The 60,948-nt window shown below is 45.0% G+C and overlaps 3 protein-coding genes, 1 long non-coding RNA gene and 1 pseudogene across 8 annotated transcripts in view; 2 read left to right on the top strand and 3 right to left on the bottom strand.

Moving 5' to 3' along the window:
• Positions 1–2,996: 2,996 nt before the first annotated feature.
• On the bottom strand, positions 2,997–23,300 carry LOC146566443 (uncharacterized). 2 transcript variants are annotated; one of them, XM_085288020.1, is made up of 7 exons: positions 23,174–23,300; positions 19,686–19,764; positions 10,052–10,348; positions 5,245–5,373; positions 4,016–4,138; positions 3,837–3,932; positions 2,997–3,156 (listed from the first exon to the last, which is right to left on the bottom strand). In XM_085288020.1, exons 2-7 carry the CDS (start codon positions 19,729–19,731, stop codon positions 3,104–3,106), a joined length of 744 nt encoding a protein of 247 aa, XP_085144146.1. In that variant the 5' UTR covers positions 19,732–19,764; positions 23,174–23,300; the 3' UTR covers positions 2,997–3,103. The 2 variants fall into 2 exon arrangements, with proteins under 2 accessions (XP_085144146.1, XP_085144148.1); XM_085288022.1 differs by lacking the exon at positions 5,245–5,373.
• Positions 23,301–30,215: 6,915 nt separating this feature from the next.
• LOC146566442 (uncharacterized) lies at positions 30,216–31,652 on the top strand (annotated as a pseudogene).
• A 4,591-nt stretch (positions 31,653–36,243) lies between these two features.
• Positions 36,244–43,183, bottom strand: LOC146566441 (GTPase IMAP family member 9-like). Its single transcript, XM_085290072.1, has 4 exons — positions 43,135–43,183; positions 42,700–42,750; positions 42,214–42,321; positions 36,244–37,013 (listed from the first exon to the last, which is right to left on the bottom strand). Exons 1-4 carry the CDS (start codon positions 43,181–43,183, stop codon positions 36,244–36,246), a joined length of 978 nt encoding a protein of 325 aa, XP_085146198.1.
• A 4,242-nt stretch (positions 43,184–47,425) lies between these two features.
• LOC146566440 (GTPase IMAP family member 4-like) lies at positions 47,426–55,252 on the top strand. Its single transcript, XM_085290064.1, has 3 exons — positions 47,426–47,731; positions 52,065–52,622; positions 54,441–55,252. Exons 2-3 carry the CDS (start codon positions 52,082–52,084, stop codon positions 55,166–55,168), a joined length of 1,269 nt encoding a protein of 422 aa, XP_085146190.1. The 5' UTR covers positions 47,426–47,731; positions 52,065–52,081; the 3' UTR covers positions 55,169–55,252.
• A 4,624-nt stretch (positions 55,253–59,876) lies between these two features.
• LOC146566439 (uncharacterized) overlaps positions 59,877–60,948 on the bottom strand; it is a 9,583-nt gene continuing 8,511 nt past the window's right edge. For all 4 annotated transcript variants that reach the window (XR_014894218.1, XR_014894215.1, XR_014894216.1 and 1 more), the window contains 2 exons: positions 60,595–60,657; positions 59,877–60,081 (listed from right to left, as the gene is read on the bottom strand). This is a non-coding gene — a long non-coding RNA (uncharacterized LOC146566439). The remainder of the gene's footprint in view (positions 60,082–60,594; positions 60,658–60,948) is intronic.

The raw sequence follows: 60,948 nt of genomic DNA, 5'->3' as shown, positions 1-60,948 counted from the left end.
ATTACAGCATTAATCTGTTTATCAAATGTTAGATAAGAGTCAAAAATCACTCCTAGGTTCCTCGCAAAGGGTTTTTTATTCATTTCTAAAGGGCCACGGTCGCAGTGGTCACAGGGACCAAACACACTCACCTCTGCTTTCTGTTCCTTTAGGTGAAGGAAGTTTAAAGCCATCCATGGCTTAACATCATCCAAACAATCTAGCAACGCCTTCAGAGGACTCACAGATTTACGTTTCAGTGGCAGGTAAATCTGTGAGTCGTCTGCATAACAATGAGATGCCATGTTTTTAAAAATTGAATCCACAGGGAGCATGTAAATAGAAAAGAGAACTGGACCAAGAATGGACCCCTGGGAAACCCCACAGACAGGGAGGCTTTTGAGGATGATGCATCCCCCAATCCAACAGAAGAACTTTGGTTGGACGGGTCAGATTCAAACCACGACACAGCGCTCAAGCCGAGAGATAAGAATCCCATGATGGTATCAAAGGCAGCACGGAGGTCTAATAGTATGACAATGGCAGAATCTCCCAAGTCAGTAAAAGTCAAAAGGTCATTAGAAACTTTTAAAAGAGTAGTTTTAGTGCTGTGGTGCATTTTAAAACCAGACTGGCGCCATTTTTATCTAGAAAGGTCTGGAGCTGAAGAAGGACAACTTTCTCACGAACTTTAGAAAGAAAAGGCAATTTAGAAACTGGTCTGTAGTTGGATTCAACTGCTGGATGCAGGATGCGTAATGTCTGCAGCCTGGGAGCAAATGTTCAGGAGCAGGAAACCAGATATAATCTTCAGGAAACATTGTTTGATGTGAAGACGGTGGAGGAGGATGTGACGTATTCATACAACTTTATTTGTATACAGCTCCACACTGTTGTAGAAGTGTGAGTGAACGAAGGTGTTAGAATAAATATAACCCGTGTGGGCAGGTAGAGAAAGGAAAACTAGAGTCAGGACAACAGAAGGAATAACTGATGATGAGGTGGCTGTACACACTGATCGGGTACACAGAGGGATGGTGTCATATTCAGAGCTAGCAAATATCATAATGATAATAAAAGTAAATCTGAATTACTGTCAGAAACATTTATACAGAGAACCTTAATAACAAAGAAACAGAGGAAGGGAAACGACTTTACAGAGAAATATCAAAATACTTCAGGATGAAGAAGACACTGAAGAAGATCCAGTGTGAGGAAGGTTTCCAGCAGCTGAATCTGAGCCGCAAACAAGAAAAATCCACTCCACTCAGTATTAGCATGGTGTACCTAATAAATCGTCCAGTGAGTGTGAATGTAATTTTTAACAAAACCGTTTGAAAAACAAAAGTTATTTATATTTATGAACATGTTGCTTTCAGAAAAGTCACATTTCATCAAATAACTTGAGATATAGTCCACGTTTCCATGGTAACATCATCAGAGCCGTCCGATGGCCGTCCGACTGCGGTCTGGAGTGTGGGGCCTCCCTGCTGCTGCGGAGTCGGAGCGGTCTGCTTCTCCCCACCGCAGGGAAAAGGGTAACACCACCTGGGTCTGGGTGCAGTTCCCCCCTCCAGGGGCGGGGGCACCTAGACCCGGTTTGTAGAGTACACTTGGGGAGTGTGATCGTGTGTACAGCGTCTCTTTATGTCTGTCTCCACGTTGGTTGAGTGTGGAGTAAGTGCATATGAGAGCATGAGGGTGGGAATGGATGTTTGTATCTGTGTGTGCCTGTATGTCTGTGTCTATATGTCAGGTTGGGTGTCAGGCGCCACCTCTCTGGGGACATCTCAGGCCCTCCAAGGTTTGGAGGCCTATCTCCCCCTACCACCACTTCCCCTGCCAGTGGTGGACTCCCTCAGGTATCGGTGCGTTGGTGGTTCTTTGTGTCCGGGGATGGGCGTCCAGGTACACACCGGCTCACTCCTTGGCGGCCGCTTATCGGGGCCTGGAGCCTGGGGCTCGCTCGGGCCACTTCAGAGGTGGGGTGCCCCCGGCCTCTCGGCCTGGGGCTCGGTCACTCAGGCACGGCTGGCTGCCGGCGGAGCTCACGGGCGCGTCACTGCAACTCCCCCTGACTTCTGCTCCGCGGCTGCTGAGTGAGCCCTCATCTGGGACTCTCCTCAGCTCTTTCTGGGACAGTGGCGCGGCTGCCCCTCTGTTGGTCTTCCTTGGTCTCTTGTGTTCTGGGGGCCTCTGGATGTCTGGAGTTTTGATCTCCTCCATACCTGCTTCATGCCCTGGAGGACGGGGCTGTGGCCCCCCCACACCCTCTAGCAGATCATTACATGAAGGAACCTTTTAAAAACAAGCGCGTCCATGCTCACAGGTGTGCACACGGGTGATCACACCCACAAACTACACCCTTTTTGGCTCCTACCTCAAAGCACACTGTGTTCTGTTGATCTTATGTGCTGCACAATAATGTTTAACATTTAGTATTTACTGTCATATTCCCATATATCATTGTGATGTTGTTTATTCTATTACTCTTGTTCTCTTCTGCTTGTTTGCTTTTTTCTTTCTCAGCAGGTGATCCAGGTGATCGATATATGCATTTTCTTTCTTTTTTTTCTCTGCCCGTTCTGTTGGTTTTTGTCTTTTGCCCTTCTCCCCCGTCCCTCTTCTCAGCTGTTTCTCTTTCCCTCTTTCTTTCTCCCCTTCTTTCCCCCAGTCAAGTCTGTCCCGTATTCAGCAAGTGAAAATAAAATAAACAATAAAAGGTGAATCAAATGGACCATTATGGCAAGGCTGGGATGGTCAGTTTGGTAAAGTAAATCCGTCTTTCTTTGCCTTTAGACAATAATTCTGATGCAAAAGAGCCAAACGGGACAGGCAAAAAAAAAACCCCATCAGAGCAGCGTAACAACGGGAAAACCACGCCGACGGGTTGTTGGGAAACATGAAGTGAGCTGCAGCTTGGGGGAGGCTCAGAGGGGACTATGTACTAATGGGGGAGGGGGAGGGGGCGTTGTAGAGCTGGGGGGTCAAATATATGTAGGAACAGGAAGAGGTGTGTTTGGAGGCGTGGTCCTGCTCCTGAAATTCAGATAGTTTATCTCCAATTAATAAAGTCCCTCAAAGGCTTCCATACAGAGCAGACACGCTGGGCTCTGATTGGTCCTCACATGTAGACACTGTCTTCATGCTGGGAGGAAACTGTAGGACTGAAGGGAACTGTGGACAGCAAGAAGATTCATGTTACTAATGGTGATCCCCTCAGAGCAGAGCAGACCTCACACACAACCGTCCTTCATCACTGACGACACAAAAGATTTTTAACCTCAGAGATGATCGATGATAGTTTAGGTTCTAATGAAGCTGTGAATGATGAGAGAGTTAAACACACTGAGCTGATGACGCGAATATTTATTTCAACTCCATCCACCAGCCTGCAGTTCCTCTGGTGTCCAGCAGAGGCAGCAATGAGTCAGTCGTCATAGACTCCCATATTACAATAAACTTGTTCACAGCCTGATACACACAGCAGCTGTTTAAATCACGTTTTTGCATTATTGGGGGCGTGGCCTCTGTGACTGACAGGTGGATGGTGACGCAGGTGGCTGTAGCTGCTAGCTTCACCTTTATAATGACATCACAACACCATGGCTCACTGAAATAACAGAGTGCCAGAGGAGGCGGAGCCAGAGTAAAACTGAGCTCCAAATAACTAACAGCATGGAGGTCAAACTCAGAGAGAGCTTCACAGCCTTTCTATTGTTTCTATTGTTTCTACTTTGTCTATCTGATCACTTCCTGTTTGTACTGCGCGCTCAGACGAGCTGCTGGTACTGCAGTCTGTACTGTGAACACTGATCACTGAAGTGCTTTTACCATCAGGGTCAGAGTGTGCCTACCATAGAGGGGCTCTTCCTCCGGTTTCTTCTCCTCCTCCTCTTCTTCGTTCCTCCTCATCGCCACATAAATGTTCTCCTCCTTCTCCTCCTCCTGACCTGTGAGCAGATTATCACTCAGTCAGGTCTCCTTATCAACGAGCTGCTGTGGAGCCAGAGCTGTCTCTGATTGGCTGCCATACCTGTGGTTTTCTTCCTCTGAACCCTCCTCTTCCTCAGGATGAAGACCACGATGAAGAAGAGCAACAGAACCAGCAGGACGACGCAGACGGACACTGAAGACACCACATGGCTGCTGCTGCGGTCTGAGGACACAGAGACACAGCTGATCTTCACATCACAGCTGATGACATCATGTGGTGGCAGAGGGAGCAGCTGAACATCAGCAGCTCTCCTGGTCTGAGTTTCTTAGGTGCTTACACCGTGGTTGTGAAGCAGCATTAGTTATACAGGTGAGCTAGCAGATGGTCACATGACTCGCACAGACTCACAGATCGTTACAATGAAGGCATGTTTGTGAGTGTTTCAGTGATGTGTGTTATTGTGTAACAGTTGTGATCAGGCATCCACACAATGTCCACCTGCACACAGGTTATCTTCATCATTATCATCATCAAGAAGTGTGTGTGTGTCATTGGTCAGTTCTTTTTGGGCTGTTTCCTGTTTTACTTTGTTCCTCTGGTTTCCTGGTGGACATATACCTGCTGCACTGTATGTGTCGTGGTTCTGGGTCGCTGAGTGTTTTTGGTTTTTGGTGTTATTATTACTGATCTTGGATTCCATCATGTTTTTGGACTACCAGTGTTTTGGTTTCTGTTTTCTACTTTGCTATGCAGTCTGTGCATGCCGTGTTTCCTGTTTTAATTTGAAAGTCTGTGTCTCATGGCACTGTTTCTGGTTTTGCTTCCCCTGGTCTCATGTGTGATTACGCCCAGCTGTGCTCTCCTCCTGTGCCCTCGTTATCCCTCAGTGTATTTTAGCTCAGTGTTGCGTCGTACCCTCGTTTTTCTGCGCGCACTCTCGTCGAGTCCCGGTTGTTTTTTCCCGGAGTGAGTCTCTTAGTTTCTAGGTTCCTGTTTGAAGTCTAGTTTCTAGTTCTGCATTTGAGGTTTTGGTTTGTTTTTCTCATTTTTATTGTTTTAAGAGTTGTTCAGCAACAAAACTGTGCCCTAAGTCCCCCCCACCCCCCTGTTTCTGAGTCCTGCGTTTTGGGTCCTTCATCTTACCTGCAACACAGCACTGAACTATGCGACCACGCAGCGGACGCAGCGGCATTCGCTCCATCAGAGGAGCTCCGGGAGGACATTATTTACACTGTGAATAAGCTATGCAACCAATGGCTGAATCATTCTCATACAGTACTTTTTGGCTCCACACCCTCCACCTTCACCCTCCAGCTACGGCTGCTCACCTGCTCCAACTGCTGGAGGATTTCTTGCCCGGCCCGCCGGATGTAACGCTACCCCGTCTGTCGGTTCCTCCATCTTCCCAGAGAAAGCGGTGTTCACGCCGCCACTACTCGTCGCTCGCTGAGCAAACCCTGGTGGTGAGTGAAAGTTTTTGGCACACTCAGCCTGGATTAATTTCTACAGTCAGTCTACGCTGAGCCTGTTAATTCTGTATCAGTCATTCCAGAGTCTGTGAACTCCCGATGTGAGGATTTCACTCTTAATTATCATTGTACGGTTCCCCGCACCTCGAAATTAGATAGCAAGACCACAAAGGTGCAAAAATAAAAAACAATATACATAAAGAAAATAAACAATATAAAAACACTATATACACAATGTATAAGCTAAAGGGAACATTGTGTATACAAGGGGGTGCATACACAATCATATAATATGATAAATAGGGTGGGCCGTGGTCATTAAGGATAGGGATGGTAAGGTATTGCACAGGAGCAATAGCAGCGACAGAGTGCATGTATTGGAGAAGTCTGTTCTGACAGCCCACGGGAAGAAGCTGCTGGTTTTGCACCTGATGGATCTGAACCTTTTTCCAGAGGGCAGGATGTTGAAGAGGTGGTGGTTAAGATGGAGGCGGTCCTTTATAATCGCCCTGGCTCTGGAGACATCTTGAGCTGGCAATTAAGTCCAGGGAGGAGAGTGGACAGCCGATCACCTTCTCTGCAGTTCTGATGACCCTCTGGAGTCTCTTCTTGTCAGCTGTTGTGCAACCAGCGTACCACACTGTAATGGCGTGCACCAGCACGCTCTCGATAGTGGCTCAGTAGAAGGACACCAGGAGATCAGTCTGCAGCCTGTTCCATCTCAGAACCCTCAAGAAGTGGAGGCGCTGCTGGGCTTTGTTCACCAGGGCTGATGTGTTTGTGGACCAAGATAGGTCCTTAGATATGTGGGTGCCGAGGAACTTAAAGGAGGGCACCCTCTCCACATAGTCACCTTTTATGGAGAGAGGAGGGGATCAGTTCTTGTTCTACAGAAGTCCATGACCACTTCCTTTGTTTTCTTGGTGTTTAGGGTGAAGTTATTGTAGCTACACCATTCGGTCAGTCGCTGGACCTCATCTCTGTAGGCGGTGTCATCATCGTTGGTGATGGGGTGCATGGTAGTGATGTGTCCTGTGTGTCGAAGCTTCGAAGCGTGTGTCGAGTAATCTCAGGGGAGTTTTCGTGAAGCGCGTATCGAGGCTTGCTTTGATTACGTGTGCAGTGACGTTCGAGCCCTCGCGGGCATCCGTACCATGTGACTGATTCAAGAACTGGCTCGCCAGAGCTTGGGCGAGTCAACCCAGCTACCTCTATCTTCTGCTGGAAGCTCTGGTGAGCTCATTCAGACAGCTGAGGACTGCATCTGGCTGGCACTGCCCGGACAGACTGCCTGCATTGGACAGCCCCAGCCGCTGCTGTCAAGTGAGGCTGTGTGCAGACAGGAGTGGTGGTGCGGGTACCCAAAGTGCAGACACTCGGAGGCAAAATGTGAACTCAAAACCAGCTTTAATGCTGATCTCAAACGTAACACAACTAAAAACCACAAAATAAACTCACGCAGGCAGCCAGACCACAGTATAGATAAGGGTAGAGAGATGAGATGAGGGTAGAGAGATGAGATAAGGGTAGAGAGATGAGATAAGGGTAGCTCGCGACACGGACAAAGGAAAACACAGGGCTTAAATACACAGAGGGAGCAATCAGTGAATGGGAGACACAGCAGGGACAAATCAGTGCTAACAAGACAGGGAAGCAAAACCTGATACAATAACGTGAGACACGGACTTCAAAGTAAAACAGGAAACATAACACAGAGACGCAGACTTGACAAGGGGAGACAGCAACTAAGGAACACAGACGGAAAACAGAAAGCAGGACTCTAAAGAAGAAACTAAAAGACTAGAAAAGATAAATAATATCAAAAGCAAAAATCAATAATTATGAAAACTCAAAACTCTGGTTTGAAGACCCAGGTCTCCTGACAGCTGCGTCTCAAGCCAAAGGTGTGCGCTGTGCAGCAGCAGTTAGCGTAGCCTCAGCCAGAGGTCTCCACACCTCCTGGCCCTGCGTCTGTCTCCGCTGGGCACTCTGAGGGTCCAAGGGGCCCGTCCAGCTGTCGGAGGCTCAGGAGAGTCCATCAAGCCATCAGCGCAACCACATCCATCGCCTGCAGCAGCCATGTTGCCGGCTGCTCATCTGCCAGGGGCTGCTCCACCTCTTCTCTGCCAGAGGTCCCCACACCTGCTGGCCCTAATACGCTGTCACCTTCTGGACCGTTTTCATGTCACCACTGCTTTCTGCAAGGTTGGCATCTGGACTTGCTTTGCCTAAGCCGCCGCTTTCCTCCCGGCCAGCCCCCTGAACTGTTTTGTCTCTGTCGTTGGCCTCTGGGTCGACGTCCTGAAGTGTTCTGTGCTTTGAGGGTCTCGAAAAGCACTATATAAATGCAATCCATTATCCATTCATCCATCCATCCATTCGCTTCCACTTATCCTTTTCAGGGTCGCGGGGGGCGCTGGAGCCTATCCCAGCTGTCATAGGGCGAGAGGCGGGGTACACCCTGGACAGGTCACCAGTCTGTCGCAGGGCCAACACACAGGGACAGACAACCATTCGCACTCACATTCATTCGCACATTCGCACCTAGTGGCAATTTGGATTATCCAATTAACCTATCCCCACAAGCTGCACGGTGGTTAGCACTATTGCCATTTGACCGCAGAACTGAAGAAGCTTCTCGGATGAAACGTCTTCTTAAAGAAGTCCAGACGCTTTTCTTTCCAAGCTCCTTAGACTACGATCACCTGGATGATTGAGAACCTTCACAGACATGTCCTTCAATGCACATATTAAACAAATATGTAAGACTGCTTTCTTCCATTTGTGCAACATCTCTAAAGTTAGAAATATCCTGTCTCAGAGTGACGCTGAAAAACTAGTTCATGCATTTATTACTTCCAGGCTGGACGACTGTAATTCATTATTATCAGGAAGTCCTAAAAACTCCCTGAAAAGCCTTCAGCTGATCCAAAATGCTGCAGCAAGAGTCCTGACAGGGACTAGAAAGAGAGAGCAGATTTCTCCTGTTTTGGCTTCCTGTTAAATCCAGAATTCAAAATCCTGCTCCTCACATACAAGGTCTTAAATAATCAGGCCCCATCTTATCTTAATGACCTTGTAGTACCATTTACACTCAATGTCACTTACCCATTATATTGTATATTGTATAGCTTTCTTGTTATATGTAAAATTGTATTTATTTAAATTTTTACTTTTTAATTATTTTACTTGCATTTTTTAAATCACTTTTATATTTAAATATATTTAAATGTTCATTTGCTATTTATCTAGGGATTGAAGAGTAACGCAATTTCTATTCTCCGTATGTCCTGTACATGTGGAAGAATCGACAAATAAAGTTGACTTTGACTTTGACTTTGATATCACCCTATTAGAGCACGTCGCTCTCGCTCTGCAGGCCTACTTGTTGTTCCTAGAGTATTTAAAAGTAGAATGGGAGGCAGAGCCTTCAGTTTTCAGGCCCCTCTTCTGTGGAACCAGCTTCCAGTTTGGATTCAGGAGACAGACACTATCTCTACTTTCAAGATCAGGCTTCAAACTTTCCTTTTTGCTAAAGCATATAGTTAGGGCTGGACCAGGTGACCCTGAATCCTCCCTTAGTTATGCTGCAATAGACGTAGGCTGCCGGGGGATTCCCATGATGCACTGGGTGTTTCCTTTCCAGTCACCTTTCTCACTCACTATGTGTTAACAGACCTCTCTGCATTGAATCATATCTGTTATTAACCTCTGTCTCTCTTCCACAGCATGTCTTTATCCTGTCTTCCTTCTCCCACCCCAACCAAACACAGCAGATGGCCCCGCCCCTCCCTGAGCCTGGTTCTGCAGGAGGTTTCTTCCTGTTAAAATCATGCAAATGGTCCAGAATGCTGCTGCTCGCCTGCTGACAGAGACAAACGTGAGCACATTACCCCTGTTCTTGCCTCTTTAAATGATTTAAATGGCCTGGCTCCTTCTTACCTGTCAGAACTTCTACACCTGTCTCTCAGATTCAGCTGACCAGTCGCTCATCGCTGTCCCCATGACTAGATTGAAACACCGGGGCACTGAGCTTTCACTGTTGTGGCCCCCAGATCATGGAATAAGCCCCCCTCCATATTAGGTTGGCCCCAACACTTGAAATCTTCGAATAACTTTCAAAAACAACTTTTTTCTGAGGCTTTTTAGGAGTCATAGTCAGCTTGTAGTCAGTCTTAGTCAGTTTTTGGTTTCTTTTAATCTTCTTTACTTAGTTAATTCTATTTATTGTATATTTTATTCATGAATTAATATTTAATGATTCATTTTTATTTTTTTCATGTATTTATTTATTTTGTTATTTAATTTTCTTTGTCTGTCTAATGTATGGTTTTAAAATCTGACTGTTTTTACTGGAAACCACTTTGGTCAACCGTGCTGTTTTTACAGTTTTCCCCCTTTATCTCTTTTATTGAGACAGCCATGCTGTTTTTAATCTGCTCTATAAATAAAGTTGGATTGGAAGTACTGCATGGTAGAAATATACCTGACTCTAATAATATGTACTGCTTGGTGAAGTGACATGTACATATGTACGTATTTGTACACGTATGACAGTAAAAGTGTGGTACTTTGTGTACCACCCTCCTGTGTCTTCAGTCTCTGCAGTGTGTTCCTCTCAGCAGGATGTGATGCAATAACAAAGACAGGAAGTCTAATGGCTCACCTGTCACCTGCAGCAGGAAGTCTTTGGTCTGCAGTCTCGACCCAGTCTTGTCAAACACCTCCAGCGTGTAGTTTCCGGAGTCTTGGGTCTGAAGTCGGCTGAACTCGAGCGAGCCGTCAGGGAGCATCGAGCAGCGTCCGTGGGAGCACGTGCTCCGGTTCCAGTTCAGCAGCAGGTGAGGGATCTGAGTCCACCTGACGTCGTACCCGCGTGCCCTCGGGTCCCCCTGCAGGCCTGAGGCCAGCATGACTCTCGTGCTGCTGTTGGCAGACACTCTGATGATGTCTGCAGCGCTAGCTGGGGTCAAAGGTCACAAACATTTCATTTTCAGTCCCGTTATAACCATTTATGCAAACACTACATTACCCATGAACCCCTGCTGCTGCGCTTATAAATCAGACCAGCATCTGATTGGTTAGATTTTTAGGGTATTTTTGTAGTTTTGTGTTCTGCAGACACAGAGCTCTGTGATTGGCTGTCATCAGAGAAGTGCATCTTGGGAGTTGTAGTTGTAGTAACCTGTTCTTTCATGTTTTGCTGAAATCTAATGATCCCAGTTCATCGACTCATTTTCCCCTCACCCCCAGGGTGGGGGTACCTGAGGAGTCTTCCTGTTAAAATGGAGTTTTTCCTTTCCGCTGTTGCCAAGTGCTCGCTCATAGGGGGTCGTCTGATTGTTGTGGTTTTCTCTTTATCATTGTAGTGTCTTTACCTTAAAATGTAAAGCGCTTTGAGAAAAAACTAGAAACTGAGAACTAGAAAAACTTGGAAGCTACCAGAGAAACATGAAAAGACACAGCAGGAGAGAACACAACCAAGAACAAGGCAAGACTGACAATAAATAGAGATCGAAAATATGACGTCATTCAGGGGTAAAACCGCAAAGGATTCTGGGAACTCGTGCCAAGAGGTACTAGCGCACGCAGGCTTTCACATGAAAACCGTCACACAGCGATAAAAAGAAACACAAAAATGGCAAGAAGCTGTTGTATTATTAACTGCAGTAGCCGGTCGCATGACAACCACGGGAAGCCGACAGTAAAGAGATCGTTGTTATCGGATTACGTCGTTGAAGAGAAATTGTTCGAGCCATGTTTCCGAAGTAACAAAGAGGCGACGAAGGACACACCCCACCCATCCTTCAAATTCGGGGAAAAGGAGGACGCATTTGTCGGCTGCATCTGGTGGAGTCTACGGATTTGGACAGCCTTCGTCGTGTTGCTGTGACGTAATCGGAGTACAAATGCGGCCTCAGGAGGATGCAGCCCATGAATTTGGGCACGACCACAGACGCGAGAGCAGGAACAGGAAACAAGCTACCAGAGAAAAACTGAACCACACTGAGCTTCGAGCCATCGTAAAATGCAGCAGTCACACTGAACTGAGCACGCTGGGTGACCGTGACAGGAAGCTTTATTATGATTCTCTATTGGTCTGATGGTGTTCCTGTCAGAGCTCTGAGGTCTGCTGCTCATGTTTCATATCAGAACTGTGTGGCGGAGGAGCGGTGCAGTGAGCTCAACGGGGCGGTGCTGGAGAGGCAGGTGGGAACACAGCTGATGGAGTTTGGGGCTGATGACGTCTTTTGTAGCTGCCGTCATAGGCAACTCTCGCATTTAAGTTCATTTTATTAGATATGTAAGGTTGAAACAATTAGTAGTTGAAATATTAAGAAATAAATCAATAGTAATTCATGTTTTGTTCACTGGATTTATATGTTTAAATGTGTTATTTTTACTAATTGTGCAATTAGATAGGAACCTTTTCTATAGTTCCGTCTGTTGTTGCTAAGAGGGTATTTTTTGGCTGGCACACTCAGCAAGCTAATTGAGACGAGCCACGAGGTTTGCACGTCCACAGTAAGACAAATAAAAGAGTGCCTTTTTTGGACCTCCCCACGATGTAAGGATTAAAGTTTTATTCCCTTTGAGTGAGGCCAATGAGTTCTGACGGCATTGTATCGGCTGTGGTTGGACATCATTACATGTGAAGGCATGTCGAAGAATCCTCCTGTCCGAAATAAATGTCAGTTAAAACACAAAGAACAAGTTGAGCTTTATTACGACTCGAGGGGAGTAACAGTCAGAACTCAGCCTGCTTCGTGCTGGAGGAGAGAGAAGGAGAAAGAGGTCTGCCGCAGCGGAGCCGAGCGGGAGCAGAGCTGAGCCGAGCCGACAGCGCGCCGGGTCACGTGATTAAGCTCGCGTCTCTCTCAAGCATCAAAGACACTCAAACACACACACAAACATCTCATAAAGCAACCAGAGTCCAGCGGTGCAGCTTGGTTAAGCTACAAAGAAGTAACACGTTTATACAAGTTAAATGTGAAGAGTAGATTTCTTTAGCTCATCTTAAAGGGACTCTGTCAAGTAATGAAGGGGGAAGTGTGGTGGTTTGGAGTAAAAGTTTAAGCTCATATTATTGTTGTTTATGCTAAGTAAATGTAATTAAGGTACGTTTAAGTTGATTATAAGGGTTTGCTTCTTTTTAAGACTGCATTAGATATTTAAAGGTCACATTATAGTATTTTGTTTGACATTGAAGGTTACTTTCTGTTTTACTACAAGTGAAGGGCAATTTACTATTTTGGTTTAAGAGTTTGTGACATACGTTTAAGTTGACTCTTTAAAGTAAAGCAATTTAAGGTCCTAGGTGCTTCATAAGGTGACTATTCACGTATTTAAGTTGACCTAGGTGACTTGAGTGTAGTATAATACCTTTGACTGTCTGTGACATGGAGCAAGAAGGCTGTGACACTGAAGCTGTGGAGCAGCAAGAAGCCTTTAAAGAAGGAAGTAGTTTGCCAGAACCATGCACAAGTAAAGCTACTAAAGAAGGAAGTTTGAGGAAAAGTCAAAGAGTTAAGAAGTTCACTGAAAGGGGCCAAGCACTACATGATGAAAAGGTGAACAAGCTTCAAGCTCGCTTTAAAGTCAGTTATGAAATGTGGAAAGTTGTTGCAAAACAAGGCAAAAGGGCACTTGAAGAACCTGTTAGTGCAAAACTTAAAGAGCTTATCGGCCGAGTTGAACATACCTCGGCAGAAGTGAAACAAGTTTATGATGAACTGCGCAATCATGAAACTCCTGATGCAGACACTCGCCGCAGAGTGGACACCTGTGATGCGGTTTCTCAAAAGATGATAAAGCTAGCTCAAGAAAAATTAGCAGCAGAAGAAGACGAAGAACTTTCTGAGAGAATGGTTCACTGGAGTGATATAGGATCAGCATTCAATTCTGCCGCCTCTCAAAGATCCAAAGGTTCGAATAGCAGGCAATCAAGAAGCTCAAGTAAGTTGTCTGTAAAGAGGCAAGAAGCAGCTGCAGAGCTTGCGGCTACTGAAGCAACTCTGAAGATTATGGAGGAATTGGAAAGTGAACGAAAGGCACTTGAAATCCTTGAAGCAGAGAATGCTGAGAAACAGAAGGCCTTAGAGCAAAAGCGAAGAGAGCTTGAAAGGCTAGAAACAGTAAAGAGAATGAATGCTGCTAAAGCACGTTTGAAAGTGTAAAATGAAGAAGGAAACTCAGATGAAGAAATATCAGACCTTCTGCATGAAAGGAGCAAACGGAGAAATGTCACAGCTAAACCGATGAATCAGTTTGCACATTCGCAACTTAATGCAAATGCAGAGCCGTTTGATATGCCACAGGCCAACTTAAGGTCACAACCAAGAGAAAGCAAACAGGAAGATAGTACCACAACATTGGCCCAAGCACTAGCTGAGTCCATTCATATAAGTCGCCTACCAGTACCAGAACCTACAGTCTTCAACGGAGATCCTCTCAAGTACAAGGATTGGAAAATGTCGTTTCAAATGCTGATAGACAGGAAGAACATCCCAGTGAATGAAAAGATTTACTATCTTCACAAGTATGTTGGAGGACCGGCGAGAAAGGCTGTTGAGAGTTATTTTCTGTTGGGAACAGAGCATGCTTATTACTCAGCATGGAACATTTTGGAGGAAAGATATGGAAGTTCATTTGTAATCACCAAGGCTTTCAGAGATAAGTTGACATCATGGCCAAGGATTGGGAACAAGGATAGCGTTGAACTTCGAGAATTTTCAGATTTTCTCAGAGGATGTGAAGCGGCCATGCTTCAGGTTAAAGGTCTTGAAGTTTTGAATGACTGCAATGAGAATCAGAGAATGCTAAGCAAGCTACCTGATTGGTTGTCAGCAAGATGGAATCGAAAGGTCATTGAAATTGAAGAACAAGATGGTTCTTTTCCAACATTTAGCCACTTTGTTGACTTCATTGCGAGAGAAGCCAAGATTGCGTGCAATCCAGTAACATCGCTTCATGCACTCAAAGCAGGTGACTCAGAGAAAATGAAATCTTCCAAGACAAGAAGTGTTGGAGCGAAGGTGCTAGTGAGTGCTGCAGAAGAGACGTCCAACACAAAAAAATGTGTGTTTTGTGAAAGCTCAAATCATAGCATTCACACATGTAGGAAGTTTATGGACAAGGTCTTGAGTGAAAGAGTCAAGTTTGTGCAAACTAGGGGACTGTGCTTTGGATGCCTAGGCTTTGGACACCAATCAAAGAAATGTGAAAAGAGAAAGATGTGTGACACATGTAAAGGGAAACACCCGACATGTTTGCATGAGGAACGAGACAAAACCTCAAAGAAAAAGAAAGAAAAGGAAAGTGACAATGAACCACAAATGAAAGAGATGGAAGGCAATAAGGAGAGTAGAGAAACCAAACCCAAGGAAGCACCAAGTGAAGCAATATCAAACCGTGTGATTCAAAGTGACAGAAGTAATCTCACATCTACAATCATTCCAGTTTGGTTATCCACAACAAGCAATCCTGAACATGAGATTCTTCTCTATGCTCTTCTTGATAGCCAAAGTGACACGACATTCGTCTTGAAGGAAAAGGCAGATGCTCTGGATGCGGAGAAGAAATGTGTGCAGTTAAAGCTCTCGACAATGTCTTCTAAAGACACTTTGGTACCAAGTCAAAGGCTGTCTGGGTTGTAGGTCAGAGGTTTCTCTTCTTCAAGGAGAATTCCTCTTCCTGTGACATACACAAGAGAGTTTATTCCTGCGAATTTGAGTCATATTCCCACACAAAGGACAGCAAGAGCGTGGCCACACTTAAAGCACCTGGCTGAAGAAATTGCTCCACTGATTGAATGTGACGTAGGCCTGCTCATTGGTTACAATTGTTCACAAGTGTTGGTACCCAGAGAAGTTGTGGCGGGAAAAGATAATGAACCTTTTGCCCAAAGAACAGACCTTGGCTGGACAATAGTTGGAGAAACTAATCCATGTGTTGACTATGGGGACGCCATAGGATGTAGCCACAAGATCATTGTCAAGGAAGTGACACCCAATCAGTCAGCTGAGCAGTTGGTCAAAGAAGTGCAATACGTCTGTCGCACACAAGTCAAAGAGGTGGTCACATCTGCAGATGTAATTAAAGTGCTCGAGTCCGACTTCAATGAAAGAAAGGTGGAAGATTCACACTTCTCACAAGAAGATTTAAGGTTCATCTCCATAATGGAAGAAGGAGTGAAGATGAAAGCAGATGGACACTGTGAGTTACCTTTGCCATTTAAGGAAGACAGACCAAGTCTGGCAAACAACCGGAGCTGTGCAGAACACAGACTCAAAAATTTGAAGAGAAGATTTGAGAAGGACAAACAATACCACAAAGACTACACAGAGTTCATGAGAGAGACTATAGAGCGTGGTGATGCAGAAAGAGTTCCCTCTATAGACTTGGACAAAGGCCCTGCCTGGTACATTCCACACCATGGAGTGTATCATCCTCAAAAGCCTGGCAAAATAAGAGTGGTGTTTGATTGTTCAGCAAAGTACGGAGGGGTGTCCTTGAACGACTACCTGCTTACAGGGCCAGAGTTAACCAACTCTCTGGTGGGGGTCCTGTGCCGATTTCGGAAAGGTCCAGTTGCAGTGATGTGCGACATTGAGCGCATGTTTCATCAATTCAGAGTCAGAGAAGAAGATCAAAATTACTTTCGCTTCTTGTGGTGGGACAATGGAGACTTCAACTCTACTCCATCTGTCTATCGCATGCGCGTACACTTGTTTGGAGCTGCTTCTTCCCCTGCCTGTGCGAACTTTGGTCTCAAGTATATTGCTGCACAAGGTCAAGGCAAGTTCAGTGAAGCTACCATAAGATTCATTGAGCGAAATTTTTATGTGGACGATGGTCTTATCAGTTTCCACTCAGAAGAAGAGGCGATTCGTTTGGTGAAGGAAGCAAAGGAACTTTGCAGCACAGGAGGCTTGCGACTTCACAAGTTTGTTTCAAACAGGAAGCAAGTGCTTAATTCGCTGCCAGAAGAAGACTGTGCAGAAACAGTAAGAAAAGACTTGTCACTGGGCGAGCAACAAATTGAAAGAGCCCTAGGTGTCAAATGGTGCATCGACTCGGATCATTTCCAGTTTCGAGTAGTTGTGAACGAGCAGCCACTTTCCAGAAGAGGAGTGTTGTCCACAGTAGCCTCTATTTACGATCCACTTGGCTTTGTGGCACCTTTTGTTCTACTTGGGAAGCAGATACTACAGCAAATGTGTCGAGAGAAAGCAGATTGGGACGAACCACTCACAAGCGATCTGAAGTCACGGTGGGAGTCCTGGTTGTTGGATCTAAAAAATCTAGCAGATGTCAAAATTGACAGATGTTACGTGCCAAAGGATTTTCAAACAGTTCAGAAGTACGAGCTTCACCATTTCTCAGATGCAAGTGTTTCAGGGTATGGTGTTTGTACGTACCTGAGAGCTGTCAGTGAAGCAGGACAAGTCCACTGCACTCTTGTCTTTGCCAGTCCAGAGTAGCACCCACGAAGGTTACTACGGTGCCAAGATTGGAGCTGTCTGCAGCAGTTGTAGCAGTGCGGATTAGTGACATGCTCAAAGCAGAGTTGGAGCTAGAAGATGCTCAAGAATTCTTCTGGACAGATTCTCAAGTTGTTTTGGGATATATCAACAACGATGCGAGACGTTTCCATGTTTTCGTTGCAAATCACATTCAGCGTATTAAGCAAAGCACTCAACCGATGCAATGGAAGTTTGTGGTATCAGATCTCAATCCAGCAGACCATGCCTCGCGCGGACTGAAGGCCAAAGACCTCATTACCTCCAACTGGTTTAGTGGTCCAAGTTTTCTTTGGCAAGAGAAACTTCCCCACGAAGAAGTCAAGGTGGGGAAACTTGATGCAGAGGATCCAGAAGTACGCAAAGTTGTTGTACTCCATACAACTACAGAAACAAATTCTTTGGCAGAACGTTTTCTGAAATTCTCCAGTTGGTCAAGGTTGGTCAAAGCTATGGCAAGACTTCTCAGATTTGTGAAAGAGTTTAAGGGCTTGGAAAGGAGAAGCAATAAAGCCACTAACCTTGAAGAAAGGAAAGAAGCCGAGCTTAAAGTCATATCCATTGTACAAAGATCAATCTTCTGCAAGGAAATCAAGGCACTTCAAACGCGAAAGGATCTACCCAAGGACAGAACAAATAGACTCTATCGACTCGATCCCTTCCTGGATAAGAAGGGTGTTCTTAGAGTGGGAGGTAGATTAGAGCGTTCTACATTGCAGCCACACGTCAAGCACCCGGTCATCTTACCAAAGACTTGCCATATCGCAAAGTTACTGATTGATCACTATCATCAGCGGGTGAAACATCAAGGACGGGGCATGACGATAAATGAGCTGAGATCGAACGGAATATGGATACTAGGATGCAGTCAAGCAGTATCATCCTTTATCTACAACTGTATTAAGTGCAGGAAATTCAGACGTCGAGCAGAAGAGCAAAAGATGGCAAACCTACCAAGTGAGAGAATGGAGACCACCCCTCCCTTCACGTATTGTGGGATGGATTGTTTCGGCCCATTCTACATTAAAGAAGGAAGAAAAGAACTGAAGCGTTACGGGCTTCTGTTTACCTGTCTATGCTCTCGTGCGGTGCACATAGAGCTACTTGATGATATGTCAACCGACGCTTTTCTAAACTCACTGCGTTCTTTCATCGCTTTGCGTGGGAATGTACGTCAGTTGCAGTCAGATCAAGGCACCAATTTTGTTGGAGCCAGACGTGAGTTTCTGGAAGCATTAAAGGAAATGGATCAGGAAAGTTTGAAACAGCTAGGCTGTGAGTTTGTGATGAATCCTCCCTCTGCCAGTCATATGGGTGGAGCCTGGGAAAGGCAAATTCGTACGATCCGAAGTGTATTGACAACCATTCTGGATCAGTCATCCAGATCATTGGACAGTTCATCTCTAAGAACCTATCTTTATGAAGTGATGGCGATAGTTAACAGCAGACCTATCACCCCACATTTACTCAACAATCCTACTGGACCTCAGCCACTTACACCTAATCTTCTGTTGACCATGAAGTCGTCAGTAATACTGCCACCACCAGGAGACTTTGTAAAGGAAGATTTGTATCTTCGCAAAAGATGGCGTAGAGTTCAGTACTTGGCCAATGAATTTTGGCACAGATGGAAGAAAGAGTACTTATTGAGCCTACAACAAAGACAAAAGTGGCACAAAACAAACAGAAATGCAAAGATCAATGACATAGTGATCGTACAAGATGACCAAGCATCAAGAAATGACTGGAAGTTGGCCAAAGTTGTTGCCATACACCCGAGTGAAGATGGATGTATACGCAAAGTACAACTGTTAATGAGTGACTCATTGTTAGATGACCATGGAAAGAGACTGAGTAAACCACTTCTACTTGACAGACCTATACACAAGACTGTGACACTATTAGAAGTTGATTAGTTTACATTTCATAAGTTCATGGGTGGAAATCACAAGTGATTTGGTGGGAGTGTAGCTGCCGTCATAGGCAACTCTCGCATTTAAGTTCATTTTATTAGATATGTAAGGTTGAAACAATTAGTAGTTGAAATATTAAGAAATAAATCAATAGTAATTCATGTTTTGTTCACTGGATTTATATGTTTAAATGTGTTATTTTTACTAATTGTGCAATTAGATAGGAACCTTTTCTATAGTTCCGTCTGTTGTTGCTAAGAGGGTATTTTTTGGCTGGCACACTCAGCAAGCTAATTGAGACGAGCCACGAGGTTTGCACGTCCACAGTAAGACAAATAAAAGAGTGCCTTTTTTGGACCTCCCCACGATGTAAGGATTAAAGTTTTATTCCCTTTGAGTGAGGCCAATGAGTTCTGACGGCATTGTATCGGCTGTGGTTGGACATCATTACATGTGAAGGCATGTCGAAGAATCCTCCTGTCCGAAATAAATGTCAGTTAAAACACAAAGAACAAGTTGAGCTTTATTACGACTCGAGGGGAGTAACATCTTTGCTTCCCCTTTTTAGTGAGACGGGAGAGGAGCGGAGGCGAGGCTGGGATCAGCTGAGACGGGAGCTGTCCAGACGGTGGACTGTCAAAACTAATAACCAAAAACCTTCTGCAGTAACGTGCTGTGTGTGTGCGTGTGTAAAGTGCATCCCACAAACTGTTTCAGGTGTTTGCTGAACACTCGTTTCTGCCTTTAACCTCGACGGCCTGTCACGATTGGCTCTGTGAGCTGTTTGATCATTGGCTGCGTCTGTGATCAGGGTCATTAATAATCTGAACCTTTGTGTTTGTTCAAAGAAGCCGAGGTCACTGACCGTCACTCTTCATCATCATCATCAGTAACCACACCACCACCAACATGGCTGCAGGCTCCGCCCCCTCAGCTGTCAGTCACTGTAAAAAGGAAACAGACACTTTAAGTGGTCAGAGAGTGTGTTTTTATAAATACAGCTGCAGTGTCTGTGGCTCTTCCTGGTCATGTGACCTAAACCACAGCTCTCATAGGTCACTGCTCACATCTGCTTTCTGCTCTGAGCCTGTGGTCAGTCTGTGTTATATTCAGGGCTGCTTCTCCTCAGATGACCCTTTGAGTGTTTGATAAATGGACTGGTTCTTATACAGCTCTATCTGAGCACTCAAAGTGCTGTACACAACTCGTTCACTCACCCAATCACACCAGCACTTCTCTAAGTTTGTAGTGCTGTCTAACTAACATTAATACACACATGGATTCTTGGCCAAGGATATTTGGCATGCAGACTGAAGCAGACTGGGATCGACCCACCAACCTTCCAGTTAGTAGCTGCTCTACCACCTGAGCTACAGCCACCCCTGTAGCTTGTGTCCTTAAAGATCACTCAAGGTAACCTCAGCCTGTACGTGACATCACCCGCATCACCTGGTCTAATGGTGACACCCTGCTACCATCCATCCATCCTTCATCCATCCATCATCCATCCATCCATCATCCATCCTTCATCCATCCATCCATCCTTCATCCATCCATCCATCCATCCTTCACCCATCCATCCATCCATCCATCCATCATCCATCCATCCATCCATCCATCCTTCATCCATCCATCCATCCATCCATCCATCCTTCATCCATCCATCCATCCATCCATCCATCCATCATCCATCCATCCATCCATCCATCCATCCATCATCCATCCATCGATCCTTCATCCATCCATCCATCCATCCTTCATCCATCCATCCATCCATCCATCCTTCATCCATCCATCCATCCATCCATCCATCCTTCATCCATCCTTCATCCATCCATCCATCCATCCATCCTTCATCCATCCTTCATCCATCAATCCATCCATCCATCCATCCATCCATCCTTCATCCATCCATCCATCCATCCATCCATCCATCCATCCTTCATCCATCCTTCATCCATCCATCCATCCATCCTTCATCCATCCATCCATCCATCCATCCATCCTTCATCCATCCATCCATCCATCCATCCATCATCCATCCATCCATCCATCCATCCATCCATCCATCATCCATCCATCGATCCTTCATCCATCCATCCATCCATCCTTCATCCATCCATCCATCCATCCATCCTTCATCCATCCATCCATCCATCCATCCATCCTTCATCCATCCTTCATCCATCCATCCATCCATCCATCCTTCATCCATCCTTCATCCATCAATCCATCCATCCATCCATCCATCCATCCTTCATCCATCCATCCATCCATCCATCCATCCATCCATCCATCCTTCATCCATCCTTCATCCATCCATCCATCCATCCTTCATCCATCCTTCATCCATCCATCCATCCATCCTTCATCCATCAATCCATCAATCCATCAATCAATCATTCCCTCTGTTCGTTTATCCTCTGGACACTCTCAGGTAAGATTAATCATCTCTCCTCATATGAGGGTGAACCCGGGTCGGGTCCTGGTGCCAGACCTGAGAGGGGGTCTCAGCAGTGAGCTGTGGTGGCTCGGAGATCATCCATGGGGATAAAACCAGTATGAAAGCTGAGTCTGGGTGCCATGGCAACAGCACCTCAGAGTGACAAAAAGCCAGCAGTGACAAACATAATCATAATATAAATATAGCCATGATGTAAATGTAATATAATGTAACATAGAAGTTGAAGCTCGCTGCGGTCAGAGGGGAAGTAAACTCACGCTGAGACTGAAATGGGGCCTGTGGGCCTGCGGTGTCACTCTGACACATGAACAGGAAGTGAGCCCTGCAGCATGCACGGAGCATGCTCCGTGCATGCTGCTGCTGAGCCCTCGCTGGTTTCAGTCTATTCAGGTGAATGTGTAGAGACTGCCCCCCCCTCACCGTGCTGTGAGACTGCAGAGGGGTCTCAATGCCCCTGTTCGATGACTGCCCCCACACCTCAGTGTGTATTAATAAACCACAGCCTCTCTCTCAGACATGAGGGGAAGTGAGAGTGGAGCGTGTGGTCAGCGCTGCTCGGCAGCATCAGCCCTGTGACAGGAACGTCTCCACACTGCGTCCGTGTCTCACAGTCACAAACATCTGTGCACAGCTGTGCTCTGTCTTCAGGGTCGGAGGTCAGAGTTAGCATCATGCTATCAGCTCTGTGCATTTATGGGAATCAGCTGATCGAGACTGAGGTTTGAACACAGCTGGATCTGTGTGTGTTTGAAATGTGTTGATAGTAAAAGCACTGCAGTGATGATGGGACGACCTTCCCCGGATCCCTCACAGCTCAGCCCAACATCTGGAACATCTGGGCTCTGCTGTTCGATCAGGTCCAGCTGCAGAGCTGCTGATGACGACTGTCTCTGAGACACGTCTCCTTCATCCCTGTAACCGTGGAAACCTGAACTCATGTCAAACTGAGAGCAGAGAGTCGGCCACACTGATGTTACCGACGCGTTCTAAAGGTTCTTTAAAGAACGCAGAACAAATGAGACATCGTGTCATCACAGCATCAGTGATCCCTGCAGGAAACCAGCACAGAGGCGGATCCAGACAGGAAGCAGTTAAAGACACCCTGAAGGACTTTGGCAAAGGGTTAATGTTCAGGAAGAGAAGAAGAAGAAGCTCCCTGATGTCGTGTTCATGTTTCATCTACGTTACTTTCTTTCTTTAGTTTCTAGCTCTGTAGTCTCCTTCTCCTCAGTGACCACAGCACTTCCAGCCTTGTTCATTATATTTTATCATGGTGCCCTTGTACACAGCCCCACAGTGTTTCCTGTAACTCAAACTTCTTATTTTGGTTTCTACACTTTTGCATCTTTGTTGTTTTGCTACCTAATGTCGCCGTGAAAGCAACTGCACAATGACAACACTTAAGTTTATACTTTTATTGATTCACAGTTTGTCAGTCCAGTTTCTAGTTGACTGTTTCAGTTGAAATGTTTGAATTTAATTATTTATTAGTTGACATAATAAAGTCTGACTCTTCTTTATAATCATGTACAGGGTGTTTAGTCCAAAGCAGAATTAATAAAGGCTGTCGGTCATGTGGACGTCCGTTTGTCAGACAGATGAAGTTGAACCTGCTCAGACTCACCGTGCTGTCACACTTCATCACAGGCTCCTGCTATTAGATCTTATTAGATTGTAGTTCCTTCTGTAAAAACTCCAAATGATTCCAGTTTCCTAAACTCTGGTTTCTGTCTGAAGTGTCTGAGTGTGCTGACGGTGGCGTGGAGGCTGGTGTTAGTCGTGAGGATCGTTTCCTCACACAGACTCTGAGCCTCTCTGAGAACATGCCCAACTCCTCCAAACAGCCACAGGAGCACATGAAGAAGAAGAAGAGATGATGGAGGTCCTACCTGTGAGAGTCAGAGGGTGTCAAAGAGCAGGTGAGCTGCAGAGGATCAGTGTGAAGGTCAGACAGCAGCGCAGTGACAGAGTGAGGAAGAAAGCGCCCACAGTTTCACGTCTGCACATCAAAGTCAGTGCCGGGCTCTTATTGTGGCGGGGTGAGTGCTGCTTTTATTGCAGTGGTCTGAGTCCCGTGACAGGCTCCTCACACTCTGAGTGCACATCCTCAGTGGGAGTTCACAGCCTTCAGGTACAAACAGATGAGGCCCACAGTGGACGTGTGAGGAAACATCGCCCCCTGCTGCCCAAACAGCACACCTGAAGGAGCTGGTGTTGATGCATTCTGTTATGATTCAGTGTTGTGGATATTTTTTGCACTGTGTTTTTTGTCTGCCACACCAGAGGGTGGCATAGTTTGTGTCCTGTGTTATTGCTGCTATGTGAGTTCCAGGTGGAGGCTGACCATTGGTGGAGGACTGGGAGAGGCCGGCTATAAATGAGGACCTTTCTCAACCGGCACGCCCCCCCCCCCCCCCCCCCCCCCCGCCTACTTCCTGCTCCCAACGAACTGTGCATGTGGCTGCGTGTGAGTCTGTATTCTGGAAGCTTTTGCTGTGTTGTAAATAGTGATGGGCAGATGAAGCTTCATGAAGCACTGAAGCTCTTCATCCAATTGGTTCACCCCAGCACAAAGCTTCTTGAAGCTTCATTTGCTCTAGTAGGCCACCTACTGGACGTAGAAATATTAGTTGGCATGAATTTGAAGAGTGTGGCCTTTTGCACACAGCCTGTAAATGTCAACAACAAAAGGAGTGTGTAAAACATGTATATTGTAGTGATGCAGTATACTGCGTATATTTATACTGGCAGTATGGAAAATGATTATTTGGAAATGCTTAAAATGGAAATGATCATTTACTGTGAGGTGGGGTGTGGTTGGGGTGTGGACAGTGGTTGTGCTTTTGTAATGTTGAGGTATGGACAGCTACACACTGAGGCCTCAGTCCTGCCTGTTCACATTTCATTCTCTAAAAACTAAATTTTCACTGCTTTTATGACCTTTTTAGTGGGGAGAACATAGCTAGGATTTAATGTTTTAACAAATCTTTTGAATCCTTTGTCCTCCACAATGCTAAATGGCTGGGAGTCCTCAATCACCATGGTAACCAGGTCTTCATCTATTTGAGATTGTTCTCCTGAGGAAAGACAATAAAGACAAAGCACAAATATAAATATCACACACGTAACCTATAACAGCTGTATAATATTGTTATATCATTTAGTAACATTACTGCATGCTATATTATCATTGCATTTGATGGCTCACCTGGTCTTGCTCCACAATCGGTGTCCCCCTTATTCTCATGCAAAGCTCTGTAGTGCCTAAGCATGGATGAGGTGTTGTTGTTATATCCCAGCTCCCTGGCACATAGCAAACACTTCACCTTGTACAAAAGTACAGACAGCTTAACATAAATTGTATTGCACCATCAGTATTATGAAAATACATCTTCTGTAGAAATTTACATACCTTGTTGGGAGGAATAAGATCAAAATGTTCCCACACAGGGGAGGACATCCTCCTCTTCTTAGCTGGCTCCATTCTCTCCTGACTTTCTCTCCTCACTCTCATAAACCTCCAAACTGTCTCCAAACTCTCACTAACCGCAACTCTCCATCAAACACCCACATTTTGAATGAAGTCTGAGGGTTTATATCGCTGTCATAGCTCGCGGCAAAGTTCGAACCACTTCATGAACCAGTTACGTGGTACAGCCGGGCAGCGAGGCTTCGGACGTCATCATTTTCAGCTCCTCCCATAAATGAAGCAAGCCTCGTTACGCGCATCGCGGAAACGCCCCCTCCATTACTCGACACAAGCTTTGAAGCCTCGATACAGAACGTCACATCACTAGTTGTAAATAGTTTGTTGTAAATAGATGTAAATAGTTGTCAATATTTTTTACCTGGTAGCTGTAGGGGTGAGACGCCATTTTCTTTGGGAACCTTTTCTCCTGTTTTTGGTGAGGGACGCAGGTAAGACACCTGTAATTTTCTTTTGGGGTTTTCTGTGTAGGTGAGCCAGTTGCATTTCATTTCCAAAGCTTTTGTTTGTTGTTTTGGCCATGCTCACCCTGACCCTTGCTACCTTTTGGGACTTAATAAACTGGCTGGCTGTTGCAAAATCCGTGGCAGTTGTTTTTTTGGTTCGTCTTCCTTGAGAGCAGGGAGTGTGGGGGCACTTTCCTTTTTTTAAAAAATTTAATTAATTTTAAATTTGCACGCCGGTTTTCCCTGGGCTGGGGTGTAACATAATTGGGGGCTCGTCCGTTCCTTTTTTTCGTCTCGTTTGGGTTGGCTTGGAGCGTGGGCTCGTTTGTTCTTTGTTTGTTGCTGTCGTCATCATCGCCGGTGAGTTACCAGTGTCCTTTGTTGGCTCTGTTTTACTGGTTGGCAGGGTTTTTTGGTTTTTGGTTTTTTTTGCCTGTCCAGTTTGGCTCTTTTGCATCAGAATTGTTGTCTAAAGGCAGAGAAAGATGCCCAACGGATTTACTTTACCAAATTGACCATCCCAGCCTTGCCATAATGGTCCATTTGATTCACCGTTTATTGTTTATTTTATTTTCACTTGCTGAATACGGGACAGACTTGACTGGAGGAAAGAAGGCGAGAAAGAAAGAGGGAAAGAGAAACAGCTGAGAAGAGGGACGGGGGAGAAGGGCAAAAAACAAAAACCAACAGAACGGGCAGAGAAAAAAAAATGCATATATCAATCACCTGGATCACCTGCTGAGAAAGAAAAAAGAAAACAAGCAGAAGAGAACAAGAGTAATAGAATAAACAACATCACAATGATATATGGGAATATGACAGTAAATACTAAATATTAAACATTATTGTGCAGCACATAAGATCAACAGAACACAGTGTGCTTTGAGGTAGGAGCCAAAAAGGGTGTAGTTTGTGGGTGTGATCACCCGTGTGCACACCTGTGAGCATGGACGCGCTTGTTTTTAAAAGGTTTCTCCATGTAATGATCTGCTAGAGGGTGTGGGGGGGCCACAGCCCCGTCCTCCAGGGTGTGAAGCAGGTATGGAGGAGATCAAGACTCCAGACATCCAGAGGCCCCCAGAACACAAGAGACCATGGAAGACCAACAGAGGGGCAGCTGCGCCACTGTCCCAGAAAGAGCTGAGGAGAGTCCCAGATGAGGGCTCACTCAGCAGCCGCGGAGCAGAAGCCAGGGGGGGTTGCAGTGACGCGCCCGTGAGCTCCGCCGGCAGCCAGCCGTGCCTGAGTGACCGAGCCCCAGGCCGAGAGGCCGGGGGCACCCCACCTCCGAAGTGGCCCGAGCGAGCCCCAGGCTCCAGGCCCCGACAAGCGGCCGCCAAGGAGTGAGCCGGTGTGTACCTGGACGCCCATCCCCAGACACAAAGAACCACCAACGCACCGATGTCTGAGGGAGTCCGCCACTGGCAGGGGAAGTGGTGGTGGGGGGAGATAGGCCTCCAAACCTTGGAGGGCCTGAGATGTCCCCAGAGAGGTGGCGTCTGATACCCAACCTGACATATAGACACAGACATACAGGCACACACAGATACAAACATCCATTCCCACCCTCATGCTCTCATATGCACTCACTCCACACTCAACCAACGTGGAGACAGACATAAAGAGACGCTGTACACACGATCACACTCCCCAAGCGTACTCTACGAACCGAAGCTGTCGTCATCATCACCGGTGAGTTACCAGTGTCCTTTGTTGGCTCTGTTTTACTGGTTGGCAGGATTTTTTTCTTGTGTGGGGGGAAGGGTGTTCGTAGTGGGTGTGTTAGTATGGAGTTTAAATTAGAGGAGTTCACCATGAGTCCAAAAAGGACTATTTGGTGCTCATTGCAAACTTTTTAGATGTGCCTGTGCCATTTAATGTGAAGAAGAAAGAGCTGAAAGAGCTCCTGTGTGTTAAACTGCATGAAAGGGGGTCGTTTGGTGAGCCAGCTCCTGCAGGGGGAGTTCAGGCGGGAGCTGTTGCTGGCATTCCTGCCCCACTGAAAGATCTCCCTCCTCAAACTGGCCCTTCTGCGGAAGAGCTGCAGTTAACACTGCACATAAAGGAGGTTGAGTTACAGAAGCAGCAGTTGGAGGTGGATGCCATGCACTTAAAGCTTAGGGCTCTGGAGAGAGGGGAGCTGCTGTATCAGTCACCATCCCCGCAGTCAGAGGACAGCTTTGATGTAAGTAGGCACATCAAATTAGTCCCAGCTTTTAGAGAGACTGAGGTAGATTCATATTTCACCGTGTTTGAGCGCATTGCAGGTGCACTACACTGGCCAAAGACTGTAGGGTCTCTTCTACTCCAGTGCAAATTGGTGGGGAAAGCTCAGTAGGTGTGCACAGCTCTTTCATTGGAGGACAGTTTGGATTATGAAATGGTGAAGGCTGCTGTCCTACGTGCATACAAGCTTGTCCCAGAAGCTTACAGGCAAAAATTTAGAGGTCTTAGAAAAACTGCCACCCAGACTTATGTAGAGTTTGCCAGAGAAAAGAAAACTCTGTTTGATAAATGGTGTCACGCTACCAAGGTAAAAACCTTGGATGATTTGCGTGAGCTGGTGTTGTTGGAGGAATTTAAAAGTCAACTCCCAGAAAAAGTAGTAACCTACTTAAATGAACAGAAGGTTACAACTCTTGTCGCTGCTGCTGTACAGGCCGATGAGTTTGCATTGACACACAAAGGTGTGTTTTCATCTCCTGTTCACAGCACACCAAACTCAGTCAGTCCAAAAATCTGGTCTCCAAAGAACACCCGCAGTATCACATCCGCAACCACTGAAAATAGAGAGTGCTACTATTGCCATAAGCAAGGACACCTCATTGCTGCCTGTCCCGTTCTTAAGAGAAAGGAGCAGTCCAGTCAGCTTTCTGCAAACCAAACCTTACGCTTTAGAAGGGGTGACTGTACTTAAAACTGAGAAGGACAGGATAGATGACGAGTTCAAACCGTTTGTGTCGAAAGGTTGTGCTTCTTTGGTGGGAGGAGAGAAGAAACTTGCTGTTAACATTCTGCGTGACACAAAACAGTCACTCATTTGTGAGGGTGTTTTATCTTTTTCAGCCCAATCGTATTGTGGCGCCGACATGTTAGCGTGGGGAGTTAAAATGGGGGTCATGCGTGTGCCATTGCACACTGTGCAGCTGTCGTCACAGTTTGTATCAGGGGAAGTTAAACTTGGGGTGCGACCTCAGTTGCCAGTTGAGGGCATTGACATCATTCTTGGGAATGATTTAGCTGGATGCAAAGTTTTTCCTTTACCCGAAGTAGTCGAAACACCAATAGCAGACACAAGTGCCTCTGATGTCGCCGCAGCAAACTTCCGTTAACTAACCGTGCATCCGAAATCAGTGCCTTTGTTACACCTGACCATTTTTATGCCATTCGGGTTAAGAAATGCCCTTAGCCACATTCCAGCGACTGATGATCACTGTGTTACATGGAGTCAGAAATTGTGAAGTGTATTTGGATATAGTGGCCTATTCATCCACCTGGACTGAACACCTCAAAATCCTTAGCAAAATATTTGACCACCTGCGTGATGCCTCTCTGACACTAAACTTGGCTAAATGTGAGTTTGGAAAAGCTGTGGTAACCTACCTAGGCAAGCAAGTAGGACAATGTCGAGTCCTCCCTGTTGCCGTGAAAGTGCAGGCAATATTAGACTTCCCAGCTCCTCAAACGCGTCGCGAGCTGCGTCGTTTCTTAGGCATGGCCGGTTACTACCGCAGTTTCTGCAAAAACGTCTCTGAGGTAGTAGTCCCGTTAACCAGTCTTACCAGTCCTAAGTCACCATTCATGTGGTCAGAGACATGTCAGTTTGCCTTTGAAGCTGCCAAGGCTCTCCTCTGCAGTGCTCCTGTACTTGCCCCGGACTTTACACGTCCCTTCAAGCTCGAGGTAGATGCCAGTGCTTTGGGGGCCATTTTCTTTGGGAACCTTTTCTCCTGTTTTTGGTTAGGGAGAAATCAGAAAGGGTTTTATTGCCAAATGTTGAGCAGGTTTACAACATTAGGAAATTGCTGCGGTACTTAGTGCAAGTACCGTGGAGGCAGGTAAGACACCTGTAATTTGCTCTTGGGGTTTTCCGTGTAGGTGAGCCAGTTGCATTTCATTTCTAAAGCTTTTGTTTGTTGTTTTGGCCATGCTCACCCTGACCCTCGCTACCTTTTGGGACTTAATAAACTGGCTGGCTGTTGCAAAATCCGTGGCAGTTGTTTTTTTGGTTCGTCTTCCTTGAGAGCAGGGAGTGTGGGGGTACTTTCCTTTTTTTAAATTTTCCTTTTGTTGCACGCCGGTTTTCCCTGGGCCGGGGTGTAACAATTCTCAATCATCCAGGAAAGTAAATCTCCAAAAAGTTGCTTCTGTTCATCTGGACGTAGCATTTTGTGGGAGAAACGTTTCGTCATCATCAGGTGACGTCCTCAGTCTCAGCTGACTGCAGGTTTCAATCTTATAAACAGGACATTTGCATAATGACTGAAACCAGCCCACTGAAGGAACAATGTGCTGGGAGGTCAGCTCCTTAATCTTAATTATGTAAATTCTGGACTTTTGTCAAAGCTGGAAAGACTCCTAAAGAAAGCTCCAGCCGATCCAGGAGAGAAGGACAACCGCTGCCCAAGCAAAAACCTGTAGTGATCCCGTACGTGTCAGGAGTATCAGAGCAGCTGAGACACATTTTTCTAAACACCGGGTCTCTGTGGCTGTTAAACCCCAAAACACGCTGCGCCAAAAATTGGTCCACCCCAAGGATCGGGCCTAAGGGTACATCTGTCACCATCTTACAATGCTGTGATTGCAGCCATTCCCCAACTCTCTGTGAATGGGACTCATGGTTATTGATCAGTGGTCTTGAGAATTTACATAATTAAGATTAACGAACTGGATTGGCCAGATGCTGGCAGGTGTGTAAAAATAACTCAGTTGTTTGGTGGTGGCATCGGGCTTCCACAGATTCAGTAACATTAGCAAGTGGTGGAGACCAGCAGGTGGATGAGGGAAAGGGGAGGCAGGAGCAGAGACCCGCCGGTCCTAGTGGCAGGTGAACTGAACTTCAGGTAAGAAGTTATAACCTGCAGTCTATCTGGGTCAGACATAAACCAAGTTCAGGTGGAGTTTATTTTCGTTGTGCTGACTTTTTACAGTCACTTACATTAACTCGTACTGCGTTCTAGCTAGCATGACGGAGTTTATATACTGCTGGGTGGTGCTATGATGTTACTGATAGTGAACTTTATTTTATTCATAAGGTTAGTTAGTAGAGTTGCCCATCTGGATGAGAGAAGCTTCTCTCCCACGCTTTTCTTTTCAAGCTCCTTTAATTACGGTCACTGTTACGGTCACATCATAACTAATGGAGGGCTACTGTATGATCTGAAATTTCTCTCTGTCTTTTTAAACACTTCCACAGACGTGAAAACTTCACCCCAAACTGCAACCCAAGAGTCTGCAGTTGGCACTTCCCTCAAGGAAAAGCTGCGCGGCCAACACGATTTGCATGGAACGACAGGAAGTCTTTTCAGTTCCCAGATGACGACAACCCTGTTAGAAAAAAGAAGAAAGAAGAGCAGGTCCCAGCTATTGGTGAAAATCAAGGTGAAAGATCAGATGCTGCTTCTGTCCTGTTTTTAGAAGCCCTTCTTTCCAGATTTGATCTTAAATATCATTCTGATTGGACTGTCCAAATGATGCCCCTAATTGACCAGTTATTTCTAACCCTGGTGAAGCTCAAACTTAATTTTGGTCATGCAGACCTTTCAACAAGGTTTAACTGCAGCAGAGCCACAGTAACTAATATTTTTACAACAATTGTTAGTGCACTGTATGACATTTTGTATGTTGGCATGCTGGAAAACAACATTCCCTCGAGAACCAAGAATCAGACATCGCTGCCAGATTGCTTCCAACATTTCCTAACTGCAGGATTGTGCTTGACTGCACGGAAGTTTCTGTTTGTAACACAGAGAGACTTGACACACAAAGTCATTTGTACAGCCAGTACAAAGGACGGACCAAACTAAAGGCTCTAATTGGTGTGGCTCCTAATGGTGTAATAACCTTTGTAAGCAACTTGAATGGTGGAAGTGCCTCAGATAAGGCCATAACAGCTGACTGTGGAGTACTGCAACATGTACAACCAGGTGACATGGTCATTGCAGATAAGGGCTTCACAATTCGGGACATCCTACCAGAAGGGGTCTGACTGAACATCCCGTCCTTCCTCACCAACGGACAATTCACACAGGAGGAAGTGAACAGCAGGAAGATTTCCTGTGCAAGAATACATGTAGAGCGTTCCATTCAAAGACTGAAACCTTTCTCAATTTTGCATCACATCCCATATCAGTTAAAAAAAATATTAATAAGATCTTGAAAGCATGTGTGTGTCTTACAAATTTACAAACGCCTATTCTCCGTGAAATTGAATGAATTATACCTGTGAGAGTTCAGAGGGAAAAGTACATTGTGTCATTTTCTAACTACTTGTGGACCAGAAAATACAACTGTTGAATAAGTTTACTTTTATTATTTATAACTTCTAAGTGTTCTGGATTGTTTTGTGTGTATACTCAGGATGTTACACCATAAAAACAACTTAGTTGCATAGTTTCAAATTGAGAATGGTCTCATTTGTGAGTCGTAAAATGTTTAATTTTACTCTGTTTTTATCAATGGCTTGTTATATTTTTCATTCCATTCCAGCTTCCTGATTACTGCCTAGTTTTCTTGCTAAACATTTTCAATTAAAATGAAGAATACCAGATACATGTCTTTTAATCTTTAAACAAATATTTTCTTTTTAAATGAGAAGGGAAAAGTTGTTTGGTGAGAATTGTCCTTAAAAATTTATTATTGTGTGCCTTTCCTTTAAATCGGCGATCATCAATAATTAAGGACGGTTCACGAATTATAGAGGAAGAATCGGTTAAACTGGCTTTAGCCATCTGAATCATTGCAGGGGGAATGGCCTTCACAACTTTAATGAATTTACTTTGAGTACATGATAAGCCATAATTATCTATGAATTTGTTATATGTTAACACATTTAAGTCATTGTCTAAAAGGTGTAAAACCGTCCAAGTTCCATGACCCATCCAGTCCTTATAAAAGATGGATTTTCTTTGTATCAGTACACATCTGTTGTTCCAAATCGAATTTGTATGTGGAGAAAAATTATGCTTGTAAATCCTTTTCCAGTACTGGAGAACCTGTTTATGAAAATTGGATAATTTAATTGGTAATTTGGAAATTTCAAAGTCACACTTTAAGAGAAATTCAATGCCACCAAGCTTCTCAAAGATTACTTTGGGGAAATAAAACCAAATACTGTTTGAGTTATTTATGAAAGACTGCAACCATTTGAGTTTGATGGAATCATCATTGCTTCAAAATAAATCGCATTCAAACCTCCTTCTTCAAATGACTTCACTACATCATTCTTCCTAACATAATGTTGCTTGTTTCTCCAAATGTAATTAATGTTAATGTGATTTATATTATTGATTAGTCTGTTGGAAACATATAAGCATTGTGATGGATAAATCAGTTGAGAGATACCTTCTGTTTTAGTAAGAAAGACGCGTCCAAAGATGGAGAGGTGTCTTTGTAACCAGCTGATTAGGCTCTTTTTAGATTTATGGGTAATATGCTCAAAATTTAGATTTTCTCTATTATCTGTATTCTTTGAGATTATAATACCCAAATATTTAATTTCAGTTTTAATAGCTATGTTAAGAGAGCTACTGGGTTTACAATCATGAATAGTTAATAATTCGCATTTTCTAATATTCAGGTACAAACCAGAGGCCTTTGAAAATAGTGAAATTTCATTCAGTGCGAGAGGAACCTGTGACATGTTCTTTAAAAACAGTGTAGTATCATCTGCTAATTGAATTACGATCAACGGGGCTCCCATCAAATTCAGTGGTTGAATATTTGGATTGTGTTTCATGAAAATAGCTAAAAGTTCTGTTACAATAATGAAAAGTAACGGAGAAGCTGGACACCCCTGACTCCTCGACTGATGTTAAATCGTTCAGACGTTCCAAAAGGTAAAGAAATAGAACTATTGATGTCAGAGTATAATAGAGAGATTAAATCTATGAATTTTTTACCAAAACCAAAATACTGTGAAGCTTTTAAAATGAAAGGATGTTCGACCGTATCAAATGCCTTATAAAAGTCTAAAAAAAGAATCACACCATCATCTTCAATTAAGCGATTATAATCCAGTAGATCTAAAACATAATATTATTGTGGAACGATTTTTAAGAACCCAGATTGTGTTTCACTAATAATCTGATCTAAGTCGTCCTTTAATCTGTTTGCAATAACATGAGCAAGAATTTTATAATCTGTATCCAATAGAGTAACTGGTCGTAGATTATCGATTAATCTTTTATCTTTACCAGGTTTGGGAATAAGGGAGATAAGACCCTGTTTCATTGTCGTTGCTAACGTTTCATTACTAATGATTTCACTAATAGTTTGGAAGAAAAATTGTTTTATTTCTTTCTAGAAGAATTTATAAAAGATGGCAGTCAAGCCATCCTGACCAGGAGCTTTGTCCATTTTCAGTTTGTTTAAGGCTTGATCTCAGTCATCCAGTCATATATCAGAGTCACAAATGTCTCTGAATGCAGAATCGATTTTTCAATCTGATCAAAAAAACTTAATGAATCAGTAATTAAATATTTAGGCGAGTGTAAATTTGAGTAAAATTTATGTTTTTCTTCTGCTATAGTCTTATGATTTGTGCATTCCCCCCCATTTATGATTAATGTCTTAATAGATTTCTTTTCTTGCCTCCGTTTCTCCAGATTGTAGAAATATGAAGCACTTTTTCACCTTCTTCTTTCCATTTTGCACGAGCTCTAATGTAAGCTCCATGAGCCTTTTTCTTGTATAGATCATCTAATTGAACCTGTAAAGACAACAGGGATTTCTTATCAGCCTCTGACATAAACTGTCTATTACAATAGTTATTTATATTGTAAAGTAATTTACTTTCAAATTCCTTCTGTTGTCTACTTTTCATTTTACTTTACACTACTTTACAACTGCTTAGTTCGCCATCGTGCCGGCCCCACGCTTCCAGCTTTATTTGTGAAGAGCACAGCAGCTTACAAAACACGTAGCGAGCTCGTACAGCTGCTTTCATAAACTAAGATGACCTTAAAATAACGGAGCTACGTGCGGTGATGCTAGCGTTAGCCATGTTAGCACGTTACCATCAAAAACGATTTAAATAAAATTTAAATAAAATAATCAGAAAACATTAGTGAGTTCAGCTTTTTATGTTCATCAGTAACAACAAGAACAGAAATGTGTTGAACGTTATTAAATATCCCAATTCTTTGATCTTTGGGCTGAAGGAAGAACAACACTCGGTGTTTAATGCTCAACAATCTCTTTATTCCATACAAACACTTAGAGCATTACAAACGGCCGGACGGGAGATGTGCACAGGTGTCCGGCAAGATCTCCAAGTGTCTGACCATTTCTCACATTCTTAGAGCTTCAGGCCCAAACTAAGCCTTCACATTCTTTCTCTCAGTGAGCCTACGTTACGATCTTGGCTTCCTGTGCAGTATGTTTTGTTCTTTCTAATCAGACAAATAAGCGCATGATTCTACACAAACAGCATTTCTTATTAATCAGCAGTATAATGCATCATAAAACAGTGTAATACCCCATTCCTGTTTTTCTCAGAATAAACAATTAATTTTATTACTTGTACGTGGGGATTTTCACATCAAATCCACTGGGGCAGTTCCAGCAGCACATTGATACACAGAAATCAACAACCTTTGTCTCTCAAAAACTAGGTGCCTGCTGGTCCCTCTCTAGTCTAAACAACAGTGTTTCACTAACTTTCTCCTAGAAGATGGTCCCCTGTTATCTACTTTCTCCCAGGCCGGCGTGGGCGAGAGTCTGCACCATTCTACCCCCCAAGGACACGTAGTCTAATACCTTTATTTTCAGGGCCATGTCCACTTAATACTACACTATATGGTTATATGGCATTTTAGTTAATATAAAGCATAGAATTGAAGCACTTCAAATAATTTCATCTCAACACTGCAGGTCTCCAACCTTACAAACAGGACATTTGTGTAATACCTGACCCACTGAATGAACAACGGGCTGTGGGGTCAGTTTATGACCATTAATATGTAATTTTATGTATATTTAGGACAAAGCAATTTCATAATTTCATACCTGAAACGGTTTCACACAGCATTTTTCTGGAGCTATTAATCTTATTTTTATAATATTCTGTACAGTTTCTCTTTTTATCCCTTATAGACACATTTGTCTTCTACTCCCAGGTGAACATATGTGAGATTTTTCTCATCCCTTTAGATTTATTAATTATACTATACACCCTGATGGTGAGGAAATGCACCAAATTTCATTCTGATGTGCGCTAACAATCATTGTTACAGTTACGTTTGGTTAACGTGATGACTGAGTATGTGGAAATCTGGCACTCTTTCCACTTCTTGATTAGAGAAGAGTTTATTTCCCACTTCCATCATAAAGAGGAAGGTTAAACTATCATGCTTCACCTTTTGTCTATAAACAAATTTTCAGTTAATTTAAGAGCAGGTTAAGCAGCTCAGAGTCAGCTTCAACACCATCTATTCCATTCTGTGAATGTATATTTGCTCCATTTATTTAACTGTGCGAGCAACAGAACAAAAGGAAATCTGTCGGTATGCAACACTCTGATCCATGCTCCCATCCTGCTGGCAGTCCATTATTAACTCAGATTTAAACTACAGGTAATCCTGTGCTTCTTACAGCTACTGCAAACACATCAGCAGTTCCAGGACAAATTTCCAGCTCATGAATCCTGAAGATCTCACAAACTCTCCTGGAAAACATCACCTTCAGCAAAGTCATGACCCCACAAGCTGATGGAAGCTTCTGGAACAGCACCGCCCAAAATCTTTAGTGTGTTCGGCCTCTGAACCAGGTGGAGAGTTGAGTGCTGTGAGTGGGAGTCAGCATCACTTCAGTTCAGCTTCAAGGTCTCGTGGAACTTGGTGAGGATTTCATCAAAACAGTCATCTCTGGTCATCTGCTCCACGACCTGACGGACTCCGTTCTCTAAAGCCCGATAGTACCTCCTCACCTCCTCCAGCTCACACCGCAGTCGTTTCTCTAACTGCTGTTTCTCCTCCCGAGCCTCCGTCAGCTTCTTCTCGTACTCTGACTTCACCTTGTCTTCTTCCTCCGTCAGCTTCTTCTCGTAGAACTCTCTGAGCTCTGACTCTCTCTGTTTCAGCATCTCCTCCACCTGCAGGTAGGTGTAGTTGGAGTAAGACTCTCCTCCGTTGTCGGCCACCATCTTGTCCACCTTCTCCAGCAGGTTCAAGACTTGGCGACGGTTGTTGGCTCTGAGATTGTTGAAGACGTGGTATCTGTTTCCAGCCTTCATCAGGACCTCCTGCAGCTCAGGTCCCGACTCCTCCTTTATGAACTCATCAAAGTCTTCTTCGACTTTGTCTCCGTGGGTGAAGAGGATCATGGTGTACCTCCAGGCACCCTCTCCAAAGATCTCCTCCACCTTCTTCACGGCGTCTCGTTCCTCTGCAGAGAAGGGTCCCACCCTGATGACCAGCAGGATGGCGTGGGGCCCCGGGGCCGACATGTTGATGCATTTGGAGATCTCCCTCTTCACGGCGTCTTCAGACATCGTGGTGTCGAAGAGGCCGGGAGTGTCCACCACAGAGATGGTCCTCTGGAACAGCTTCTCCTGCTGCTTGGAGCACTCAGCCGTCACTGAGGAGGAAACAGATCAGTTAGACTGAATTTACATGAAGCACGAACACAGACTTCACCTGAACATGAAGAAGGCTGTGCAGAGATCACCTAACAGAGGCTGGAATGTAAATATGGGTCTCATACTGGACTCTGCTGGTCTTTAACCTGAACACTTCTGGACTGTAGTGACGTGAGAACACACAGCCTGGTTCTGTAATCATTATAGAGCATAGGTGTCAAGCAGCCTAACTACATTTGGCCCGCGAAGCCATACCAAATTACTATCAGAGCTGGCCTACTGGTATTATACAGCTAATATATATATTGTTTAGTATTAAGCTTTGCTTGTTCCATATTCAGTTTTTCAGCAAAACGTGTTTGAGTCCATAAGAAAAGATTCATTCTTATATCTGGAGGAAGTTTTTTTTTTTTCAATAAATATTAACGTTAGCCCGCGACTTTGTTCCAGTTTTGAATTTTGGCCCACTGTGTATTTGAGTTTGACACCCCTGTTATAGAGGCTTCAGTCCGAGAAGCTTCTTCAGTTCAAATTCAAATTTTATTTGTCACACACATAATCATACACAGTACAACATGTGGTGAAATGCTTATTGCTCTGCAATGCCAGACCATTAAATGACAGTAAAGAATTTAAAGATTTACAGATTATGACAAAATTTACAGATTTTAACTTAGAAATTTACAGTAAGAATAGGATGTGCAAATAACGATTTACAAAATAAATTATAAGAAGCGTGCAAATAAACAGAGCGTGTCTGGTGCAGCGATGTATGAGAGTCCAGTCCTACACCTGGTTCAGGGCCCGAATAGCCTGGGGGAAGAAGCTCCTCCTCATTTCCTCTGTTTTGGCCTTAAGGGAGCGGAAACGCTTCCCAGACCTCAACAGTGAGAAGAGTCCATTGTTGGGATGGGAGAGGTCCATCATAATCTTGCACCGCTTGGTGTAGATGGACAGCAGGTCAGGGAGCTCTGATTGAATGATGCGTTCGGCTGAGCGCACCACTCTTTGCAGATCTCGTCTGTCCTGCTTGGTGCTGTTCCCAAACCAGGTGCAGATGTTTGCCGTCAGAATGCTCTCGATGGTGCAGGAGTAGAAGTTCTTGAGCACCTTCAGTGGCAGATGGAAGTCTCTAAGTCTTCTGAGGAAGAAGAGACGCTGCCGGGCTTTCTTAACCAGGGAGTTGATGTGGCAGGACCATGACAGGTCCCAAGTGATGTGGACACCCAGGTATTGGAAACTGTCCACTCTCTCCACAGGCGTGCCATTGATGATGAGGGGTTTGTAATTCCTCGCCTGCTTTGTAGTGAAGTCCACGATCAGCTCCTTAGTCTTGCTGATGTTTAGGAGGAGGTTATTCTCCTGGCACCAGGTCTCCAGGTTCCTAATCTCCTCCAGGTAGGCCGACTCGATGTTGTCGGAGATCAGGTCCACAACAGCAGTGTCGTCAGCAAACTTGACAATGGAGGTGGTGTCGGATGTGGCAACACAGTCATAAGTGTACAGTGAGTACAGCAGGGGGCTTAAAACACAGCCCTGAGGCACTCCAGTGCTGAGTGAGATGGAGACTTGTTTTCCCACCCTCACTGATTGGGGTCTGTCTGTGAGGAAGTTGAGGATCCACTGACACTGAGTTTACGTACACTGTCACCTCCTACATCCACTTCTGTGAGGACAGCATTGTGCCATCACGCACCAGGGTGAGTTATAACAATGACAAACCCTGGTTTACTCCTAAACTCAAAAAGCTGTGGCTGGAAAAGAGTAAGGCGTTCAGAAGCGGAGACAGGGACTGCTACAGAGAGGCCAAGTACAGGTTCACTAAGGAAGTGGACATTGCTAAACATCAGCACTCTGAGAAGATGCAGCAGCAGATCTCAGAGAATGACTCGGCCTCTGTGTGGAAAGGTTTTAGGAATATTACAAACTACAAGCCTAAAACCCCCCACTCCACTGACGACTTGCTCTTAGCCAACACCCTTAACGACTTCTACTGCCGTTTTGACGAGCCATCAGGCAGCCTTCACACCTCCAACGACCCCAACAATAGAGGCACTTTGGACACTCATTCCCCCACCTCTCCCCCCTCCATAGAGCCATCACCACCTCCAAACTGTTTACCTGCAACACCCGCCCCCTCACCCCACACAAAAGAGGATTTCACACCACCTCCTCCGACCACAACTCTTCATATTCATGAAGCAGATGTGAGGAAGCAGTTTAAGAGTCTGAATGCTCGGAAAGCTCCCGGCCCAGACGGCGTGTCTCCTGCCACCCTCAGACACTGTGCAAACGAGCTGGCCCCAGTGTTTTCTGGCATCTTCAACTCCTCACTGCAGGCATGTCATGTGCCTGCCTGCTTCAAGTCCTCCACCATAATCCCTGTCCCCAAGAAACCTAGGATCACTGGACTAAATGACTACAGACCCGTGGCTCTGACATCTGTGGTCATGAAGTCATTTGAGCGCCTGGTTCTCTCCCATCTCAGGACCCTCACGGCCCCCCTCCTGGACCCCCTGCAGTTTGCATATAGAGCCAACAGGTCTGTAGACGACGCCATCAACATGGCCCTACACTTCATCCTGCAGCATCTGGACTCCCCAGGAACCTACGCCAGGATCCTGTTTGTGGACTTCAGCTCTGCCTTCAACACCATCCTTCCAGACCATCTCCGAGGCAAGCTTTCCCAGATGAATGTGCCTGATCCCATCTGCCGGTGGATCACTGACTTCCTGACGGACAGGAAGCAGCACGTGAAGCTGGGAAAGAATGTCTCGGACTCCCGGACCATCAGCACCGGCTCCCCTCAGGGCTGTGTTCTTTCTCCTCTGCTCTTCTCCCTGTACACCAACTGCTGCACCTCCACCCACCAGTCTGTCAAGCTAATCAAGTTCGCAGATGACACCACCGTCATTGGGCTCATCTCTGACGGGGACGAGTCTGCCTACAGGAGGGAGGTTGAACGTCTGGTGTCTTGGTGCAGCCACAACAACCTGGTGCTGAATGCCCAGAAGACAGTGGAGATTATTGTGGACTTCAGGAAGCACACAGCCCCACTCCCCCCCATCATCCTGACTGACACCCCCATCACCTCTGTGGACTCATTCCGCTTCCTGGGTACCACCATCACCCAGGACCTGAAGTGGGAGCCCACCATCCCCTCCGTCATAAAGAAAGCCCAGCAGAGGATGTACTTCCTGAGGCAGCTGAAGAAATTCAACCTGCCAACACGGACGATGATGCAATTCTACACTGCAATCATCGAGTCCATCCTCACCTCCTCCATCACCGTGTGGTACGCTGGAGCCACTATCAGGGACAAACAGAGACTGCAGCGTGTTGTGCGCTCTGCTGAGAAGGTGATTGGCTGCGGACTCCCATCTCTGCAGGACCTGTGCACCTCCAGGACTCTGCGGCGTGCAGCCCGGATCTCAGCTGACCCTTCTCACCCTGGACACAGTCTGTTTGACCTGCTCCCCTCAGGCAGGAGGCTCCGGTCCATTCGCACCAGAACCTCTCGCCATAAGAACAGTTTCTTCCCCTCTGCTGTTGGACACATGAACAATAACCGTATGACTGTTCCCACCACTAACACATGACCCTACGCTGTGTCACTGCATCATTTCATGTCTGGCACTGATCACCACCTGCACTCATGTATATATCTTTCTACGTAGCACTCATAATTCTTATTCTCATGTATATCTCATGCACATATCTTTCTTTCTACATAGCACTTTAATTCTTATTGTCTGCACTGAAGCACCGCAGCAATTTCCTAATGTTGTAAACCTCAACATCTGGCAATAAACCCATTCTGATTCTGATTCTGATTCTGACACAGTGATGAGCTGAGTCCTAGATCTGTCAACTTGGTGAATAGAATAGAATAGAATAGAAAAGAAAAGCTTAGAGGGAATTATTGTGTTGAATGCTGAACTGTAGTCCAGTCAAACTGAAGTGGGTCAATGGTGGCAGAAAGTGAAGAAGTGATGTGATCTCTCATCAGTCTTTCAAAACACTTCATCACTATTGGAGTCAGTGCTACTGGGCGGTAGTCATTGTGGCAAGCGGGCTGTTGTTTCTCCGGACAGGGACAATGATGTACTCTCTGAAGCATGTGGGGACCACTGCTTGGGCCAGAGAAAGGTTGAAGATCTCCGTGAACACTGGTGCTAGCTGGTCAGCTGACCAGAACTGGTGGAGAGTCCCAGATTTAAGCCTAGTGGGAGTTTCCCCCCACAGAGGGACAAAGGACCCCTGATGATCCTCTACCTAATCGCCTGAGCCAAGGTGTGAAACTGGGTGTGGGTCCCAATCAGCCAGAGTTTCGGGTGTGTTCATTGTGAAATCTGGCCCCACCTTATCATGCGAATTCCTGAGGTCAGATGGCCCAGGATGTGAGTGGAGTTAAGGCGTCTGGGGAGGGATCTCAAAACTGGATTATAGATGGCAGAGAGTTGGTGTCGTAAACCCCGCCTCTGTTCAAAGATGGTCGCTCACAGTGGACATAGATGGCTTCTTTCACTCCTCTTTCAAACCATCTGTCCTCTCTGTCCAAAATGTGAACATTGGCATCCTCAAAGAGTGTCCTTTATCCTTAAGATGCAGATGGAGTGCTGAGTCTTGTCCTGTGGAGGTGGCTCTTCTGTGTTGTGCCATGCGCTTGTGAAGTGGCTGTTTGGTCTCTCGATGTAGAGGTCTGAGCATTCCTCGCTGCACTGTACAGCATACACCACATTGTTAAGTCTGTGTTTTGGATAGTAGATTCTGTTCATCTGGATGTTTTCAGTGGGAGAAACGTTTCATCATCATCCAGGTGGCTTCTTCAGTCTCAGCTGACTGCAGGTTTCAACCTTATAAACACAATGATGGAAACCAGCACCACTGAAGGAACAATGGACTGGGAGGTCAGATTATGATCATTAATATGCAAATTCTCATGACCATTGATCAACAACCACTGATCAATAACCATGAGTACCATTCACAGAGAGCTGGGGAACGGCTGCAATCACAGCATTGTAAGATGGTGACAGATGGACCCTTGGGCCCCTCCTCCATTCAGAGATGGTCTTTCACGTAAATGGCCTCCTTGACTCCGCCCTCAACCCAGCGTTCCTCCCTGTCCAGGATGTTACATCCTCGTCCACTGTGTGTGTGTGTGTGTGTGAGCATCTACACATGTGTGTGTGATACCTGAGGAATGACTGGACGCAGCTCTGAAGGCCTCTCTTCCCAGGATGGTGTTTCCACTGGAGCTCTTTCCTTCTCCAGTCTTCCCGACCAGAACCAACCTGAGTGACACTGAACACAGACACACAGAGATCAGATCGTATATGCGGGACATTCCAGGCTGATCTACAAAGGACGGTATTAGCTGATTTTTAAATATCACATGACCAAACTGTTTTCTGTTCTGACTGAGAGCTGACAGGAGGTGCTGTGAGGGAGCACAACTAGAGCTGTACGATATTCGTCTTGTAACCGGAAGGTTGAGGAGCAGCTTCAATATAACCAAGCCTGCAGAACCAGCTGAGACCAGCTCACACTCATGCTGAGCTTAAATCCTTCACCATCCACCTGCCAGCTTTTCTTTGGTCTTAAGTTATCATGTGTTAGTCAGAGCTCGTTCGTGTTTATGGTTCCTGTTCCTTCTGGAACATAAAATTGAAGAGACCACACCTGTTGGAGGCTCGTGTTTACTGCTTCTCCTCGTCCTCCCTCCTGCTGCTCCTGCACACACACACACAGTAATCTTTTACATGAAAGTGAAAGTAACTGAAATTAAAAACTGCGTCACCCACGAAAAACCCGCTCAAACTGCGTTTTTCACCAAAAACTAACCAGTAAACTACACGCACGCGCACGCCCGCACACACGTACAGGTGTATATTAATGAAGTGTCCTCTGTGTTCGGACAGTTTGATGACTTTGAGAAGCGCAGACGGAGAACAATGATCGGATCGGCTTTAATTAAGATGATTTCCACACACACTCACCGGACTGTTCCTCCGAGGCCATCACACCTGCTCTCACAAATTCACCTGTTTATCAGTTATTTGTTCGAAACTTCGCTCAGTAAGAAGGTCCCACTGAGCCGCCCTTTTCCGGTCTCACCTTCAAAATAAAACGGTGGAGTCCGGACCGCGGGATGGTTCAGTTTCATTCTTGGGGAAAGATCCAGGCTTCATATTCTTGTCTGTTAGTGATGACTGAACCCAGGACAGCTGGAATAATTACCTGCTCAGGTACACTGTCGGACTAAGCAGCTTTACATCACCTAGGTTCAGATCGGTAACACAACCTTAAAAGAGGGCGGAGTCATCTGCTGTGATGGAAACTAAAGCTCAGGCGAATCACGATGTGTTAATATCACAACTGGCCTTCGTTTAGAACTGGGGATAAAAAATAAACTGGTTCAGATATTTAAAATGTTTTCTAGTGAAATACTAACGACTCTAGTAATTTTATTTTGAAGAGCACTCCTGTTTCCGGTGTCAGCAGTTCGCCCTTCAGTCAAGAAGACGGAACCACAAAGAGGAGGAAACGGCCTGAAAAGTTCAGATGTGTTTCCGGGTCTCTGCGCTTTTGTTTCTGCGTGTCGGTGTGAGCAGCTTCACCTGGACAGGTGAGTGCAGCGGGACCACGGGGACCGGCAGGGCTCAGGTGTGACCGGCAGTGAGGGCCTCGGCAGACGAACCCACAGACAGGATCGTGTTCGTCTTCAGGTGTACACATCTGCGCATGCCCGAGGCTCCGCGAGGCCTCCACAGACACTCGCGTTCACAGTAAGTTGGGTGTGAGTGCGTGGGGCGCGTTATCAGAGATTTCAGTCATATGTGTTCACCTCAGTAAAGTTGGTGAAAGAACAGGAAGTAACCCCAAAGATTAAAAAAGAGAAGAAACGTTTCATTCACGGGCTCTTTGTGGACGTAAACACTGTGGACTAACAGCTGAGGTTGGGCGAGTGGACGAACATGTCGACAACAGGCCGACCCTTTCACCGATCGCTTTATTTATTTATTCGCCCATGAGTAAGTTTGGTACTAATGTTGGTTGACCCTAAGAGAAGCAGTCAACGGAAAATAATAGTGCTGTTTTAACAGCTCCCTCCCACAGTGCGCCCAAATGCAGCAGCGATTCAAACTCAGAACAGAAAGAAAGGACGGCAGCAGCCTGTGATCAGAAAAACACAAAAACCGTTTATTTAAACAAAAAACCACAATGTTGGGGAGAGAAACTGGCTTCTTTTCCACTATAACTGTGTTTACAGACCATTCCAGTGTTTCTGTCTGACACACTAGACCAAACAGCAAATACAAAATTAAACAAAAAGTTAAAATCAAAATGAGTCTTCCAGTGAACATAAAAAAATCTCACACACGTCTTTTGTGCGATTCAGCGCATCTCAAATGAATAAATAAATCAATAAATGAATTATCCAAAGAGTAGCTATGTTACTACTGAAACAAACAAGAAAAGAAGTAAAGATTAAATATTCCCTCCAGACAAAACTAAATGCGCAAATCAGTCCGTGCATGATCACATTCCTCCGCCCATAAAAAAGTCTGCGCCTGTGCGAATATATTGTTGGTTAATGGACCGACAATTTTTATATGTCGCCCACCCTTAGTAACAACCAGGCTCAGTGTCTTTGAAGATTCTCATTCATCCAGGTCATCGTGGCCTAAGGAGCTTGGAAAGGGTCACATGGTGGAGAGTCCACCAGTCCAGGTCCCACTCATGTCTGTGGAGATGTTTACCTCATCAGCTCATTGATGTCACTCTAAAGGAAGAGAACACCTGTGAAACGCTGTGTGCACAGTGCGTGGATGTAATCGTGTATACTGGTTACTGATGTGCCAGATGTTTATATAGATAACATCTGTTTGCTGAGTGCAGCTACAGCACACTAACTCCTCCCACTCTAATGTTGATGAGGTCTGTATCTGATCAGTCTGTTACCTGGATGCTAGGTGTCACTGGAAGGGTGGGGATGGTGTATGTGTTAATATTAATAATGGTGTATTTCCACTGTGGTATGAGTTGTGTACATACTGCAGAAACAGCAGTATTATTCAGTCACACATGATGTTACGGTGCATATTTACAGGTGCCATGTTTGTTAGTACCATGTTTATAATCCTTTTATTGAGCTATATTTATCCAACATTAAGGTTCCTGTAACCCTGTGCTGCTCTTAGAGTCCTGCTCTGTCTGCTCTCACCCATGTGTTGACTCAGTTTGGTTGTTATAATCAGAAGTCACTAGGAGATAGCGGTGCAATGAATCAAAAATGTCGCGGTTCGGATCAATGTTCGGATCAGCAAAAAAAGGAAAAAGACAAAAATGTAACATTTACTTCACTTACTGAAGTATTTTTGCCTGTTAAAAACATTCAGCTCTAGACTCATTCCACGCAATTATAAAAAAAACAAATGATGGTACAATATGGGGCAGTACAGTCTTTGTATCTACCACTCAATTCAGTTTTATTTATAAAGCGCCAAATCACAACAACAGTCGCCTCAAGGTGCTTTATAATGTAAGGTCGACCCTACAGTAATACACACCGCTCTTTATATCGCACTCCACTGTGATATAATGAGCGGTCACGGTCACGTAGCTTTCCGTTGCCCTGGAGCTCCACCCATTTGTAGCAGTTTGGGCAACAGAAGATGTCTGGGACAGTTCAGCCATGACTTAAATCTTTTCCTGCTCATACTTGCTTGGAACAATCTTGTAGGGCCGGGTTTTTATAATCGATTCATCGATTAAAATCGATTCTGGCTTGGATAACGTGAAATCGATTCATTAAAATCCTGAATCTATTTTTTTAATATAAATTTATTTTGCCCGAAATGCCAGAATCTCTGGTGACATCTCACAAAATTTCAACAACCACCAAACAGCTAAGACAGTAAATGAGAGCAGGAACACGGATTCTGCACAAAGACGTAAAAACACAGCGCGACCCGCGGATCAGAATCAGTGAGATGTCGCCTTTCTCACCGACGGCACGGACACAGTCGGGGCTGAAAGCTGACAGCTCGCTGACTCTGATCTGTCGGCGGGTCCACGCTTTGTGTTCACGCCCTTTATGCGCCGATTCTAAAGCTGTTAGTTTGATGTCTCTCCAAACAATATTGACCGAACCAGCAGCAGAAGAAGATCCAAACTACGCTTCACATAAACATCATCATGAATTCACTCTGACTTTTACTGTTTTGCTTCCACCAGGATAAAATCTCACTTCATGCACAGCTCTCTCTCTCTCGCACTCACTCGTCTCCAGTTGTTTACAGGCTGTCGGCTGTTTTTTCCTTTTACTTACTTCCGAAAAGAAAACCTGATTTCTGCCGTTCAACACTGAACAAATTTAAACTTTTGCAAAACGCCGTGTCTCTAATAAAACCACTGTATTTGTATTGTATTTAAGTATTTATTGTCATTGTCAGAGAACAATGAAATTGCGTTTGGGGCTTCCATACAACCCGTAAATAAAATAATGAAGAAAATAATAAATACCCCTTAAAACCCAAGTGTAAATATTTAACCCAGTGTGACTCCAATGCAATAAGACAATCCTTAGCAACAACATGAGAACATGACAAGTAATGTTCATAAGAAATTCAGACAAAGACCTGAGAAACATGACAAAATACAACAATGCAACCCATTCAATATTATTGTACTGTGAGATATGATGTCAGATATGATAGTTATCTATTTAAGAAAGAGGGGGGGGGGGGGGGGCAGGAGGGGGAAGAGAATAAAGATATGATGCACCAATGCAGACCAGTTCATTGCTATTAAGAAGTTGGATATGGTTATTGTCCGTGAGAGGGGGGCAGAGAGTTCAGGAGCCTCACAGCCTGTGGATACAGGCTGTTGGCCAGTCTGGATGTTCTGGCCTGTATAGACCTGTACCTTCTCCCTGAGGGCAGCAGATGGAAAAGGTGGCGCGCAGGGTGATGTTGGTCCCGCAGGATACTGTGCACCCTCCTCAGACAGCGAGTGGGGAAGATATTACCGTAATTGTCGGGCTATAAGCCGCTACTTTTTGCACAAGCTTTGAACCCTGCGGCTTTTAGTCAGGTGCGGCTTTTCTATGGATTGTCCATGATTTTTGTCATATCGTAAGACGATTTGTTTTGTTTGTTCCGCTGTTGTACGGCACTACGTTGCCTGGCGGAAGGGCATGTGATCAGACACACAGTATCGGGGTTCAAGAGTGGTGTGTTGGTCACGTGTCCATCCGCCAGACAACATAGTGCCGTACAAGTAGCGCGAAAAACAAACTTCAAAGTAGCGCTACGCATTCAGCGGGAGTCATGGATGATGTGCGGCGATAAACTTGCGAAAAGCAAGTTATGCTCAACTCCACCGGTGGAATTTGACAGCGTGGAAAAGTGTGAAAACATCAATGATCACCAACGGATTTCGAAGGGCTGGACTGCTGCATGATGGAGAGGAGGACACCGCCACGGCCCTTCTGAGGGTGTTCGACTCTGACACTGACAACGAGGATTTCTTTGGTTTTGAAAGTGACAACGAAGGAAAGAAGCTGAGAGTGGATGACGAAGCCATCCTGAGCCTGTTCGTTTCCGACACTGGAGGAGAGGACTTTGGTGGTTTTAGTGCGCAGGAAGATGATGGTGAATGACTGACTTTTCTTCTTGTTAAAGCCATGTCACTGCACCTGAGCCTAAAGGTAGGCCGAATCAATTTTTCTGGTGTGCTGTAGGTTATTGTTATGTACTACATTTGTTACTCATTTATGAAGCACAGTACATGTTTCGTACTTGTAATTACCGCTACTTGTACATATACCTAAAAAGTTATGCAAATATGTGCCCATAACTTGTTTTTCAAAATATTAATAATAGGGGTGTGTCTCCAAACAGCCATCTCTTTCCTGACAATTCCCTTTGTGCATATTCTTTTACATATGATAAGTCAACATTGAAACGCCTGCGGCCTTTAGTCAGGTGCTGCTAATGTATGTACAAAACAGGATTTTCCCCTGATTTTAGCTTGTGCGGCTAATATTCAGGTGCGCTTTGTAGTCCGGGAAATACGGTACTAATCTCTGGCAGACTTGTTCCAATAATTCTGCCAGCTTCTTTCACCACCCGCTGGAGTGCTTGCTGATCGGCCTTGGTGCAGCTGGGGAACCACACTAGAAATCCATACGTCAGAACGCTGCTGATGGCACAGTTGTAGAAGTTCAACATCAGAGATCTGGGAATGTGTGCGCTCCGCAGTCTCCTCAGGTAGTAGAGGCGCTGTTGGGCCTTCCGTGCAACTGAGGTGATATGGTTGCCCCAGGACAGGTCCTCGGTCACAGTTACCCCCAAGAATTTAAAACTGCTCACCCTCTCCACCGCCTCACTGCCAATCAAAGTCAAAGTCAAAGTCAGCTTTATTGTCAATTCTGCCACATGTACAGGACATACAGAGAATAGAAACTACGTTACTCTCAATCCCTAGATAAAATAGCAAATGAACATTTAAATATAAGAGTGATTAAAAATGCAAGTAAAATAATTAAAAAGTAAAATTTAAATAAATAAATACAATACAATTTTTACATATAACAAGAAAGCTATACAATATAATGAGTAAATGACATTGAGTGCAAACCAGGCAGAGTAGTGCAAATGGGCAAATAGTGCAAATGGAGATTTAGTAATGTACAGTAAGAGAAAGTGTAACAACAAAGTCTTATGAGGTAGTGGCAGTCCAATGCTCCACAAAGTGACTGGTAACTGGTGCAGGCCAGTGAGTGAGTCAGAGAGTGTGTGTGTGTGTGTGTGTGTGTGTGTGTGTGTGTGTGAGTGTGTGAGTGTGTGAGTGTGTGTGTGTGTGACAGAGTTCAGTGAGACCATGGAGGAGAGAGGGGAGAGGGGGCAGAATCGGGAGGGAGTTAAGCTTCCTGACAGCCTGATGGATGAAGCTGTCCTTCAGTCTGCTGGTCCTGGCCTGGAGACTCCGCAGTCTCCTCCCCGACGGCAGCAGCTTGAAGAAGCTTTGCATTGGGTGCGTGGGATCAGCCGCTATGCAAAGGGCTTTTTTAGTGAGACGGGTGCTGTAAATGTCCTGGAGGGAGGGGAGAGAGACACCAATGATCCTCTCTGCAGCCCTCACTATGCGTTGGAGGGTTCTATGACAGGACGCATTGCAGGCTCCAAACCACACAGTGATGCAGCTCGACAGGATGCTCTCGATGGTGCCTCTGTAGAAAGTGTACATGATGGGGGCTGGTGCTCCTGCTCTTCTTAGTTTGCGGAGAAAGAAGAGACGCTGCTGTGATTTCTTGGCCAGTGCTGTGGTGTTGTACGTCCAGGAGAGATCCTCTGTGATGTGCACACCTAAGAACTTGGTGCTGCTCACTCTCTCCACAGATGCTCCGTCAATGGTCAGAGGAGCATGTTGGGTGTGCATTCTCCTGAAGTCCACAACAATCTCCTTCGTCTTCTCCACGTTCAGAGAGAGATTGTTGTCAGCACACCACGTGGCCAGGCGTCTCACCTCACTTCTGTAGTCGGTCTCATCCCTGTTGCTAATGAGACCCACCACCGTTGTGTCGTCCGCAAACTTGATGAAGAGGTTGGAGCTGTATGATGGGGTGCAGTCATGGGTCAGCAGAGTGAAGAGGAGGGGGCTCAGCCCACATCCCTGCGGGGCCCCCGTGTTTAGAATGATGGTGCTGGATGTATTACTGCCGACCCGTACTGCTTGAGGTCTTCCGGTGAGGAAATCCAACAGCCAGTTGCACAGTGAGGTGTTGAGCCCCAGCTGGACCAGTTTTTGAGTGAGCTGTTGGGGGATTATGGTGTTGAATGCTGAACTGAAATCTATGAACAGCATTCGAACATATGAGTCATTTTTGTCCAGGTGTGTGAGTGCCGAGTGGAGTGCAGTGGAGATGGCATCATCGGTTGAGCGGTTGAAGATGAAGAGAGGCAGATGGTTGTTATGACCCCTCTTCCGGAAATCTACAATGATCTCCTTGGTCTTTTTGGTGTTTAAGACCAAGTTATTGTCGTGGCACCATGACTCTAGTTGTTGCACCTCTGTCCTATAGTTTGTCTCATCATTGTTGGATATAAGTCCGAGCACTGTAGTGTCATCGGCAAACTTAACAATGAGATTGGACGCGCAGGAGGAAATACAGTCATGGGTGAAGAGAGTGTATAGCAGAGGGCTCAGAACACACCCCTGAGGGGCACCGGTGTTGACCACAAGGGTGGAAGAGGTGTTCTTACCCACTCTGACACTCTGTCTACGGTTAGTGAGGAAGTCCACAATCCAGTTGCACAGAGAGGAGTTAAGTCCCAGTTGGTGGAGTTTGGGACGGAGTTTGTATGGCCGGATGGTATTAAAAGCCGAGCTGTAGTCTACAAAGAGGAGCCGTGCATAGGTGTTCCTGTGTTCCAAGTGCTTCAGTAATGTGTGCAGCACTGTGGCGATCGCATCCTCGGTTGACCGGTTCTCCCTGTATGCAAACTGGTGCGAGTCCAGGGATGGTGGAAAAGCAGCTCTGATGTGTTTAATGACCAGTCTCTCCAGGCATTTGGCGGGAATGGGGGTGAGTGCCACAGGTCTGAAATCGTTCAGACATGTGACATTTGACTGTTTTGGGATGGGAACGATGGTTGCTGCTTTGAAACAGGATGGTACCAGTGAACAGGACAACGAGGTGTTATATATAGAGGTGAAGACGTCCGCCAGGTCCGCAGCACAGTCTTTTAGCACCCGGCCCAGCACTCCATCCGGCCCGGCCGCCTTCCTGGTGTTAATGCTCTGGAACACACGCCTCAGCTCATGAGTGCTCAGGACCGGAGCAGGGTCGGTTGAGGGGAGAGGGGACAGGACAGGGTCGGTGTTCTCCCTATCAAAACGGGCATAAAAGAGATTTAGATCCTCAGCCAGAGTAGGACTGTCGGCTGAGGGTGATGGTGTTCTTCTTTTGTAGTCCGTGATAGCCCTGATGCCCTCCCAGACCTGCCTTGGGTTTGTGTTGTTCTCAAACCTGGCCTCGATACGCCTCCTGTGCTGCTGCTTGGCAGTCTTGATGCCTCTTCTCAGGTTGGCCCTGGCAGCACTGTATGCCTCCTGGTCCCCGGATTTGAAAGCGTTGTTCCTCGTTCCTCTGTAACGTCAGAGGTGATGTTCATGTGTTGATTAATGGTTTTCTTTCGTTTTTGATGTGCTGCAGAATATTTTTATAAAATCCAGAACAGGAAAACCACCTTCATGTTTTTCTGTTTTCTCTTCAGCTACTTTGACACAAAGGCCTCTGCTGTGACGCTCACACCTGTGATAAAGTCTTGAGTGTGTCAGCTTCCTTTTTATTGATACAAAAATATGTAAATGTACTGATCTGAATTATATTTCTGACTGTCAAAATTTCCCAGATTCAAATCGAATCGAATCGATTCGGTACCTTGTGAATCGGAAACTAATCGATTCTAGAAATCAGTGACGATACCCAGCCCTACGATCTTGCCACTAAAGTGGACGCACAACGGGATATCATAGCGTGGCACAAGCATGTTCATCATAGTTTAAACCGCTTGTTTTGCACACGACCTCCCGTCTGCAGCTAACACCCCAACAGCTTTTGTAATAGCTTCAGCCCGGTCGGATCGGGCAGCAAAGGGCTGCTTAAATACCGCAAACTCCTCTGCTCCTCCACTTGGACCGCTAGCGCTGACCATAACTATCACTTGACAGACTGACCACGCCACCATACACATACTTTTTTTCTTCTTTTCCGTTGCACCACTACTAGGAGATATACCCGTCACGATCAGCATCGTTCTGCCCTGCGTTAGCCAGTCTGGATGGGTATCCGCTGTTAGTTCCTCAGCCAGTAGGTGTGGATCATGTCAGGTCATATTTCTGTTGTATGTTTGTACTTTTATTTAAACCTCTTTAATTATTATCTGTACTATGTGGTATAGCACAACAGGCAGACTTGCACAGAGTAATATGGTGATGCACCACCACAGTCACCACACCTGTGCTCTCTCCTGCAGGTCTCTGACGTTCAGCCATGGATGATCATCTCTCCATCGTCCTCCTGGGAAAAGTTGGAGTTGGTAAAAGTTCTTCAGGAAACACCATCCTAGGACGAGCAGCGTTTGAGTCCAAACTGTCCCTCAGACCAGTGACCAAACTCATCTGTGTGGAAACGGGAACTGTGTTTGGGAAGCAGGTCTCAGTGATCGACACTCCAGAGATATTAGGATCAGAGCAGCAGGTCCAGACCTTCTGTCAGTGTGTCCTGCAGTCTGTCAGACCTGTTCTGTTCCTGCTGGTGATCAGAGTGGGTCGGTTCACCGAGGAGGACCACAGGGCCGTGGAAGCAGCGAGCAGAGCGGTCGGGCCTCACAGGCTGGAGAAATGTTACCTGCTGTTCACGGGTGGAGATGAACTCAAGAAATCAGTGGACGATTATGTTTTACAGAACAGAACAAGTTCACTTCCAGATGTTGTAAAAAGGTTTTCACAGAGAACTCACCTGTTCAACAACAAAGATGAAGGACGGGAACAAGTGAGAGAGCTGCTGCTGAAGGCGGGACACCTCCCCACAGGTAAGAGCTGACCTCCATGAGACAGATGCTGCTGTGGGCACATCTGTGCTGAGTGTGGGCAAACAGCTGCTCACAGCTGGATTTGCACTCTGTCAGAGAGCTGATGGTGCCACACCAGGCATGTCAAAGTGAATTTACACTGAGGGCTACATACAGCACTCTCTGTAAGTTCAACTACTCATTTAATCAACATAACATTACAAAGAAATCAGAATCAGAATCAGAATGGGTTTATTGCCAGATGTTGAGGTTTACAACATTAGGAATTTGCTGCGGTGCTTCAGTGCAAACAATAAGAATTAAAGTGCTATGTAGAAAGAAAGATATGTGCATGAGATATACATGAGAATAAGAATTAAGAGTGCTACGTAGAAAGATATATACATGAGTGCAGGTGGTGATCAGTGCCAGACATGAAATGATGCAGTGACACAGCGTAGGGTCATGTGTTAGTGGTGGGAACAGTCATACGGTTATTGTTCATGTGTCCAACAGCAGAGGGGAAGAAACTGTTCTTATGGCGAGAGGTTCTGGTGCGAATGGACCGGAGCCTCCTGCCTGAGGGGAGCAGGTCAAACAGACTGTGTCCAGGGTGAGAAGGGTCAGCTGAGATCCGGGCTGCACGCCGCAGAGTCCTGGAGGTGCACAGGTCCTGCAGAGATGGGAGTCCGCAGCCAATCACCTTCTCAGCAGAGCGCACAACACGCTGCAGTCTCTGTTTGTCCCTGATAGTGGCTCCAGCGTACCACACGGTGATGGAGGAGGTGAGGATGGACTCGATGATTGCAGTGTAGAATTGCATCATCGTCCGTGTTGGCAGGTTGAATTTCTTCAGCTGCCTCAGGAAGTACATCCTCTGCTGGGCTTTCTTGATGACGGAGGTGATGGTGGGCTCCCACTTCAGGTCCTGGGTGATGGTGGTACCCAGGAAGCGGAATGAGTCCACAGAGGTGATGGGGGTGTCAGTCAGGATGATGGGGGGGAGTGGGGCTGTGTGCTTCCTGAAGTCCACAATAATCTCCACTGTCTTCTGGGCATTCAGCACCAGGTTGTTGTGGCTGCACCAGGACACCAGACGTTCAACCTCCCTCCTGTAGGCAGACTCGTCCCCGTCAGAGATGAGCCCAATGACGGTGGTGTCATCTGCGAACTTGATTAGCTTGACAGACTGGTGGGTGGAGGTGCAGCAGTTGGTGTACAGGGAGAAGAGCAGAGGAGAAAGAACACAGCCCTGAGGGGAGCCGGTGCTGATGGTCCGGGAGTCCGAGACATTCTTTCCCAGCCTCACGTGCTGCTTCCTGTCCGTCAGGAAGTCAGTGATCCACCGGCAGATGGGATCGGGCACATTCATCTGGGAAAGCTTGCCTCGGAGATGGTCTGGAAGGATGGTGTTGAAGGCAGAGCTGAAGTCCACAAACAGGATCCTGGCGTAGGTTCCTGGGGAGTCCAGATGCTGCAGGATGAAGTGATGAAACGCTGCTCTGGTGGTGGTGTGGGAGTCTGTATCAGAGAAGCTGTCAAATAATACAATCCTGTGGAAGTTGCTAAATGTTTGGCCTCCTTTACATTTTCAAAGATGTCCAGTGGGTCCGGTGGAGTCTTTGATGGGCCAGTTGTGGGCCCCGGGCCTTATGTTGGACCTCCCTGTGCCGACCAAAGATCAGCTCAGTGCTGAGAGCAGCTGCAGCTCTCCATCACAGATAATGTCAGAGCTGCTGCTGAGGTCACATGACCAGTGTCAATTTGTTCTCAGGCTGTGAGCTGCAGACAAACTGCAGGAAACACTTCCACTCATGACGGTCTGATCTTCTCCTACAGGTGGAGCAGAACTCAGGATGGTGCTGGTGGGGAAAACAGGAGTTGGGAAGAGTGCATCAGGAAACACCATCTTAGGAAGAAGAGTCTTTAGATCTACACTATGTTCTCTCTCAGTAACATCAGAGTGTCAGAAAGAAACAGGTCTGTTTGATGGTCAGACCCTGACTGTGGTTGATACTCCAGGTCTGTTTGACACCTGTAGAAGTCAAGAGGAGAGTAAGAGAGAGATCGCTAAATGTGTCGCATTTGCTGCTCCTGGTCCTCATGTGATCCTGGTTGTGATCCAGGTTGGCAGATTCACTATAGAAGAAAAAGAAACAGTGAGAATCATTCAGCAGATGTTTGGAGAAGAAGTAGCAGGTTACACCATGATCCTGTTCACCCGTGGAGACGACCTGGAGGCTGATGCAGTCACCATAGAGGAGTTTATCACATGGTATCCAGCTCTCCATGACTGCATCAGTCAGTGTGGTGGAAGATATCATGTTTTTAACAACAGAAGCAGAGATCCTGCTCAGGTCAGAGAGCTGCTGGAGAAGATCAACACCATGGTTCAGAGAAACGGAGGAAGCGACTACACCAACGAGATGTTCAGACAGGCTGAGAGAGCCATCAGAGAAGAAGAGATGAGACGACTTCAGAGAGAAAATCATGAGATGTTAGTAGACAGGCTGAGAGAGATGCTACGACCTCAGAGAGAAATTCTGTCGCAGTGTGTTCTTCACTGATCTTCATCATTAATTATTATTAATCATCGTCATGAAGACAAAGAAGGAAAATGTTCATTTAACCTGATTAAAAACTGACAGTCTGATCATGTGATTATTATTATTAAACAGCTGTTTGATCCTGTGATCATTCTGATTGGTGATGTTATTGATCAGCTCCTCTGATTGGATCCTGTTGGTTATATATATCATTAGTGTTGATGTAAACTTCCTGTCAGCAGTTTAAACCATGTTTCATTCAACCGTCACGTGACTGTGACGTCAGAGGGGACGAACGGACAGCAGTGAGCAGAGCGCCCCCTGTTGACCTGCACAGTTTCTGACCAATGGGATCACAAAGCTTCCATGCGTCCTTCAGCAGAGGAGACCCTAACCCTTCCTTTGTGAAGGGGAGGAGGAAACGCCGTCCCATAATTCATAGCGACGGAGCGTTCAAAGTAAAGAGCACCATCGTGTACACCTTCATCACTGTTTTCATTTCATCCAGAAGCTGCTGATGTGCTCAGTTTGTATCAGCAGCCGTTACACTCACAGCTCAACCCGCTGCAATAAAACTTCTTCCTGTTGACTCTGAAGGTTATGTTCCAGATTAATGGTTGTGTGTGATTGTGCAGCAGCATTAGTGCAGTAAACTGTGTCGACTGCAGTTCACATGTTGTGTTTGTGAAGATGAAACTAATAGAAGTGGTCCTGTGCTCAGGTTTGAGCCCCAGCCGGACTCTGAGCCTCTCTGTGAGCTGAAGTCGATTACTCGATTACTCTGCAGTGTACAGAAACATCCACTGACTGCTGTGAGGTCTGTGAGCGGCCTCTGCTTCCTGAAACATCACTGACCCAAACCCGCTCAGCTTCTTCAAAGTGAATCACATGGATGTTGCTCACATTCATTACAGCACTAATAACACGACTCATCTCTTTATTCATACTTAGTGACGTGTGTCCATGCTTTTATTTAATGGTGTCGTGTTTCCAGAAGTGACATAGTGAAAGTAAAGCTCAGTCCTTCGTAACATCTGGCGAGGCATCACGCAATGTTCCCTCTAAGCTGTGCGCGTGCGCAGTTGCGGACTGCTGGCACGGTCTCTGTGCACAGAAAAAAAATCTCACCTGAATTGAAATTAAGGCTACGTCCACACGTACACGGGTATTTTTGAAAACAGAGATTTTCCGTTTTAAAAAATAATCCCGTCCACACATAAAGGCAGAAATGAAGGAAAACGCTGCTATGAACATGCCAAAGCAGCAGGTGGCGCTATATTCCTAACCGTGCAGAAATGTTGGCCAATCAGAAGTCTAGAAGCCTCGGTGGGAAAAAGTAAACAAAGCTGGGGCATAGAAGCAGAACCGAGTCGTATGTGTGGAGGGACAGTAACTGTGTGTATATGTAAGCATTTAAACACTGCAGAGAGTAGAATTAACAGTATTGTAGAAATTCATTTCACCGAAACAATAATGTGGCGCACAGTGTGACGTCAAAAAATGCGCACACCTTTGACGCTGCGTTTTCTGCGTTTTCTCAGTTTTTCTCGTCCACACGTAAATGTAAAAACAGAGTTTTCAAAAATATCCACTCTGGCTGGAGTTTTTAAAAATCTCCGTTTTCAGTGACCGAAAACGCCGTTTACGTGTGGACGGAAGGTGCAAACGCATAGAAAAATCTGCGTTTTCAAAAATACCCGAGTACGTGTGGACGTAGCCTAAAATTAATACGTTAACGATCCTGTTTTGCAGTGTGAGTCAGTGACTGGCTGCTCCCGTATGGGATCAGAACGATGCACCTTATCCCACAGTCCAGCCAATGATGCGATTCACATTCGTATATACACAGCTAATCAGCGTCGCTGACAGGCTGTGACAGCGTCCTCATGTGCGACACCGGTGTTTTAGCAAAGCGGCTGATGTGGAGTGAAGCCACGTTAATGACAACGTGTACAACCATTGGAGATGTGAGCAGGACAGACGGAACAACTGACGGACAAAGTGTGGACTTTATACCAGCTTTTAAATTGTGTTGATCGGCCGCGTAAAACCAGAGTTATGATAAAAATATCTGCAATGTTTGTTTCTTCCTGAATACTGTCGTTGTTTATATTTACTGCAGGAAGAAACGGTAAAAACGGCGTTTTATAAGGAAAACGCTCGAAAGTCTATAACTTTAATGTCAGCCAAATCAATTTACTCAGGAACAAATCAAACACTGAAATAAACCAAACATTAACATTTAGAAGAGATCTAAGTGACTTCCCAGATAGCAAGGAGACATTGAAACAATGTTTAGTCAACATCAGGGGATTCCACTGAAGCAACGTTGAAATCTGACGTTGACCTGACGTCACTCTTGCACCCTTTTTTAAATATTGAAACGTCAGGTTTTGATATTGAATCAATGTTCAACGCTGACATTGATTCAATGTCAAATTTTCAAACACTGTTAATATTGAAACAATGTCAGATGCTGATATTGAATCACTGTTGATTTTCCATCACTTTTGCACCCTTGGTTACTATTGAAACAATAAAGTCATGATTAAAAATCAGTACTTCACAGGTATTTGTATCAATACTAAACCGCTGCAAATTAAAATCAATACTTAAACGTGCAAAAAAGACAATTGTGTATGATCCATAAATAGGAAACCTATTATATGCTGCACAGTCTTACAATTTGTCATGTTCATAATAATATCCCTATAATATGAAGCAGGGGCGGAGCGTGGGGGTGGCTTACTGGGCTTAAGCCCGGGTTGTTTTGTCAGAAGCCCGGGGTCTTTTGGAGTGTAATTTTTTCATAGTTAGATGTCTGGCTGACAACTGTATAAAACAAAAAGTACACACAATATTCGAAGCACATAGTGCACACTGTGGGAATTTACGACTGTGCGTGAATCCCCCCTGATATTGGTATGATCCGAGCTCAGGCACTAAGACTGAGCGAGGGGGCGGGGCAGCTGCTGCCTGTGAGTGCGCTGTTGGAGAAACGGAGCCAGCCATACTAAGGAGCGCTTAAGTTTGACCAGGTACCAAAGAAAATCATTCGTACCGTACAAATAATGTAAATATGACGGTGCATCACGAAAGATTGATATCAAACTGATCACTTGACCCATATTACGTTACTCGCTCTTCAAGTGAATCAACAAATGGCGAAATGAAAAGCCGAACAAATGCTATTTTTTTTTTAGAGTCTTAGCTTACGCCTGTTTATTTCATATTTTCAGTTCTTACCCTCCCGACTAAATCGGTTTCAGTTATGTACTGAAATATAAGAATGGACATTAGAGGCTTCTTTCAAAGAAAAACTCAGGTAAATGTTATTTTATATATTATGCTTTGTATGTTGTTCAGTATATTTCTATGCAAAATAAGAGGGATTTCAGTACACAGCAGGATATTCACATTTGTAACCAGATATTTACACTTTAGGGAGAAAACATAAAACATTTTTACTGTACAACATCAATTTAGAGTAAACTTTTGTTTTAGATAAATATTGAAATATCTTTTGAATGAGTTAAATGTCAGAATAAAGAGAGACAGAGCTTCTGTTTTAATCACTTTCATCATATTAAGGAGCACATATACACTAAGTTTATTGTTAATTAATAAGAAAACTCCAGACGATTCCATTCTGAGCTGAAGAAGCTTCTGATTGGTTCGTAGAGTCCATGTGAGTAAACTGGTGGCACAGCTGTGGATGCATATAAGGCAAAACACAGAGCCTGTTTCTGTGACATGGGAACATCAAGAGATGTCAAACAAAACACCAGGAACAGAACTGTGGAGCTCCATAAGTGTGGCTCAATTTGAATACAATTTGGTGCCATTTACAATTAAGAAATACAGATAGTTTCTCTCTTTACTCTTAAAGTTAACAAATATGTTTTTATATTTATCTAAAAAATAAACATTTAGTCTGATTTGATGTTACAATTAAAAAAGTGTTTTTATCTGAAGAGTAAATATCTGGTTTCAACTGTAGATTTGATGATTGTCAGCACAAAGAGGGAACAAGAGCAGGTGAGACACACCTGTTAGTCACATGGTTGTTTACCAAAAGTATCACCGTATCACAGGTCCTCATGTATCTCGTACCTCGTGTTTCTTTTTAGGTTTGTTATTTTTCAAATTCTATATTTATTAAGTTTTGCAGCTTGTTTGCACAACAAGGCTAAATAATTATATAAACTTTTCTCAATCTAAATATTGTACTTTGGTATTATTAAAAAACAAGTGTAGTGCAGGTCTATGATGATTTTTAGTGCTGCTATCATCTAGTTCTGATTCTGGTTCTGTCTTGGTTAAGTCCTCAGTAGTCCTGATTTTGAACTGTTGTAGTCCTGTTTTAATTCTGGATCAGTTCTGGGTCTGGTTGAATCGGGGTTTAGTCCTCGTGTCTTGATACAGCCCGACTTTGTTCTGCTTTGCTGCTTAATTAAAAACTAGTTTAAGGTGTCCTGCACATGTGATATATATTTTTCCCTCTATGAAGTCATTCTTTTTTGAACAAAACTCAAAACAGAGCCAATTAATCTTTCAGTCATCTCTAACCCCCCCCCCACCCCCCACCCCCAAAAAAAAAAAAAATCCCACATGCATACCACCCTTTAGGGCTAAGCCCCGGGTGTTTCAAATGTCTGGCTCCGCCTCTGATATGAAGCATCTGACATTATGTAATAAAAATGACAGACATCTCTGTATCAATAACAAAGTGATTTATTATATTTTAAAAAAGTTTCTTTGTTACTTGTATTGGTTACAGGTCACTTTTTTTTTTGTTTACTCGGGGATCGAGCTGGATATCGGGCATCCTGCACCACCCATGTGATCTGGAGCGTAGCGGAGACATTTCTGCACAGCTTGGCCGAAGGCAAACTCAGAAACAGCGTTTACCCCCACCTGCTGAGTCAGGCCATCTAGGACACAAACAAACAGAAGGAAGAAAACAAAAGGCCAAATTAGAGCTTAAATATGAATAACCTCTTGTCAACTGACTTCAGCAGGGAGAAATTATGAGATTAATATGAAAGTCACAAGGCAGAAATCAGCAAACTGCTGCCTCACTTTGATTCTCAAAGAGCCATTAGCTGAAAAGCTCAAAGCCTAATTTTCTAATAATGAATAAACCAAACTGCTGGCAGTGAAATGTATTTCTATTTCTTGGATCTTCCAACAATAGCCTGCTGTTGTATATTCAAGCAGAACATACAGGAGAAGGCCATTTTTAAGCAGTTTAACTGAATTTGACAATTTCTAAAGTTCAGGGCTACAACAGTCCTATAACCTTTAAAGAACTGACCATTGCTTCATTTGCCTCCGGTCATTGCACTTCATCTCATCTATGTTGTGCAAAGGCTAATCCAGAGACAACACCCCAGCATGAACAGGGTCAGTGCTGCAGGATTAACAGAAGGCTCTGAACTCCTCACCGAGGTCCCCGACTTCTCTGATCAGCTCTGTCACCATGATTAGAAGTTGTTGGAAGGCTGCATCTGTTGAAAAGAACAATAACACAAAGAATACTGGCTTGTGATAAACTGGATGAGCATTGTGATGAGAAAAACAACTATATCCATAAGTGATGGCTTCACATTTTGTTTAGTAGTTCAATCTGTTAAAACTGTTTACAACTTAGCCTTTTACATATAAATGTACAACGTTTTAGAACTTACCTCAGAAATCTAAACAAGCAAAATATGATGATATTCAGCAGCATAAATTAGTGTTTTGAAGTTAAGATTACAATGAAATTGTGATGCAGCTCATTGTCTCAAAGCATACCG

Source organism: Mchenga conophoros, linkage group LG10 (assembly GCF_057382185.1).
Source record: "Mchenga conophoros isolate Kocher_MC1m ecotype Shallow Benthic linkage group LG10, M_conophoros_male_GT1.1, whole genome shotgun sequence".
Lineage (NCBI taxonomy): Eukaryota > Metazoa > Chordata > Actinopteri > Cichliformes > Cichlidae > Mchenga > Mchenga conophoros.
Note: the sequence above shows the minus strand (reverse complement) of the source record. Positions and strands in the feature narration are given on the sequence as shown.

Bases quoted from the DNA above. Each gene is read 5' to 3' on its own strand.
- LOC146566443 (XM_085288020.1), bottom strand. From the start codon at position 19,731: ATGTTGGTGGTGGTGTGGTTACTGATGATGATGATGAAGAGTGACG. The intron at 10,349-19,685 runs GTCAGTGACCTC...CTTTGACCCCAG, and splicing joins GATGATGATGAAGAGTGACG to CTAGCGCTGCAGACATCATC. The intron at 3,933-4,015 runs GTATGGCAGCCA...ATCTGCTCACAG, and splicing joins TCAGAGGAAGAAAACCACAG to GTCAGGAGGAGGAGAAGGAG.
- LOC146566441 (XM_085290072.1), bottom strand. From the start codon at position 43,183: ATGAAACTGAACCATCCCGCGGTCCGGACTCCACCGTTTTATTTTGAA. The intron at 42,751-43,134 runs GTGAGACCGGAA...GTGTGTGTGCAG, and splicing joins TCCACCGTTTTATTTTGAAG to GAGCAGCAGGAGGGAGGACG. The intron at 37,014-42,213 runs GTATCACACACA...TTTCCTCCTCAG, and splicing joins TGCGTCCAGTCATTCCTCAG to TGACGGCTGAGTGCTCCAAG.
- LOC146566440 (XM_085290064.1), top strand. From the start codon at position 52,082: ATGGATGATCATCTCTCCATCGTCCTCCTGGGAAAAGTTGGAGTTGGT. The intron at 52,623-54,440 runs GTAAGAGCTGAC...CTTCTCCTACAG, and splicing joins GGCGGGACACCTCCCCACAG to GTGGAGCAGAACTCAGGATG.